The sequence below is a fragment of the Medicago sativa genome, chromosome 3 (genome assembly GCF_051527215.1).
Source record: "Medicago sativa cultivar Bolivia chromosome 3, Bolivia_mono, whole genome shotgun sequence".
Taxonomy (NCBI): domain Eukaryota; kingdom Viridiplantae; phylum Streptophyta; class Magnoliopsida; order Fabales; family Fabaceae; genus Medicago; species Medicago sativa.
This window is the reverse complement of record NC_140751.1, coordinates 32,520,927-32,593,015: the sequence shown is the minus strand read 5'-3', so window position 1 is coordinate 32,593,015 and position 72,089 is coordinate 32,520,927. Positions and strand designations below refer to the sequence as shown.

Below are 72,089 nucleotides of genomic sequence, written 5' to 3'. Positions count from 1 at the left end.
GATCATGAGTGTTCTTTGTAATACCCAAAATTTACCATAATAAATTTACATATATCAAAATATATGTTTGTCGTATAATTGGTTACTATTTTAGGCGATTTTATTAGTACATGTAACTTGCTTATTGTTGTGACTTTGTGTGAATTAATAATAAGTGTACATATTTCATTCTAATTATTTCTATCTATCATCGTATTTAATTATTTATTTTATAAATAATTATCTTGGTACCTTAGTAATATTGTGATTCTTTTTCCTCATATGTGTATTTGTTATGGTGTGAAAATTTATATGTATTTATTTGATTTAGGAGTAATATGAAATAATAGTAGTTTAATAGGAGTATTTAGAGACTAAGATTTTAGTTATGGACGAGTAAGTAAATAACTTTTGTTTTTAGAACTTGAATCAATAGAAAAAATAGACAAGAACCAGAATACTTTCTGCACCTCCTGCTTTCTGTTGCAGTCTGTTATTTTTTTTTTTTTTTTTGGTCGAAATTCAGTCTGTTATTTAAATAGGGGCAACTCCTTCATTGGGCCATTTCCAGCCCAGTATATGGAGATATTGTTTTTACTCAGCAGACCTTCTATCCACACCCTGGTGTTCAGGAGAATTTCTATTCGCAGCCGTTGCTATAAAATAATAGTAAGAGTAAATTTCACTCATCTACTGATCTACTCTAAGATTTTATTAAAAGACACTCACACCCCTTTTAGTTTGAAAAAAAACATCAACCTCCCTCATTGCTCCATGAGTAAAGCACTTCCCCTTACACTAACGTCAGTTTTTTTTCTTAGATAAGCTACCCTACTGCAGTTTTTTTTCTCTCTTCCAAATACTATGGTCCAATTATGCTTTTTCTTTTTTTATTTGAAAGAATGGTCCAATTAGGCTATCTCTGGGAATCCTCGGACAAAATTTTACTGAAGTACTGTAGTGCTGCGGTTTTGGGGTTTAGAATTCAATTAATATGTTGTTGTGTTTTTTTGCTGATAATGGAACTATACAAGTCTAGTGCTCAATAATTTTTAATCTATTCTAGTTTGGAAATCCTCAAACAGAAATTCGTTAGTTTCTTTCACGGAAAAAAATGTATTTCTTGGAATATTATAGCATGACAAAGTTAATATGTCTAGAATAAACTCTAATTTTGGCCGTCGTGTGGACGTTTCATATTTTTAGCAATGGTAAGAAAAAAACAAATTAGGGTATAAAATGATGTTAAAGGCAAGTAGCAGGATGATAAAAATGTAATCATTGTTAATGGTGTTAATATAAGGGAGGTTGATGTTTTTTTCAAACTGGAGGTTGTGTAATTGTCTTTTGATAAAACCTTAAGGGAGGTAAGTGCAATTTGTTCTAATAATAATGATATATCTTCTTCACAAATTGATTGGAGAGCATAACAACACAAACCCTTACCCCTCTTTCTCCCTCCTCAAGCCACAACAGAACACGAAACCTTGCATTCCTACTCAAAATCGACCACTTAATCCGTTTTTGCCATTGGTTTGGCCGATTTTTTCCCCGTTTCGCAATGTTTGTCATCCTTGGTAGACTGTACTTTACCGTTTCTGTTCACCACGTTCATCTTTCAAAAAAAGGAAAATTAGTTTTGGATTCCTCTCGTTAAAACCTTTGAGAAACACCATTCGTTTGTAAGTTTAAATAAAGTTGATGTTGGAACTGTTGGCACACTGCTGCGTCGCTCGCTAAGACATTTTCCGTCGTGTTTCGTTGAACCTGCAACCTCGTCGTAAAGCAATTTTATTTTGGAATTGTTCGTGCGTGTTGCTGCCATCTGTTATTGTTGAAATTATTTTAACCCTTGCATTGTCGAAGATCGTCAAACCAGGTATGGGGTGAGAGAGAAGAGATCGAGACCAGGAGAGTAAAATAATTGTGATGAGATAAATTAGTTCGAGGCTCACTGTGATAGTCGAAGCCTTGTGAGAGATAAATTAATTAATGTGCAAATATTGAAGTGTAAGGGTAAAATAAGAATCATAAACATTATTAAGTTCATGTTTGATTTTAATTTGCATTTGACATGTGTGATAAATTACTACCGGATAAATTGACATCATTTATGGATTGATTGATTATAACTATTGAATTGTTGAACTTGGTGTGATATATGTTTGAGTGATATTTGAATAATATGTTGAACTTGCTTTGTTTCAAGATGAAGTATTTTTTGTTTTGATATGTATTGTTGAGAATATGAAATATTTAATTTAAGGGTTAAATATGTTTTTGGTCCCTATAAATATACCAACTTTTTGTTTTAGTCCTTTTAAAATTTTCCTTCAACTTTTAGTCCCTATAAAATTTTCAATCACTGCTTTTTGGTCCCTATTTTTAAGTTAATTTTTGTATATTTTAATGAAATTGTGCAGAAATGTGTAGAATATTGTAAAAAATATTCCCAAAAAAATTAGAATTTTTTAACAAAACACAAATTAAATATGAATTTTTAACCGTAAATAATATAAAAATTCATATTAAATTCATGTTTTGTTATAAAATTCTAATTTTTTTTAGGAGAGATTCTCATAATATTATGAATTTTTCTACAAAATCTTATTCAAAAATATGAATTCTACATATGAGTTTACTTTAAAGGAGGGACCAAAAGTGAAGATGGAAATTTTTTTAGGGACCAAAAGCTGAAGAAACTTTTTAGAGGGACTAAAACGAAAAGTTGACATATTTATAGGGACCAAAAACATATTTAACCCTTAATTTAATTCAAATAAAAGAATTAGTATTCAATTATCAGGATTATTACGGATGTGAGTATATTGTTGACATTATGTACAGGAATATAAAGTTATTATCATTATTATATGGTGTGTTGATGTTGGTGAGATATATAGTTCGAAGTATGAACTGTTGGTGATGATGACTCAATAGAATACTTCCAGGATCTCTTAAGAAGGAGGTAGGATGAGATGCGTTCGCCACCAGGTATCAAATATCACGAAGGAAGAGGCAGCAATTTAGGAGGCATTAGTTTTAGGTTTACTTGTTTTTAGTATTTTGGTTGTAAATAATCAGATCATTTTGGTTTCATATGCTTTTTTATGACATTATCGTATGTAAATTAATGGCATTATTGTTTAATTGAATCAATTGTTTTTCGTTAAAGAATGAATCATTACTTTTAGAATGTATTTAAAATGATTGAATGCAAGTGTTGGTGATTAAAAAGAGATCAATTTGTTGGTCTATATGGTCAATAAGATAGAGGGGAGTGAATAGTTTTTTGAAAAAATTTTCTACAGTTTTGATAAAAAGAGATTTCAATTAAATTGACTATTGGAATCGCGCGTAAACAATCACAACAATAATCAAAAAGATAAAACTATGTGCTAATAAGATTCAATATAGAATTGACTTATTACAATCAAAATTTAATGTGACTTGAACAACTTGCAAAACTTAAACAAGTTCAAACCAAACCTATATGAAAAGATACCAAGCTATCAAACAAAAACACAATGCATATGAAATTGAAGAATTGAATAGAATTAATTGAACTCAATTGATCTAAGTGAATTGTTAAAACCTAATTCAACGAATCAGGTTAACTTTGATGAAAAACAACTTAGATCAATACAAGTTTCTATCCTAACAATTATTCAATTAACATATGCAATAATGAAAAGTAAACAGGATAAGGGAGAGAGATAACACCGATATTTTTATATTAGTTTGCTCTTTCTCGTCCTCGCTAGAGCTATGTCTAATCTTCTTAATGAAGTATGCCTTCACCAATGTCATCCAATAATAGTAACATTGTTGAATACAATGTGTTTAGAAGAGTTCTTGAAATTAAATTATTTCTTCAACCCCTATGCAAACACTCCCCCAAACTTCAAGTAACCTTTGAATTTGGTGCTCCTTGAATCTTCGAATCCTTGATTACCCGTCCACCCCTTCGAACTCTTCATTCAAGTCTTCGATGCTACGTCCGGTAAACGAATCCCCTTCAACTTCAAGAACGGTTAGAAAGACCCCCAAGCCCTTTGGAGGTGGAATGAGATTATTCACTTCACTTTGGAACCTTGATTAAGCCTAACCAATTTCCTTGAAAGAACCAACTTACAATCCCTATAAGCACCCTAGCAAATCAATGTGACTCAGTGTACAAAGTGATTCTAAGAAAAAGTGTTTAATCTTGAATAATTTATGACCAATTGAGTTTTTGAGACCTAGAGAAAATAGATGCAAATGATTCAATGTTTTGGGTGTTATGAGGAAGTGTGTATATATAGAAAAGGGTGGCAAGTGCAAAATTTCAGTCAAAAACAACAGAGTGAATAGATTCACTTAATGTGTGAATCGATTCAGACAACTAAACAACAGATGAGCTATGAAGATTGATACGCATCCGACACTTTTTAAATCGATTCAAATATCCCCGGATGAAGATTGATACAATTCAAACTCTTATGAATCAAAGACAGAAAGTTTTATGATACGATTCACTGAAATTTGAATCGATTCAGGCAGGGAAGAAGGAAAATTTGATGTTGTCAACATTTGACTCGATTCAAATGTTTCCAGATGAAGATTGACTCGATTCCCAAATATTTGACTCGATTCAAACTCCTAGAAAAAGGATTTTGACACACACATATGAGGATTCTTATGCACCACAACACACAAGACACTAGGAATCACAGGGTATAATTAGGCATGGTTTGCTAGGTGCTTTAACGTATTTCTAAGCAATAATACCAAACAAAACAGTCATAAAAAATATCTAACAAACATCATCTAAGATCATCTAACTAACATCCTCAAAAACACAACCTAAAGCACATCATCAAAAACACAACCTAAAGCTAAACAAGCTTCACAATTCTGTCTATAATGTTATTCTGCCCATGTTACTTGAGCGCAATGGTAGTTAATTGACGTTGGAATTCAATGACAGTTAACTGCAGCTGGTACAACGGTGGTTAACTAACGTTGAGGGCCCCAACGGCAGTTAACTGCCGCTACAGGTATTTTAGTATTTTTTGAGGTGTTAAAAGAGAAATTTTTGAAGTGAAATGAGCAAAATTCATAACCATGCGAAAAGAAGGCATGTAGAAATATAGAGAAGTCCATAAGAGAAGAAGTCCATGTAATACTCTATTGTGCGAAAATTGTTGTTTTCACATCCATTGTTTCCTAAAAACATATGGAAATGACTAAAAAACTCCCGACGGTATTTAACTATCATCGACTTATAAACAAAAATCTGATGGTAGTTAACTACCGCTGGATTTTTTAGTCATTTCTACTTGTTTCTATGAACAACAACACTCCTATTGTGCTCGATCGATTCATGTGGAAGTTTGATAGTACTGTTCAATAGTTCATGGCGCACACTCGTGTCCTTCTTTTGACCTCTCTCTCTATGAGGTCATGTGCAAATCCACTAGAGCACATGGCTTATGCCTATTTCCCTTTCAATTCAATTATAATAACATGCCTCATCCTTTTCGACCCCACAACTCCCCCAACTACCCATGTGATCGGCCTCCCATGCAATATCTTCAAATTATTAACCTCTTTCTCATCTTGTCACTATTGGGAGATATCCACTATATTTCTCAATTAAATGAATGACCTATTTTTTTTAAAAAAAAAAAAAACTATTTTGAAATAAATGACTCTTGTGCTTTTCAAAACAATATTAAATGTTCTTTCAAAAAAAACAATATTAAATGTATGTTTTCCATTTCTAGTCTTTAAATAATATTACTTCCATCGGTTAATATAATCCACTGTGCATTCATGCAAATGAGATTATATCAATACATAAAAGATAATTTAATAAAAATATCACATTCATTTACACATTTTCTTGATCATTTTTACTTCCTCTATATTTTATTATATGTCATTTTTACACGCATTAATAAAAAGAAATATAGTTAATTATGTACGGAAAAAATGAAATTATAAGAGATATGAACAATTATCTTGGGACAACTCTCTTTCATATTTTCATTGTGTCGTTACTTTCTCTCTATATTGTTTTTCTCCCAAGAAAAAAGGAAAAAAAAAGTTGTTCCAAATATTGTCTCAAAATAGTTGTTCAAATATCATTTTTCATTAAAAATGTAATAAATTATGTATAGAAAAGATGAAATTATATGTGATTTTACAAAATTATCTTTTATTAATGACATGAAAATGATATATTAAAAGAATTGGATGAAGGTAGAGTAATAAATAGTAAAATGTATGATTAAATATGTTTTTGGTCCCTATAATTATTTCAACTTTCCGTTTTAGCCCTCTTAAATTTGTCTTCGGTTTTTAGTCATCCAAAAGTTTTTCAACCATACTTTTGGTCTTTAAGTCATGTCATGTGCACCCTTCGTATTTTTTAATGAATTTTGGCAGGAATATTTAGAATATTACAAAAATATCTCCAAAAATATATAATTTTTAAAGAAACGTGAATTGAATATGAATTTTTAAGCTCAAAAAACATAAAAAAAAACATATTTAATTCATCCTTTGTTTAAAAATTTAAATTTTTGCAAAACATAATTATATAATGTATTAAACATGGCTGCGAAAAAATATTCAAAATTCCTAATGACATACATGGGTTGATTTAAAAGTAAAGACCAAAAGTGTGGTGATAAAAAACTTTCAAAATACAAAGTAAAATTAAAAAATAGAGAAACTAAAATCATATTTAACCTATTATTTCATATAATTCCAATTATCATATACGTTGCTTCAATTTCGAACCTAGTGCATTTATTTTTTAATTTAGATTTTTTTTAAGAATTATTAATTTCGATTCCTTTACTATTGTTCTCAAAACATGCATTTATCTCAAAAAGTTTCAGGTTTGCCTCGCCTTCTTTTTGTTGATGATGTTCCTCTCTTTTGTGAGGGCGCTTCAGATTAAACTAAAGTGGTGATTGACACCTTAAATGAGTTTTGTATTCCTTCCGGTGTGAAAGCAAATGTCCTAAAGTCTAAAGATGTGTTATAAGAGAGCGCATAATTAAGAGTGTTAAACGAAGTATTAAAGAAATCTCATGTATCCGTTTCATGGCCAATTTGGGGCACTACTTGGGTTTTCCTATGATACAAGGTTACCAAATATACATATGATTATATCTTAATAGAAGATGCATAGAAAACTCTGAACTTATAGATAGTTGAATGATAATGAAAGTTGAGATTGGATTTGGAAATTATCAATTTCGAGGAAGGTGCAACATTTCCCTTGGCTTTGGATGCATAATATGATCCCCAATTAACAAGCTTCAACATCACTGCAACTTAGTAACTTCTCCTATATGCTAATGATGTTGAACAAATGATGAAGATGTGCTTCACTGTCTTAGGGAATGTGTTCCATCGAATGAAGTTTGGAAACAAATTTGTAGTGCTAATCATCCATATTTCTTCAGCTTCACATCCTTGAAAACATGGTTACAAACTATGTTTAAAGGAACTTTGGGTAACATGTTTGCAAGAACTATTTGGTGGATCTGGCGCTTTATAAATGATCATACTCTTGGCGACAAGTAATGAAAAACCCAAAATATCATTCATTTTATAAACATTATGTACCGACCTAACTTCTATTAATATTCACTCCTCTAAGCACCACATTGTTAGATGGACCCCACCTCAAGTTGGATGTGCTAAGTTGGATTCTATTCTATTAAGGGGTAGGGGTGTGCTTTTTGCTAAGCTATTTGGGGTTTACTATGGTTTGATGTTGGTAATCAACAAATTCAGCGAGTTATTTGCGAAACATATTCTTTAAAAGTCCCCATCTTCTTCAAGATCCGGATCACTCAACCATTGCTCCTCTTGCATAGTGATCCGGCATGCCATGGTGGTCGGCGATAAAACTCATATTGCCCTATTGTAGTCACCGCCTCCCACCACCATTGCTTTATTAATTTATAAATAAATAATTTTTAATATATATATATATATATATATATATATATATATATATTTATATATTAAATAAATAAAAAATTGTGTGTTCCCACCAAAATTTTACCCTTTTTCGGGACATCAATCATCCACTTTTCCTATTTATAGTCCATACAACCCCTCCATCTGATCCAGACCAAACACAGCAAACCATTAAGAACTCTTAAAATCAGAGTCCCCTCACTTCTTCTCCACCTCATTCAATATCTTGAACAAAAGCCATGGCTAAGCTTGTTTGTGTTCTGTTTCTGGCACTCCTTAGCATTGCCATGATCACCACTCAGGTTAGTCTCCTCCTAAAACAACTCAACACAAAACCATGTTACATGAATGTGTATCATTGTTGTTTTATGATATCCTAATCTTCCTAATCTTAATAAAAGAATAATCTTGCTAAAAATTTCCTATACATTTTGCAGGTTATGGCAAAAGATGCTGCTCAGTATGGCAGTGTGAGTATCCTTTCTCTCTGTTTTGAGAATTTTCCACTTCTTTCCTAGTTCCTTTAATAGGCATTTTGCAAAAGTTTCATAAATTTTACTTAAAATTAGTTTGTTTACTAATTTTTTCGATTTATTTACAGGGGAATTATGGACCTGGGAGTCTTCAAAGCTACCGTGAGTCAATCATATATCCATACTCCATTTTTGTAGACCAACTTAATTTTGTACATAAAATATGGCTTTTCAAGTTGCATCATGCACTCTTAAAGTTTTAACTCATTAATTTTCTTTAATTATGAGACAGTTAAACATGCTTTTTTTTTCTTTTATGGATTACAGTTAAACATACTTTTAATATTTGTAAAATTTCGTTGATTTAAATTTATTTTGTACTTAATTTTTCTTATAAGTTTCACACCCCACTTATTATATGTTTCTGAAATCTCTCGTAAAATAGTCATTTTAGTACTTAAATATATGAATGATGCCATTTAAAGAAATTTCCTCATGTATGGTACAAAAATTATAATTAAATACAGAGGAATGTTATGAATAACACCGTCTCTAACATTCATTCATTTATTAGATGAAACACATATGAATTTCACTTCTTTTTATATGGTCCATTTTAACATAGACTTTTTTTATCTTGTACTCTTTTTAAATATGTGAGAAAATATTAAGCAATGCTCTGAGGGCACTGTTTAACATTCTCGAAAAAAAAAAATATCCATCAATGAAAATTAGCCGCCTAAAAATTAACTAATGATACTTTTAAACTAATTTTGACTCCACTTATATATTTGTTTATGTGGCAATTTTATTTTTTGGTGGATAAATTACCCATATTCGTCAAAGTACCTAGTAAAAACTTAGTAAAAAAAAAGGGGTTAAATATGTTTTTGATCCCAATAAATATACCAACTTTTCGTTTTCGTCCCTCTAAAATTTTCCTTCAACTTTTAGTCCCTATAAAATTTTCAATCACTACTTTTGGTCCTATTTTTAAGTTAATTTTTGTATTTTTTAATGAAATTGTGCAGAAATGTGTAGATATTGTAAAAAGAAATCCCAAAAAAAATTAGAATTTTTTAACAAAACATAAATTAATTATGAATTTTTAACCACCAAAAATATAAAAATTCATATTAAATTCATGTTTTGTTAAAAAATTCTAATTTTTTTTTGGGAGAGATTTTTATAGTATTATGAATTTTTGTGCAAAATTTTATTCAAAAATATGAATTTTACATATGAGTTTACTTTAAAAGAGGGACCAAAAGTGAACATGGTTAGTTTTAATGGGACTAAAAGTTGAAGGAAAATTTTAGAGAGACTAAAACAAAAAGTTGGTATATTTATAGGGACCAAAAACATATTAACCCTAAAAATCACCAGTAATTTAAAATGGATATATATGTTTGACCTATATTTCTGTTTGAATGCTCAACAAAAAAATAAGTTAGAATAATCAATCTGAGAGAAATTGAATGAGTGGAATCAAACATGGCACAAAACTTAGTTGAGTTGAGACTAGATCAACTAAATTTAAATAAAGAATATTTCGTGGGAAAAAAAAAAACACACTTTAACTGATTATCAAGTTAACACAATGCAGTCTAATGGATTTACGTTTGTGAAATTGATTTGATCAGAGTGCCCATCTCAATGCACAAGAAGATGTGGACAGACACAATATCACAAGCCATGCATGTTCTTCTGTCAAAAATGTTGTGCCAAATGTCTCTGTGTTCCTCCTGGCTATTATGGTAACAAATCTGTGTGTCCCTGTTACAACAATTGGAAGACCAAGCGTGGAGGACCAAAATGCCCTTGAAATTGAAACAAGTCATGATCATTAATTTAGTACGATTTAATAGTATTAATCAAAGAAGTGGAACTATAGCCACATAATATTTATTTTTAGCATACAGCATCTTCTACTTTTATTTGAATCAAACGAAACCTTGAGAGGAACACAATCTAATATCTCAAATCATCATCATCAGACCAACTCAAATAGGTTTATATAGTATCTTCTACTAATGGATCATCATCGGGACTAAATATAGTTGTTGTTCTCTATAATGAAGTTAATGAAATCGTTAACTTCACTTAAGAAATCTGTATGTAACCCCTCTCTTAAACAAGAGGGCTGATTGATTAATAAACTGGCTTTGCTATTATTCATTAATTGGCTTTGCTATTTGTCTTTCTCCGGTGTTAATTTACTGTAAAATGTTAATGAGTGCTCTTAAGATATTGGATCAAGGACATAAATGTAGAAATTTTGTATTAAGAAAATGGTTTATTCAACTTTTTAAAATTGGCACATAGTATGGCCTTAATTTGTTTAAGAGTAATGATATTTTAACATCAAAGTTTTGACAACCTATATAACAACTTAAAAAGCCACACAAAAAACAACTCATGAGAATTTTATAATAATTTTTTCTTTTTCTCTCTTAACCAAATTAACACTTGTTTTTATAGGTTGTCACATAAGTTGTCAAAATTTTGATTTTCAAATATAATTGAGAGTTTAAACTTTGGTTCCTGCATATCCTATCACCTAAGTTATGCTCAAAGGGGGTAAAAATGTAATTTTATTACCAAAAATAAAAACAATCAAAAAATCAAACAAGTGGTTGAAAAAATTGCTAAATCAAATTAGGTGCTACTGCTTTAAGGGGCGATGAACAAAGAAAGATGGAAGCGGCCATGGAGCTCACTAGAGGGAAGACCTGTGACCAGAGGCGGATCTAGTGTTAGGCATGGTGTGGCAGTGCCACACCAGATTACAACCCAATTTTTTTTTTTTAAATTAATATAGTAGACCAAAAAGATAATATACATATCACATAATTGAAACGCTACCGTTTTCAACTATTTTTATTTTTTATTTTTATTTTTTAAGAAGAAAATCATCAAAAGTGTGGTGTATATCACATAATTGAAACGCTACCGTTTTTAACTATTTTTATTTTTTAAGAAGAAATTCATCAAAAGTGTGGTGGGTGAGATTTGAACCTAAGACATAAAGATGTAACAAACTTGCTTTAGCCACTTCGCTATAGTGCTTTTTCTGTTTAATTTTAGCATTCTAATATATATCGTATTATAAATCAAATGTACGCTAAAAAATTTCTTTTATAATTTTGCCACACCAAATTATCATGTCTAGATTTGCCCCTGCCTATGACCGATTAGATAGCGGCAATGTCCTATATATCCTGTCAAATACTAGTTTGGTTGGTGAGTTGGGCTCTTGGATGGATAGGGTGTGGGTGTGGGATCTGAGGTGTGCGCGTGGGATCTGAGACTTTTTGTCCAAGAACAAGCCTTAGTTGTTGAGTTATTGGGGAGTTGGACGCGAGGGCTCTGTTGGTTGAGGATGACTCTTTCTCATGGAGGTTTTCTTATGAAGGGGTGTACTCAGTTCGGTCAGCGTACGACTCTCTCTCATTGGTAGTTTTGGGGGAGGGGGATAAAGTGTCAGAGTTGGCCCATCTGCTTGCAAGGGTGTGGAAGAGTTGCTACCCTTTAAAAGTGCAGGTGTTCTTTTGGTAGCTTCTCCTGGATAGGATCCCGACTAGAGCCAATATGTTTAGGAAGGGTGTTATTACTAAACCAACGTATGTGATTTGTGCTCTTTGTGGGGTTTCAACTGAGTTGATGGATCATCTCTTGTTACGTGCAAGGTTGCCTCTAAGGTGTAGTGTAGAATTTTTAGATGGCTAGGTAGGTTGTTGATTTGCCTTGGGATTTGGTCTGTATTTTTTAGGGGATCCTTGGGTTAGTTGGGTGAGACAAGGCTAGGCGTGGTTTTTTTTACCCGACATATTGTTGTGTGGTTCATCTGACAGCCCGTAATGGCCTTATGTTTTCTGGTGGGGGACTAGATGTGGAGGAATTAGTTCATAAGCTCCAGTTCTCTTTGTCGTATTTGTTTTTTGGGAGTCACCCTAGTTCACCTTTTCTCACTATGAGTAGGGGGTGGAGCTAGTTTTTCTGCTGGAGTTGGTAGCCGTCTGTATGGGGGACCTTCTTGAGTGCTTTCGAGCGGGATTTTTGAGTCTGTCTTCTGATTTCATGTGTCTTATCTTTTTGGAGGAGTTGCTTTGGTTCATTCTTCTTTTGTTATGGGCACTAGAAAACCCCAAAGGTGTATACACCTTGAGAGGAAAAAAATTAGGGCATAATGATATGATAAATGTGATACGTTGATGATTTGATAGGATGACATAGATAAAGATGAAAATAAGGTATTGAATGAGTGTTTGAGAATTTGGAATGTCTAAATATCATTGTTGATATATCTTTATATGAATTTTTCAAACAATAACTTTAAAACACTTGTTAGCATAATCCTAAATAAATTAAGACCAAAGAAATTCATTTTAGTGGATTTTATCACTATACACGATTCTTTAATGTAGTAATTAATTAAAACAAAAACAAAAAAAGGCATAAAGGAATTCCATATAGCACAATGAACCATGACTACGTTTTTTTATGGCATAGATTGAAGAGCTTGGAATTCTAAAGACTGTTAGGATAAAGAAAGTGCTGGAAACATGAAAGCCTGGTATTGGTTGGTCTGTATTTTCAGGAGTGGTTTCTATTCCCTACCTTCTTCCAAAATTCTCTACTTTTGATGTCTTTCTTATCTCTATAGCAATAATATTCTAAATGAATCAGTGACTTGTACTTTTATTTTGTTTTGGTTGCTATACCAATCCAATTTAAGTGACGCTATTACTCCTTCTGTCTTTAAATAATAGTCTTTTAAAGTTTATGCACGATTACCAAGAAAATGATTAATTGTGTTGATTTTGATGGTAAAATTAGTACTTCCTCCGTTTCAAAATACATGTCCAAGTCAACCACTTCACACATGCCAATGCACAATTTTGACTGTTAATATCTTTAATTATCTAAAGTAAAAAATTATAAAAATTTAATATTTTAAAAATATTTGTCGAGACAAATCAAACAACATCTTACATGCTAATATTTGTATTTATAGATTAGTTAAAAAAATATGGTCAAAGTAAGTCAAGTGAATAGTGCACATTACAAAAAATGGACATGTATTTTGAAACAGAGGGAGTATCATTTACTAAAACACCATTATTAATTGTAGTTAAGTTATATGAAATTCAATAAATAAGGGTATAATAATGGGGAAAAATAATAAATGTTGCATTTGTATTCTAAAGTGACAATTATTTTGAGAAAAAGAAAAATGGATAAAAAGACTATTATTATGAGATGGAAGGAGTATTTGTTTTAACTTTTCCACTAAGGTAAACATTATGATTTATATCATGTATTTTAGGGATTAATTTTTAATCTTTATATACTTAAGTGACTAAATTTGAGTGAGTGATATTTTAGAGATAAATTTTTAATATAATTCCCTAACTAAATTGACGGCTTTTTTTGTTACAAAATCCAAATATTTGTTGGAGGGTTGAATTTTTAATGGAACATTTTTTAGATACAAAATGTTCCAACAGCAGGCTTGCTGGTTTAACTAAGCAATACGTAGAGAATAATTTATCTCATGAACTAGCAAATCTTCAAAGTATGGTACAAGGACATGTAAACAAGGTAAGATGACGTGGCATATTAACAAAGTATTAGTACTAGATAAAGTTGGTCTTTGTTTGGTTGAAAAGAGCAAGAAAATGATAGTAATTGAAAGGAATGTAGGGAAACTGATGAATGAAAAGATACTTGTCTTCCATAGGATATTGTTCCATTTAACTTTTTATTCAAACTTGTCAGTCTTCTAAAACAGCCTTATATATTGATTGCTTCTATATCATGCTTATGATTGGAGTGAATCTAAAACTTCCCTACATATATTGTTCTAGTCTTCTTAATTCTTATGCTTTTTACTTTACAACTTACAAATCCCATAGAAAATATATCATCATGAACAATAAGAAGTAGGTTAGAGTAACTTTCATTTTTCTCTCTGTTTCAAAATAAGAAATTTTTGTAGTTTTGTTTCTCCAAATTTTCAATAGTAAAACAACATGATAAGTTTGTTGGTTTTGAGAGGATTCTTTATTTTAGTTTGTGTTGGGATTTTAGCTTCTCAACCATACATTGCATGTGGTTTGAGAACAAAAGATCTTGCTTTGAGATGGGATAAGAGGAAACAACCATTTGTTCAAGTTTCTCATGTCTTAAAGGGTGATGCAATGGAAGGTTTGGAATCAAAGATGGATTTGGCACCTTCACCTTCAATGACATTTGATGCTAATCAATCAAACAAAAGGACAGTCAAAAAAGGGTCAAACCCAATTCACAATAGAAGTTGAAATGCTTTGGCAAATGGCAATAACCTTTCTTAGTAGATTATCTTCCAAGGTTGGTTAGTTTATTAGATTTGTTGAGTTTATCTATGTAAGGTGAAGAATTGTAGCTAAAAGCTCATCTTTGTATCACATTATTCTGATTGTGTAAAGATATTATTATAGGTAGTACGACCAATAGATGGATATTTTGATGATTTTTTGTTTTTTTCTTTTAAAGAAAGTTTGATCATATTGTCGACTATCAAATACAAAAGGAGAATGCTATACAAAATATTGTGGAATTCTTTTTCTTCTTTTCTATATGAAAATAACATGAATAACTTTATTTTGTCATCTTGACCCTGTTTCATGCATAATACTTCACCAATTTCGGGTTCAACAATGTTCAAATTCGAATCAATGGGAGGTTTAACAATGTTCGGTTTTGAATCAATGGGTTAAACATAATTTTAAATGTCAATAACCCACAATTTTCAAGTGTATATTTGAATACAGATCGTACATCATCTATATTTGAACACCCAAAAAATTGTAGTTAATGGCGTTAAAAATCAGGAGTAACTGTGTTCAGCTAATGTTTATTGAATTGTAACACCTTATATTTATCAATCATAACCACATATTTAAACTATGCTCACAATCTAGTTTTTTGTCGAATTTTAATGTCAATTTTTGTGTGTAGAAGTAACAACTCTTCCAATGACAATAAGGTTTCCTTTTTTACCATTCTGAGACATGGCAAAAGTTTCTTCCATTCAATGAATGCCATATAATGTTCAGCAAACAGTAAAATCATACTTTCAAATAGCAGACTTCCCTTAATGAGAAAGAAAAAAAAAATAATAACCTTTCTTATTTTCCCAAATTCAAATACCAAATAATGCAGCATGTTTTGACTTAAAAAATTTATTAACAATATGAGCAACCCTGGTAAAGAAAAAAAGGAGTGAAGAGGGAGGGTACAAAGCTTGCTAGTTGCAAATAACAGAAACAAGGTCTGTTTCTCTCCCATTGATATGTTGAATGTGACCAAACATGAATCTCAGTAATTCAGTTGCTCTTGACAAGAAGTTGAGATCTATTGTATCTGTTCTTCCTGTGTGAATTGAACTGCATAGACGATTTCTTACGCGCGACTTCTTGCCAAATCATGTTCACTGCATCCCCAGGCTGGGATGGATATTGATACTCGAAGTGATTTGTAATTTCCTTTAATCTTTCCCACATCTTGGTCCATTCCTCGAGCTTGATTGAATGAAGAAGATTCAACAGGTACCCTTTCTTTACAGCATCGGCGGCGCGAATGAATATGGAAAACTCTGAGTAGTCCAAAACATCTTCAAATGGTAGCTCAATTTCGTCACTGATGATCACGGGAACACAATGGCTTACTATGGCATCGAAGAGTCGATTGGAAGACGGAGTATCTCCAGCTATGTTAAGGCAAAATTTGGACATGGACATGCCCTGGCTTGCCTGATTAACACCATTTCCTCCTATGCTCCCAAATGTAAAATGTACATCTTTCTCATCTTTGAGGAGGTAATACAGTTCTTGGCGAATAACTCCTCCCTATTGTTTCAACATGATAGTCAACCAATTAGAATACATTAAAATTGTTAAAGGATAGTATTGATAAAAAGAAACTGCAGAAATCATGTCAACAGAATAATTTTCAAACAGCAATATTAGCAGGAAATGTTAAGTTTCCAATAAATTGTTCCGTAATCCTCATGATGTGCTCAATATATAACAATAGATAGGCTCAGAAAAAATCATACTAAAATCAGCAAAAAAAAAAAAAAAAATCATTGAAGTTGTATATGACATTGGCAGAGCATGCAAATGCAAGATCAACTCGCAACACCAGAGTTGAAAGCTTGTATACACAAGGTATAACGGTCCGTCCTGTGCTGGTTCGTGTTCTAAATGACTATATATTCAATTAATGCATTGTATATTCACCAGAATCAGCTCAATTGCACAACTATTTATATCTTGATTGCTTTTAAAAGTTCTATAAACATTTGATCTACAATCTACACCTTCTGTTTTTTAAATGAAAATTCATCACCCTTGATTGTTGGGCAAATGTCACGCATCTCCCCTTTATTCCAAAATAAAGAGATGTATGTGTCATTTAAACATACATCAGGAGAGGTGAATCCAGATTCCTCTGATTTAAAATTTGGGAGGAGAATGACATGGAGATTGTTCCTAAAAGAGGTATAGAGTAGAATGTTTTCATGTGCAAGTTCTCTTTACTCATAAAATCTGTGACCAGATGACGCTGAGGAGAGCGCAAGGACCTGGGATCAAAGCCTGCCATTATGCACCCATCAGGTTCAAGGTGTGTTGCGAGTGCATTAGTATGTGTAGGCTGTGTGACTCGCAGCCTACACATACCGAATGGGTTTACTAGTGTGAGTTATTCACTTCTTGATACTGCATGAGTTTATTAGTCAACTATCTAGACCAAAAATAATGCAACAACAAGGAGTTGTTAATTCTAAATTCCACCTGATGCCTAGTAAAGGAAGGTAAAGCACCGTCCATGTGAGCATAGCTCAGTTGGCAGGGACATGCATTATTATATGCAGGGGTCGGGGTTCGAACCCCGGACACCCCACTTATTCACCTTGAAAAAAGTGAATTCTAGCCACTAGGCTACTTGACCAAACAAAAAAAAAAAAAAAAACTTAAATCACCGTGACATCGCACCCATGGGGGTGGGACGGTTCGGTTTGGATTGGCTTTCAGTCAAAAAAATGTCCGAACAGATGAAATCTATTTCGGGTTGGTTCGGTTTTTGCTGTTTTTTAAAAATTGAACCGAAACCAACTAACCAGTTTGGTTCGAGTTGATTTGGTTCGGTTGATCGGTTTTTCTTTCAAAATACAACTTAAAAAATCAAATTTTGAAAATACAAATATCAGGTTTAATAGATTAGTATAACTCCGAATTTCCACACAAACAAAACGCACATGATATGGTCTAAATCTGAAATATCAGTAAAAAAAGTGTAGTAATATCAAGAACACACATATGGGAAAAAAGAAACTAAACCATTTTAGCATATACATGACTTTAAATTCAGAACTAAATAGAACATAAATACATCGTATTAAATCAATGGTATTATGACCTGGTGTTGGGGTGGAACTGAAATAACCACAAACAAAATATCTTAAACAAATAACAAAATGTTAAAGCTTAACATTTCTCTTTAACAAGTGCGTCAAACAATCTTTATAATGAAAGCTGCCTACAATATGCTCAGACACACTACACAAGACAACAATATATAAAATGACCAATCATGTCTTCAATTAGTCTACAAACATAAAAGCAACACACCGACAATATATGTTTTGTTTTTCTTATCTCGTTGATGTCAATAATGACAAGCTTTTTCTTATAGTCATTAAGAGGAGTTTCCAAATGGTTGATTAATATAAAATTTAAATCTCTGAAAATGGTGATAAATCTATAAAAATTAAAAAAAATTAAAAAAGTGAATTGAAATGAGTAGACTAAGGAGTATTTTCTGTTGGGATTTAATGTTGGGTCTAACCTTAATAGTGTGTGTGAGGAGGGATGATATTAGTAAAATGGGGGGTGAGTTAGCATCGGTTCGGTTTTTTGGTTCTTTGGATCTCAAAATCAAAAACCAAGAACCGAACTAAACTATACTGGTTTAAGCCGGTTCAATTCAGCTTTGAACCGAACCAGACAAGGTCGGATACTTTTTTGGTTTGGATTTTCGGTTTTGTTGGTTTTGACCTAACCATTTACACCCCTAGTCATGTGTGCGTTGGTGTGTGAGCTACTTACTGGTTTATATCGAAAGGGTTTACTAGTCAACTATCTAACACACACAAAATGTTACAACCAAGGAGTTGTTAATTCTATCTATATTCCACCTGATGCCTAGTTAAGAAGCTAAAGCATCTTGACATTACGTTCGCGCCCGTAATACAACAGAAACCAGGGAGTTTGCAATTTCAATGAGCACAAATAAGTACTAATGAAGTTCATAGATGAAGCTACCAGCATAAAACAGGGAAAGAAATTTATGACAAATCAAAACTAGACATTTTCCATAATAGAGTAATAATGCATCAAACAGATAAAAATGAGTGTCAAAGAAACTCACATCTTTCCTGTATATTGCCCCTTGGAAATACACCAATGTGGAACGTTCGCCATATGAAGGTGATTCACCTCTTGGTATCGTAGCCACCAAATGTCTATAAGGAGCTATTATATCTTTCTTGATATTTGCTAACTCAACAGGATACCTTCCAAAATCTGCAAGCACAAGCATAGCAGAAGCCAATTTACTTCTTGCATCCAACAAGCTGTTAGGATGATGAGCTACAATGAGATGATTCTTCCCTCCCGAGCGTTTCCATTCTTTGCGCCCCTTTAAGAAAATCACCAATCTGTCTTGCAACATTTTGTTGACACTAACTTGTCCCTCCCCTTGAATCTTCGAATGCCGATTGTAACTCAGAGACGAGAAAAACGGCACGAAAATTATATCAGCTTGACTTGAATTCTGCACTCTAATTGCTGTGCAAGGTTGGCCATGCTTCTTAGCATTTGATGACAGAAGATCAAGTGTGAGCCAATATTCAATACTGTGCTGCAAATTAAGTCCACCGGGATAACGTGGCACACGACTAGGGTTATCCACCTCCGGCCATGTTTGATTCACACTTCCCTTCCAACCCAATAACCCAAAATGAAACTCCGGAGGCAAATCATACATAAATACTTTCAATAAAGCCTTAGTCGGATCACATACCACATTCGCCTGCTTCCCTACCGACCTTTCCTTCTTACTTAAATCGGATACTTTCCGATCAGACTCTCTAGGTTTTAACGTTTCAAATTTCAAATCCTCGGAAGGATAAGTAGGAAGCATGATTTGCTCCTTCTTAAAATTAGGCGTAAAGTAAAACGACGAATTATTAACAATAATAAGCTCTAAAACCGATCTCGGTATGAAAGAATGGCTGCTAAACTGAACTAAGAAAATGGAAGACAAGACTAAAACGAACATACAAATAAGCATCACATAAAATAGAAACCTAGAAGGAAGCATGCTACTCTTCTCCGACATCGCTAAAGATTAAGATCCAATTAAACCGACATTTATCACAGAGTTCGATCAATTGTGTCTACGTCTTCGAGACTCTGACAGATATACTAAATAAGATAAAGGGTCTCAGAGGTTATATGCTATTTTAACTAACAGAGTACAGAAAAAGTTGGTGAATCTGTATCCATAGGTCAAATCAGTCAAGTCAAAAGAAGATATCTACCTAACCAACTAATGACTTCTCAACCTTGAATATTGTTGAATAAGATCTCAATTGAAGTCGTTTGAAATTCAACTTTGTGTTGACCCAATTCAAAGGTGGTAATAAAGAGGAAATAGAATTTGGGTAGTGAAGAATTGATGGAATGAAGAAGAAAAGGGTACCTGATGAAACTGAGATTGAGATTGATGCAGGGTCAGTTCATCAGAGTACAGTAAAAAGGAAGGAAAGGAAAGGAAGAAAGAAAGGTTATCGATAAACGAGTGAAGAAGTAATCTATATGTGGTTTGTGTCCTCCAGTTAGTTCATTGCTTTTATACTACCTCATTCACTTTTTCACTTCATTAAGATATTTATCTTTTTTTTTGTAACAATATATTTTTATCTTTTCCTTTTAAAAAAATTATATTTATCTTTTTTTTCCTTAAAAAAATATTTATCTTTTTTCAATTTTAGTATTGATTTAAGGTTTGATGAATAAAATTGTTAGAAAAATATGGATATATAGGATATTTATCTTTCTAACACTAATATTTAGTAAGTATTTCCTTTTTTTCTCATTACTCCACTTTTTAATTAAGGAAGAAATTTAATAATATCGTGACATTTTATTATCATGTTAATTAAGTAAATTGTCTTTATCAATACTAACGTTTAGATGGACATTTCGTGTCGTTTGTCTGCTCTTTTTTTTTCCTCAAAAAAAAATTGAAATTTTGATTAAAATTAATTTGATTTTGATTATAATCATAGATATAGATAGTAGATATTTTTCACTTTCCTATTGTAACAAACTAAACTTATCATTTTCATTGATGCAACAATATAACAAATATAATATAACAAACTAAACTTATCATTTTCATTGATGCAACAATATAACAAATATAATATATTTCAAAAAATATAACAAATATGATGTAAATTCTTATCTTTTTGAATGACACTAACAAAATAACATTCTTATGGTCAAATTTGTTCAAGAGTATAATTGAAAGGAAAAAAAGTTAGCACAAAACGGTCTACTTTATTTATACTAGTGGAAAGACGGGCAGACGTGCCCGTATTTCCGCTCTATTTATTGCGTTAACACGGGTAGATTATCAGCCATGTTTTATAGAAATGGAGTGTAAATTACAAACGATATTTTATATAAATTTTTTGATATAGATTAAAATTATTTGTATAAATATTTGTGACTTTCAAATGTAACAAACTCAACAGACCATGTTTATTTTTTTCAATGACAAAAATAATATAACATTATAACAAAAATTCTTATCTTTTTTTTTTGGTACAAATTTTTTTTATCGTTTTAATAACACCAACAATATAATATCTATACTCTATACTATATATAAAGAAAACTACCCCTTTCAGCACTTTTGGGTTGGACTGTTTTTTTCAATGACAAAAATAATATAACATTATAACAAAAATTCTTATCTTTTTTTTTTGGTACAAAATTTTTTTATCGTTTTAATAACACCAACAATATAATATCTATACTCTATACTATATATAAAGAAAACTACCCCTTTCAGCACTTTTGGGTTGGACTGTTCTTTCCAAAAATACCTTTAATTTTCAATACAAATAACACATGTAACAAATAGATAAGGATAAATTTAAATATTAAAACAAATGTAACAAACACGATATGAATATATATTTTTTTATTTTTTTCCTTTATCATTTCAAAAGTGTAACAAACTAGATGAGTATATTAATACTTACTTTTTCATCATTCCAATTATACCCTTAAACAACTTTTTCTATAATAAAATTGTTGTTGGTGTCATTAAAAAAATAATTTAGATTATATTTTTTTTGTTATATTTTATTATTGTTGATGTCGTTGAAATAGATAATCATGGTTATTTTGATTTTTGTTAACTTGAAAGTAAAAAACATTTATATTTTTTTAATTATTAATCAAAATCAAAATTTCATAAAAAAAAAAAACACTGTTCATAATTTTCAAATGTTAACGCAATAAAAAGAGCGGAAAGACGGGCACGTGAGTGCCCGTCTTTTCTCTAGTTATAATAGGGGAAAAATGGTTTAAAGGTATAATTTGAATAACAAAAAACTCAGCTTAAAATCTTTCCAAAATCACCCTATTCTCTTTATATATACTAGATCGCCGACCCGTGCACTGCACGGGTCTGATAAGCTAAAATAATATCATAAATGGTAAACCAAAATGTGTCATATAAAAAAGGATACAGTATTTGGACATATTGTATCATTAAACATACATATAAAAATAAATTAGCACATTGTGCGCTTTAAAATATTACACATTTCTAAATACTTCTTCATACACAACATTCGACGTTTCATCGACATCTTCACCATCTTCATTAGTTATTAACATCTTCAACCCTTCTCTCGATGTAACTCTTGAAAGAGCCACATATAATTGTCCATGTGAAAATATTGGCGTAGGAAGACAGATACCAACATGTCGAAGAGAATGCCCTTGGCTTTTGTTAATAGCCATGGCAAAAGAGACGGCCAAAGGAAATTGTTTTCTTTTAAACTTGAAAGGTACTCGAATATCTGATGGAGTTAAAGATAATCGGGGTATAAATACCTTTTCACCGGCATTGCTTCCAGTCATTGCCTTTGTGTAACGCCCCGTTTTTTTTTATACAAAAATTTGTGGCCTTTTTTTTTAAAAAAAATGATAAGGTAGTTTCTTTTATAAACGGATGAGACAATGGTTTTTCTTCTTATGAAAGATACCATAACCCCTTTTTATAGGAAGTCTATGGTTTATAAGATGTTGCCTAGAGACCCACGTGATCTTTCCTATGTAAGAGTTTATCTCTATCTGAAAGAGAATAACTCTTTTTGGAACTATTAGTTGTACTCCAGGTTACATCTAGTTAGAGTTGAAATGTCCTTTTGTCGGTACCTTTTATTTCTAAACATATATAATTAATAAATTTTATCATACTCATTTTATTATATTTATATTTATTTTTATGGTAGTCTAAATTTTTATGAGAACGGGTGCAGCTGACAGTGTTATGTGACATCAGTAAAAGGTGCAGAATCATTTATTTATTTATTTTTCACTAATGTGATAGAAAAATATTCGAGTAATAAATTAATTCCCTCGACGAATAGATTATTTATATTAATATTTCTTTTGGAAACATAAGTCAAAATAGGAGCATCCTTACATATTGCGACTACTATTTATTTATAAAATACGGGTCTTACAATACTACCCCCCTAAAAAGAGTTTCGTCCTCGAAACTATGAGTCTGTGAATAAACTTGGGTACTTCTCGCGGATCACACTTTCTAATTCCCAAGTTGCATCACCGGTTACCTGGTTCCAAATTACTTTTACCAACGGTATTTCCTTATTTCTCAACTGCTTCATCTTTCGATCTCCAATCCGAACAGGTGGTACTTCAAATGATAAGTCATCTTTTAGTGGTATGATGTCTGGTTTGATCACATGAGATTGGTCGGAAATATACTTTCGCAGTTGCGATACATGAAACACATCGTGTATACCAGATAGAGAGGGTGGGAGTGCAATTTGGTATGCCACGGTTCCAATTTTGGAAGTGATCTGGTAGGGTCCAATAAACTTCGGGGTCAATTTCTTTGCCTTTATTACTCGCCCCACACCCGTGGTGGGCGTGACACGCAGGAATACATGATCTCCTGCCACGAAGTTCAATGGTCCACGCCTTTTATCCGCATAACTTTTCTGACGATCTTGTGAAGTCATCATTCGTTCCTTATTTTTTTAACCTTCTCCGTGGTCTGATGTACCATTTCTGGTCCTACAATCATACTTTCACCATCCTGATACCAGCACAACGGTGTTTGACACTTCCGTCCATATAGAGCTTCATATGGAGCCATTCCGATACTGGCATGAAAACTATTGTTGTATGTAAATTCAATTAAAGGTAGTATGTCATCCCAACTCCCTATATCGTCCAACACACATGCCCGCAACAAATCTTCCAATGACTGGTTTGTTCGTTCCGTTTGTCCGTCCGTCTGGGGGTGGTATGCCGAACTTAACCTTAGCTTTGTCCCGAGGGCTTGGTGTAATGTTCCCCAGAAATGAGAGGTGAACTTTGGATCTCGATCCGACACGATGTTGGATGGTACTCCGTGTAGCCTAACAACCTCCGCAATGTAAATCTCTGTCAACTTGGCGACATTATAGGTTGCTCTCACTGGCAGAAAGTGAGTAGATTTGGTCAAACGATCAACGATTACCCATATTGAGTCATTGGTCCTTCGAGTTTTTGGTAATCCGGTGATGAAATCCATTGATATGATAACCCACTTCCATTCCAGATCATCTAAGGGTTGTAACATTCCTGCCGGCTTCTGGTGTTCCACCTTTGCCTTCTAACAAGTTAAACATGATGCTACGTACTCTGCAACATCTCTTTTCATTCCTGGCCACCAATAGTTTTGTCTCAAATCTTGGTTCATATTTGTTGCTCCTGGGTGAATGCTTAGCCAACTCTTGTGAGCCTCCTCCAAAATCTTTTTCCTTATCTCCGCTTTGTCAAGCACACAAATCCTTTCATTGCATCTCAAGATATTATCTGGGCCTACTTTAAAGTCTGTCGCCTTTCCTTGTACCATCAATTCTCTTTTCTCTTGTATGAGTGCATTGTCCTGGCTATTGCGAATGTCCTCCAATAAACCATTTGAAATCTTAATCATCCCGCACTGCATTGTGCCCTGTCCGAATTCTACGTTTAGGTGCATGTCTCTGAACATCTCCCACAATTCCTGTTGTTTTGCCATTAACGATGATGATGCAAGGACACTTTTCCTACTCAAAGCGTCTGCCACGACGTTAGCCTTCCCTGGGTGATATTGCAAGGTGAAATCGTAGTCTTTCAAAGTTTCCATCCATCTCCTCAGCCTCATGTTCAATTCCTTTTGGTCAAATAGATGGTTCAAGCTCTTATGGTCGCTGAATACCGTAAACGTAATTCCATAGAGGTAGTGTCGCCAAATCTTTAGTGCAAAAACTACAGCTGCAAGCTCCAAATCATGAGTGGGATAATTCTTCTCGTGTGGTTTCAACTGTCTTGAAGCATATGCCACTGCTTTCCCGTGTTGCATCAAAATGCACCCTAGTCCTTGATGAGAAGCATCACAATATACTTCATATGGTTCCTCTGACTGCGGCAAAACCAAAACAGGCGAAGTTGTCAATTTTTCTTTTAACAATTGAAAATCAGCCTTGCATTTCTCTGTCCATGCAAAAGGTTGATCTTTTCTGGTTAGTTGTGTCAATGAGGCTACTATCTTTGCAAATCCCTCAATGAATCTCGGATAGTATCCAGCTAATCCCAAAAAACTCCTTATGCTATCTGAAAGAGAATAACTCTTTTTGGAACTATTAGTTGTACTCCAGGTTACATCTAGTTAGAGTTGAAATGTCCTTTTGTCGGTACCTTTTATTTCTAAACATATATAATTAATAAATTTTGACATACTCATTTTATTATATTTATATTTATGTTTATGGCAGTCTAAATTTTTATGAGAACGGGTGCAGTTGACAGTGCTATATGACATCGGTAAAAGGTGCAGAATCATTTATTTATTTATTTTTTCACTAATGTGATAGAAAAATATTCGAGTAATAAATTAATTCCCTCGACGAATAGATTATTTATATTAATATTTCTTTTGGAAACATAAGTCAAAATAGGAGCATCCTTACATATTGCGACTACTATTTATTTATAAAATACGGGTCTTACACTTTGCCTCCAGCACATACTTTCCTATGCTAGTTATAATCAACTTGGTTCCATTACACAAACCATATTGTTGATCTAAATTCCTTAAGAGCATAACTGGCACCCCACTTTTAACCTGAACCTGTGATTAGGAAGTCCTGAGGCAACAATCGTGTTCAAGAATTCAGGCGTATGGACATCGTTAACTGCATCACCACCAATGTTTCGCGTAACCAGTGAATCGTGAGAAAAATAAACTTTTTCTTCACCTGGAATCATATCTAACACGTATTCGTTTATTTTCTCAACTATAGAATTCTTAGTCGTTAATATGGCTCTATTTTGGAAATACTCTATGTCATCCAAATTTTGCAAAAATATTTGGATAAGTGTTGTCTACAATAGATTTAAGAGGGTCACCTAAGCTTGGTACGAGCAGATCTGGAGGCACAATAATTGTTTTCTCCACTTGATTGTCTTCTCCAACTAGTCCATCACCGACACCCAAAACTCATTCAGAAAATAATCTTCTACCTTCGGCCTCTTCATCCGACGCACCATTTAAAAGTCTCATATTTTTTGTTAATGTCAACACTTCACAATGATTCCATAGGTATGAAGAATTGATAGTAGCATGGACAATTTCTGGTCACGTTCCTTTTGGTATTACTGGCAATATCTGTCTAAAATCTCCACCAAATACGACAACTCTACCTCCAAAGGGAATGGGTTTTATTCCTTTTGTCCACTTCCTTCATAATGTCTCGGAAGCTTCGATCAACTACTTCAAAGCAATATTTGTGCATCATTGGGCCTTCGTCCCATATTATCAATTTTTCTCTCACTATCAATCGAGCCATAGGGGTCTTTGGTTTAATATTACATGTAGAAGTCTCATCAATGAGCAAAGAAATACCAAACCTTGAGTGTGATGTCCTTCCACTTGGTATAAGAAGCGAAACTATCCCACTGGATGCGACAATTATAACAATCTCACCTCTAAATCGTATTGGAGCTGCCATTGCTCTCCAAAGAAAAGTCTTGCTAGTACCACCGTATCCGTAGAGAAAAAAGAGCCCAGGTTTATTCTCATTGACTTTGATCATAATTTTATCGTATACTTTTCGTTGCTCAGATGTCATTGTTGACATTAAACGGTCGTGCTCATCAACCAATACTCCCATATCATAATTCATTTCATCATGTATCAAACGGTTCTGCAAATCAGGTATCAGTGACGGATTTGCAGTCGGCATTGGAGAAAAGTTAGACAAACTTGTTCTAGAACTTTGTAAGAGCAATTCAATGTCTACTAATGCATATATCTTTAGCTGCTCCTCTATCAAAATCACATCTACATACAAAAAAATTACAGGATTGAAATATTGCAGTATGTTACATTAATTATCAGATGTGTCGTATTTAAATGTGTTATATACGTATACAATAGTTGTAATAATCTCCATCTGTAAAAGTGTTACCCACGGCCAAAGTTGATTCATTAATAACAAACTTAAATCCACTATAACCACTCCGAGTCAATATGGAGGATGTTTGCTTTTGATATTCATTGCAGGTATCCTCCGGTGAAGAGGTTGACCTTCCATCTTTCTGGAGAACATAGAATTATGTTTAGGGAAAGTTCTAGGTTGGATGATGTGTTGACTCGAAATAGACAAAAGAAAACCATATTTTTTGCTTGGATGGAGGCTAATCAGGTTTATCCTCAAGGTCGCCATTTAACTTATGTACAATATCCTAGCAAATTCACCTACGATGTTGAACATCGATGTTGGAATCCACGCAAGAAGGGACATTTGTTTGGTAGGTTGACTTTTGTTCCACCAAGTACCAGAGAATTGTATTACACGTGTTTGTTGTTGAATCGTTGGACAGGATGTACATCTTTTCAAGACATTCGAACTGTTGATGGCCATGTCTATGATTCCTGTTGGGAGGCACGCGGTGCCTTAAGTTTGCTTGCGAACGATCAAGAGTTTATTAATTTCATTGATAAGGTTGCTATACTTGGGTCTAGGACAACCATCCGCAAGGGATTTGCTAACTTATTGGTCACTTCGTGCATGGGTGATCCTCTTAATGTTTGAAACCAAATGTGGCATATTCTTTGTGAAGGGATTTTTTATGAACAACGAAGATTAATGAATTCACTAGGTGACAAGATTTGTATATTTTGCAGAATATGTTATTTTAATTTTATCTTATATTTTTCTTACTGAGTAATATGTGAATTGTTTTTATTAATAGATTTGGTTATTCCAGAAGATAAATTAAAGCAACTTTGTTTGATTGATATCGACAAATACCTTAGAATGAACGGAAAATCATTGAATGAGTTTGATTGCATGCCGAAGATAATAAACCCACATGTGGTTATTTTTAATAATATTTTGTTAGCCAATGAGTTGTCCTATGACCATGATGAGATGTTGTCAAAACATGATGAGCATTTTAGGGCATTAAATAGTGATCAGATTCTATTATATGGTTACGCTACTTTCTATCATTTTCTATTGCACACCTCCTCAATGCGTGTATTATGTTAAAGTAAATTATACTGTCAAATGGCGCTTTGTTTATGGTGTCAGCTAGAGCCCAATACTATCTTATTTCGGGTATGAATGGTCCATGACCCATTTTTTATAGAAGCGGATGTTGGGTTTCTCTCCTCTTTTATTCGGCTGTGAAATAATAAGGTGAAAACTTAGGGATTTTACTTTGATTCTATTTCACAGATTGGTCCCTTTCAACCCAAAATGGCAAACTTAGACAACCAGTAAGTGTTTAAAAATGGAAAAGAATATTCTATTATTTCTTTTGTGTACTTTCTCCAGTTATCCATTTTGTTTTCTGTTTTTATTATATATAATATGTATTATCCCTACCAACTGAGCTAAACTCACATTTAACAATACTTATATGTATGTTCAGGTCCATGATCGATAGTGTATTTATTTTTGTATAAATTCAAGTTATTTTATTCGGTTCTTGGATCGATGGTGTTGGTTTAAATTGGATATGATTTTTTTCTTTGGCTGTTGTACGGCTTTTATTCCATTCATTAACAAAATTTGCTAATTTATTCTTCCAAGCATGCAATTTGCGGTGTTGTTTTTCTACGTTCTTTCGTTATTATCTGTGTTTCGCTACAGAGTTACAATGGAAAATTTTTACTTCCAAACAAAGGGTTGCGAATTTAGGGCAAAATTGATGAGGGTTTATGCTTTTCACATAAACATGGTTAATCATATGTGGAACATGATTTTGGTCTGATTTGTTTAGACACATCTGATTCAAGGTCAGTTTAGTATGGACCAGATGATCATGGTCTTTCCTGTGTATTAACCATGTTAATTTTTTATTTAATGGTTTTCTCTATTTAAAGTTTAACTTTTTGTTTTGCTTTGTTTATTAGTGAACATTCTGGTGGTAGCTCTGAGCAATTGAGGATGTTCCACACCAGGATCTCGCATATTGAGGTAATTTACAAGTATCGTGGTTTTTGATTTTTTTTTTGTATTTGAATGTTTACGTCGATTTCAATATATGAGTTGTTGATTTGTAGGATGTGATACAAGTACCTTTGCATTTTGTTTTTTATTGGAGCCGTGAAATTGTCAAACAAAACGATGGATGGATTAAGGATCCTGTTGGGAACTATATTTGGATTGATACTTCTCGCATTATATCTGATGATGTGATTCCTGGTTGAATTGTCATTTCCCACCGCTGTGGATTTCAGAACCCTTAGATCGTGATTTTTTTATTTCAAGGTCCTTGACAATCAGTTTAATATGAGGATTGTCGATGGAAATTTGAATGAAATCGTCTACTATGGTTTCCACTACCCTACCAATCATCATGCTAGGAGAGTTGTTGATCTCTCATACTCATCTCCTCCGACTTTTGTATCAATGGTTACTGGAGATGATGGTATGGACGTTCCCCAAGAATTTTTTATGAAGCTCGACATTGTTGATGTTGATAATGGAGGATGTTTTGATGACAAAGATTCTGATGATTTAGCTGATCATGATGATGATGAGAGTGATTCTCATACCTGGGTTTTGAAGGTCACACCTACTGTTGCTGAAGGAAAAAGTGTATTGGTTAGTGTATGTTTTAATGCATATTAGATTCTTTGTTGAACATTTGTTAGTTTTTTTCTTTTATTTTTGATTTTTTTGGTAGCATTTCCCACAAGCAGTTGTGTAAAATTTCTCGTTTTTGAAACTAAGACTGTTCTGGATTGGGCCGACAAGGAGTTTAAGTGCACCTACAAGACTGTTAGGAGGGCATCTGGATTGATAGAGAAGTATATGACCATTGGATGGTATGCATTTATCAGGAGTTTGAATTTCTATCCTGGAGATAGGCTTCATTTCGTTGCTCAGAACCCTGTTGATTGAGTTCGTGTCCGTGTTGAACGTTGTCCAACTGCTTGATCTCCTTTGTATAATTGATATGTTGTGACATAATGTTATTCTATGGTGTCTTTCTATTGTGGATTAGGATATTTGTATGTATAAATGAACTTATGTTTGTTGATTTTTAAGTTGCTAAATCCGTTGGCCTGCTATGTAATGTAGGCTGAAGTATGCTTTATGATGTGGATTTTAAGTAAGATATTGTGTTTTATATTCTTTGATGGTTGTAGAATTATTGGTGGATGATTTTGTAATTTTGGATGTGAGAGGTACCCTACAGGTCAGTGTTTAGTATGCATTCCCACACTTTCTACTTTATATATTTGTCCAACCAGGCTTCTAAGAGTATCGTGGCCATCCATTAGTAGAAATGGGATTTTTGAATGAAACATGTGAGTATATAGTGTCACTTTTCTACATGGTGTATGGTGACCATTCAATGTTTATAATACATAAAAATATAAATGGTTTGGAACTGATGGATTGACTAAATAGATATAATTTTTTTTGTCTTTTTTGGTTGTTTAGGAATCAAGCAATTCTCACGGGTTATTTCTTTGTTATAATTATACTACTATATATTGGTTATCAATGTGTGCTGGTCACTCATGCCTTTTCAAGTTCTTCTTTGTTTGTTAAATTTGCTACAGATTATTTAGACTTACTTAACGCAGTTGTAACTTTACGATGGATGGTATTATGATATTTAAGCAAAAGAGTCCCATAACCACTTTTACTGTTGTTCATTTGTCATTTTAGGTTTTCTTTTTAAATTTTGTGTGTTTTAAATATTTTGGTTATATTTGTTCTTTGCTTTTATTTGAATATCGATTTTATTGACATAATGTTTGCTCTATTATCAATTGTTAAGGGACATGCCGAACTTGAACCAACGTTTATAGACTACTTTAATGAGCAGTTGGGTTCTAAATTCTTTTTGGTCAACGAAGAGTTAAGTGGCCATTGGATTAAATTTAACAAATCTCTTATTAATCCACTCATTGTAAAGGGGTGGGACGAAATTGAGAGTTATCATGGATTCCCCGAGGATGTTGAGGTTCAGTTTAATTACTATGAGAAAAATGTATTGAGCATTTAGTCTTTTAAGCTTGCTGATTTTCCAAGTTCAGTTCCTTTTTTTCACTGTAAGAGTAGAGATACACAACATACTTTTGGCTTTGATATTTGTCTCACTAACTTGGATATTTCAAACCAAAAATTGGTAAAGTGAAATTAATTTTTTTAAAATAAATTTAGTTTTATGAATTTACTTATATTAGCTCTAAAGATATCATTATCTAAATATTTTATATTTTCTTTTCAGTTATTGCCAGAAACATTCAATGATTATCTTAGGATGGAAAAGTATTACTATCTTATATTGTGCACTGATAGTGGAGTCCACTGTTTTTTTGATTTTTTTTGAAAGATAATCCGTCGAAAGTTAAATTGGGATTCCAGTGAAAAGAATTTTGCTTATCCAATGACTTCAATGCTTGGGATACCATCCGCTTCAAATTTTTGGTATTTAATCCTTATAAAAAATGTAATGTGTTCAAGTTAAAATAATTGATATCAGTCCCAGGTGCAATTGCGTTGTTATGAATGATGATATGCCTTTGGACCTCTATTGTAATTTTTAGGCTAAAGTGCAACTTTGGCCCCTTATCTTTCAAAAAGTTGCGATTTTGGCCCCCTAACTTTGAAAACTACAATTTTGGCCCCCTAACTTTGAAAACTGCTGAGAAGGCGACACGTGTCCAAAAAAAAGGGCCATTTTGAAAAGATAAGGGGCCATAATCGCAACATTTTGAAAAGATAAGGGGTCAATAGACATATTTCCTTTAAGTTAGGGGGGTTAAAAGAGCATATTTCCCTAAACATGGGGGACCAAAATTGTAGTTTTCATACTTAGGGGGCCAAAATCGCAACTTTTTGAAAGATAGGGGGCCAAAGTTGCACTTTAGCCTAATTTTTAACTATTGTATTTTGTGGTATTTATTTACCTTGCAAGTTTATTTTGTTGTATTTGTTTGAATAGCCATTATGTATGTTTTATCTATGTGAGGTAGTTATATATCAATTTACTATTGTGTGAATGGAGACATGAATGGAGGTATGTTTGTATGTTTGTTGTTTATATCTCTCTATCAGTTGCTTAAATACCCACAATATTATTTACCAAGAGCGTTAGGATTGAATTCTTGCCATAATTTTTTATGAATATTTTCGTGTTTGGTATTTGAAAGACATAATATACTGAATGGAAATTCCCATTTGTTTATCAATCAATGTGTATATAATAAATTTATATGCAGTGGAAATCTTTTAATTGCCCTTTATCCGTTGTTTCCCACCTAATCCAATTAACGGCTAAAATAGTCATTTTTTTTGTAAAGAAATGTTGTTTACAAAACAAAAATTAACCAAAAAAAAACTCTTTCAAATAACAAACATGAGGGGAGTGTAAAAAAAAAGATCTTTGGAAGATATATTTAGTTAAAGTAATATAAGAAATGTTATTGTTTACTTTAGGTGAATATTGAAATGCCACTAATATATATATATATATATATATATAAAATAACAGTACAATTTGCAATGACATAAGTTGTTGATCAACCTACAATGGAAGACATTGTTTCAGTCCAACTACAAAGGTTAAATATAAATTTTACTAAACATAGCTTTAAGACAGCTTCGCGCCAATAATTGAATTGCAGTGGCCCTCTTCAAAGATCTTGCCTTGCAGCATGGATCAAGAAAACAGTATTAGCATCTCACTTTGACACAAACAACCTATTTTGAATTCCAAACATAAAAATATTGTCTTATTTAGTGGCAACAATTACATGAGAACACTCATTACTCTTTTCTATGTTTCTGTCAAAGCAAATGGTAATGATCCATGCAAAGACTAATAGTGGCAAAATGATAATTATGAGAAATCCTACTCCATCTTCTCCTATTTCATCGATATGTATATAGTTGATAAGGAGAAAAATAAATACAAGTAATGTGATGCAGATCATAAAACACTTGGCCATATGTTTAGTAGTGCTAGATTATGTTTGAATTGGTTGAGGATTGTTGAGGAATGTGTTGTATTTATAGCAGATATTGTGCAATGTACTGGTTGATGTTGATGTGTGGTATACTTGTTGATGTTACTTTTTGGTACTGTTTGGGGAAGCTATTTTTGGTTGTTGGTCAAATGGTTAATAACTTTATTGGTCTTTGGCAGTTTTTTCTGCAGCTTTTGTTGCTTTTCCTGTTTTACTTGCTGGGCATTGAAGGAATAGTTAATGATGAAAATCGCTATTTATGAAATAAATTTGCATGGTCTGAATAGGAGAGTGGTGACAGGAATATTGTGAAGCAATAATTCATGTAGTGCGTGGTCCGTTGTTGATAAATCATTTGTGTAATGTACGTTGTGGATGACTCGTGCGTTATACGAACATTGTGTTTGATTGTCCTTTGGTGGTACACACGTTGTCAAGTGGTGTGTTGTGGTTGTATGTTGTTGTGATGTACGAATATCATATTTCCTGTGCGTCCGCGCACAGGTTACATGACAATACATTTGCATTCAAAATCATTTTACCCGTCCGTGTGCGCACTAGTCACACAATAATATATATATACAATTCAGACCATTTTACTCGTGCATCTGCTCACGGGTCACACACTAGTTACAGACAGAAGAGAAAGAGAAATTGGTGAGTGAAGAAAGAGAGAGAACGATGGTGAGGGAAGAGCAAGAGAGATGAACAAAAATGCAAAAAGACGAAATTACCCCTATCATATTAATAAAAAATGCCACATGGAAGTGTTGTAACACCCCAAACTGCTTTCAGGATTACCGACTGACCCCACAAATCAACATGAGTTTTTTCAGCGTGTTTTGTCCTCACTCACACGTTTTCTGGGAAACTTTCTAGGAGATCACCCATCCCAAAATTGCTCCAAGTCAAGCACGTTTAACTGTGGAGTTCTTATGAAATGAGCTACCGAAAAGAAGATGCATCTTGTTGATATAGGTAGTGCAAAACAATTCTTATAAGCCTTCCTTCAACCATGCAGTCCCATACATGCACGGCTTCAGGATCCCTCTCATTCCAATGTGATTATGTTTTGCCTAGAAGCTGCCAAGAGCCGGACCACTCCCCGCCCACATAAGCCTCGGGCGTTACATGCCCACCAGCTTTCGCTTGATTCGTCCTCGAACCACATTGTATTGGGAGAGGTCTACTCTGATACCATTTGTAACATCCCAGACTGCTTTCAGGATTGCCGATTGACCCCACAAATCAACACGAGTCTTTTTAGCGTGTTTTGTCCTCATTCACACGTTTTCTAGGAAACTTCCAAGAATGTCACTCATCCCAAATCAACACGAGTCTTTTTAGCGTGTTTTGTCCTCACTCAGACGTTTTTTAGGAAACTTCCCAGAAGGTCACCCATCCCAAAATTGCTCCAAGTCAAGCACGCTTAACTGTGGAGTTCTTATGAAATGAGCTACTGAAAAGAAGATGCATCTTGTTGATATAGGTAGTACCAAACAATTCTTATAAGCATTCCTTCAACCATGCAGTCTCATACTTACACGGCTTCAGGCCAGGAGCCGGACCACTCCCCGCCCTCATAAGCCTTGGGAGTTACATGCCCACCAAGCGGAGGCGTTACAGTACATGGGTGGTACATCCAGCTAAGGATGTCTATGTATAACCACTCACCATTATATAATCTACATGTAATCCATTCACCAATAAAAAAGAGTCTACATCCTTTAGGAAAAAAAGTCTACATGTAAATCAATGCTAATTATATGAATTTAATGAGTTCCACCAAAATATAAATCATTTCGCAAAACTAAAATTTGATATTTGGATGAAACCATTATTTACTATACTTCATTTGTATTTCGACCAAACTCTGAATTTTTAGAATTCCCTTATGTTAGAAAGTGAAGGGTTAACATCAGTAAAAATCTATGACGAGAATACTATAACGAATGTCTTAGAAGAATCAAATCGAAAAGGTATAATATAAAACAAAAAAAATTCAAATAGGAAAATACATGATGAGAATATCTTTAAGGTTCTATGATTCATCCGACCAAGTTCGATGTGGTCCACCGTAGTTCCTTTAACAAACAAATTTGAAGCGTAACACAAAATTGTTAGTTAGTTTGGTTTAATTGACTAAAAGTATCTATAGTATCTATAAAGAAAACTACCTCTTTCAACACTTTTGGGCTGCTTTTTTTCCTTTTCAAAAATACCCTTAATTTTTAATACAAATAACACATGTAACAAATAGATAAGAATAAATTTAAATATTAAAATAAAAGTATAACAAACACAAATGTCCAGTTTTTTCCTTTATTATTTAAAAAATGTAACAAACTAGATGAGTGTATATATACTTGTTTTTTCATTATCCCAATTATAGTCTTAAACAACAATTTTTTCTAAAATAAATATTGTTGTTGGTGTCATTAAAAAAAATAAGAATTTAGATTATATTTTTTTTGTTATATTGTTGATTTCATTGAAATAGATAATCAAGATTAGTTTGTTTTGATATAATTTGAAAGCAAAAAACATTTATATTTTTACTTTTTTCCTAAAAAAAAAATTATATTTTTACTTTTAATCAAAATTAAAATTTCATAAAAAAACACCGTTCATAATTTTCAAACGTTAGCGCAATAAAAAGAGTGGAAAGACGGGCACATAAATGCCCTTCTTTTTGCTGGTATACATAACGACCATGCAACATAACCAACCTTTTTGCGCATGCAAGCATTCCTCTGTAGTGAAATTAAGTTTTTCTGAAAGAATATATACAATTAGTTAGGTTACACACGTGTGTTTTATCTTAGGTTTTATGATTTGATTACTTATATTTATTAATTTATTTTATTTTTCAACTCTAGGCCAAGGTAGATTAAACACTTGATACACTAATATATGTCCAGTTCAACAAAATTTATACAAGTATTTGGGCTTATTCAAAACACACCCAATTATATGATTATCATTTTTATTATCTTATGTGTTTCTCGCACGTCTTATTTTTTTCTTCCAAAATTATCATTTACCCGGATTATAAAATCCGAACACTTGTTTCATATTATAATTCCGAAACATACTGATAGTATTTGATCATAAGAATGACGATTAGTGAGGTGCTTTACGTCGTTGGTAAGCTCTGAAATGGTGGGGGTGTGTAGCTGCAGACACTGCGACGCTCAAGTCAGTATATTAGAGCAAAGAAGGGGGTTTAAGGTTGAAATGTATCGTACCTTTGTGGAATGTGTAAAGTCCCCTTATATAGTAAAGAGGTGCAGGAGCCGTTGTAAGGCACACCGTGGCGCTCAAGGGTTACAGAGTCGTGGAAATCGTAACCCTGAGGTGAGATTCTCGGGGCACGTGGTAGCCTAAAAAATAAACTGGTCGTTGTCCCCTCAGTATTTATTGCAAGTGTCTCGAGGATGAGATTGAGGGGAATGACCTTTGATTTCTGAGGGTCATGTGTAAGGGCTAGTAATATACATGATTACTTAAACCTCTGAGTGGTAATGTCAGCATGGTTTTTTGAGGCTTAATCGCAGCCGTAGATTTGATCTTGACGTTTGGATTTTAGAAATTTATTATCTTATTTCATGTATAAAAGCTGTTAAGTTTAAACAACATTTGGAGTAGAAACTAGTTTTAATGTTTTAATTTTATATCTATTTTAACTTATCGAACGTAAATTCACTATCATGCATAAATTTGAAAATTGTTCTTTAAGAGGTAATTACATTTGTTGATGTATTTGTTTTTTTATTTATTTATTTCTTCTATTTATGGATCTATTATATTGTAATGGAGTCAGCAAGAGATTTTGAATAATTTTTATCAACAATCTCTGTAATGTGATAATATGAAGTTTAAATTACTTCCGGGGATTTATTATTTGTCTTTTGGAAGCATTTTCAATGATTTTTCATGACAAAGATTGGATCAAGTGTCAACCCTAATCCCTTATCTTTTTACATTAGTTTTGAAAGTACTTGCGAAACACATCCAACAACTAGCACCAAGATGTAAATGTTTAGTAGATGATGTAGTCTTAATTGAAAAGTGGGGGCAGGAATTGAATGGGTTGTTGGAGACTTGGAGACAAGCCTTAGAAGCATATGACTTTCGTGTAAGTAGAATCAAATCATAGTATATGTAATGTAATTTCAGCAAAAGACGAAGTAGTTCTATCTTAGAAGTGAAAGTTGGAGATCATATCGTACAAGTTACATAGTTTAAATATGGCTTAATAGCAGTTTTCGCCCCCTAACTTTTCCAAAGTTGCGATTTTGACCCACTAAGAAAAAAAACTACAAAACCACCCCGTAAGTTTTGCACCTGTGGCAGTTTTGTCCCCCAATGCCAATTTTGACTCGGTTTACGCTGACGTGGCACCCTAAGTGAGGTGCCACGTGTTTTTTTTTGCCTTGGGGGGCCAAAACTGCGACAGTTGCAAAACTTAGGGGGTGTTTTTGTAATAGTTTTCTTAGGGGGCCGAAATCGCAACCTCATGAAAGTTAGGGGGCGAAAACTACTATTAAGCCTTTAAATATCTTAGTACAAAGTGACAGTATAACACCCATACCAGACGTATCTAGAAAGTCTGGCACGTGCGTTAATATTAGTACTGGATACATTAAAATATACAACAATTAAAACTTCGAATGAATAATATTTACAACAAGTTACGTTCGTATAAATAATAATACATCACAACTCATCCATACATAAAATTACATCCTTGATATCCATAACGTCCTGCAACTTTACGAACGAACCCTTGAAGTAGTATCCATCCGGCTCCGAACATGCATAGACATCCTGCTTATCTGAAACAAATAAGGATTGGGATGAGACATAATGTCTCAGTGAGTTCCCCTAAATCCTAGGCTATAGGCAACCTCAAGGGGAAACCTACGGTCACCACGTGTCTACATTACAACCTGACAGTTGATTATACGTGTGTGGGGACTTGCATACTTAGACGGTAGTGCATACTAGAGCCGTCATAATTTCATCTTACATGTTATAGGTTTCACATCCTATACGTGTCATGGCGGCCGAGGGGAACCTAGGACCGCATTGCCAAGAATACGCTCTACGTATCATGGCCTAAACATAATATATCATGGCACGATTCTATCCGGACGATAAGGGGAAACCTAATATCGTCATCAGCATCATAATCTTTACTTACCCTATTCCATGCCTTGTACTTATCATGTAGCATCTAGTGCTCTTGTTCTATAACATAACGTGCATGGAATCATTCTTACATAATCATACATGGACTCTTCACGAGCATAACATCATCATACATATATACATACTCATAACATACATGTCGTACATAAGTTCATTTATTATGTTAGCGTTGAACAAACATTATCATCTTGGTTCATTTTACGGAAAGTCCCAGGTGGAGTAACCCCGAGTACAATCCCATCATAACCGATGTACGTACATCGGACTCCCTCAGTGTCGTGCGATCCCCTTACGGAGCCTTCCCCGTTCCCATCAAGAGAACCCCTTGAATCCATACCTTCATGGATTGCAAGAGACACGAACACCTACATTCATCATTACTCAGTACCATGTGATCCCCTTACGGAGCCTTCCCCGTTCTCATCAAGAGAACCCCTTGAATCCATACCTTCATGGATTGCAAGAGACATGGCACCTACGCATTCATTAATCATGGTCTTGCCGTTCATTTAGGATAAACCTAATCATACATACATACATGTTTACCTCGGAACCTTGATCGATCCGATTAGTGGTAAACTTCATACTTGTTCGTATACATACTTATCACGGTGGAGAGATTAACTAGTAAATCCACAGCTCACGTACTTTCTAAGTCATACTTGATCATATGCGAAGATTACACTTCGCGTCTTGACATTCTAAGGGTTCTTGCTATCATGCTAGTTCTCGACTACTATGTCGAGGCTCTAGTTATTCCCACATTAATTATTGCTTGCTACCCGTTAACCTCATGATTTCTCTCGTATGCCATGCCTTACTAACATGCTTAATACTTGCCTCATATCATAAAAATCATGCTTTCATTGATCATCATTTAGGACCTTGGTTTGAGGGGTTTACGTTCGTTAAAAGATACCACAGAGAAAACCGCGTTGCGAATCCCCACGCCTGCCTGAAGCGAGCAAAACAATGGGATTTCTCCCTGTCTTACTCGCCTAGGCGAGTAGATTTACTGGGGAGGCGAGCAGCAGCTCGCAGCTGCGAGTTGGAGGCGAGTAAAACCCCCCATTCGCAGTTCTAGCTCGCCATGGCGAGTAATTGCTCGCCGTGGCGAGTTAGGACAGTTCAGAACACTTAAAATTGGTATTTTTGACCCAAAAACCTCAAACCAAGTGTCTCTAAACATATTGGAACATAATTGATCATATAAAACTTGTAAAACATGTATATGGCAAGAATTATCATGTATAGCATTCATGGCATACAAAAGGGCAACTAGACTAATACTTGAACCCTAGAATTTCATATCTTTCATACTAAACATACATGACATAACCACAATCCCAAAGGGTAAGAAAACTAGCTATGGAACTCACCTAGCAAGCTTCTTGAGACATTTCTAAGCTTCCAAGCATCAAAGCCCTAACTTGATTTTCTTGCACTCTTAACCCATACCCTTCAAACTTGTCATACTATTCTTGCAACCCAAGACTCCTTATCAAGCTCCAAACCATGATCCTAACATCACCCTCAAAACACATAATCAAACCTTAACATCAAAAGGAATTCCTTGTGAGGAAGAATAAAATATCAATCCATTCAACTTAATACTCTTACCTTGATCATGTAAAACCCACTCCTTGTACCAATTTAGAATCCATCTTCACCACACACCAAACCCTAGTTTTCCAATCACTTCTTCAAGAGAAGAAAAATAGAAGAATCAAACACAATACACTCTTCCCTAATCTCAAGTGATCATAAAAGAACAAGTTTTGGAAGCTTACCATCAAACAAACCTTAACTCTAGATTTCTTGCTTATCTTGAAACCTAGCTCTTGATTCCAACTTCTAATCATCTTCTTGTTCATGGAGAAAACACATCTTGCACAAGATCAAGCTTCCACTTCCAACATAACCAAAACCCTAACTTTTAGAGAGGAGATAGGGAAGAGATCAACCAAGATACAAGCTTCCCTTAGCTTAGATTAATCATGGAGGGACATAATTTAGAAGCTTGCCATGGGAGGAGAAGGATTTGAGAAGATTGATGGAGATGAAGAGAAGAAAGTGGCGTGAGGGAAAGAAGAGAAAAGGAGAAGAAATATTTTCCCAACCAAGAGAGAGAAAAGGATAAGGGAAATGAGATATTTTTCCCACACAAAACATATAAATATTCCTTTCCATGTGATATTACCATATTGCCCCTGCCTTAAACGGGTTAAATCCGACACAGATACTCTTCCCGTAAATAGCTGACATGTCATAAAATATTTCCAATAACTTACTTTTCATGAATTAAATTCATCTGACACAGTCAACGGGTAATATACCGATACTGTCAGGCGGGATATTACAGACAGAGAAATTAAAGTAGATGTAAATCATTGTATTCATGTTGGATGGTTGAAATGGAGAAGAACCTGAAGTATTTTATGTGATACAAAAATACCGTTTAAGTTGAAGTGAAGAAATATCACACAGTTGCCAGACCATCGATGTTTTATAGAACATAATGTTGGAAAGTTAATAACCAACACGAGAATAAAGTAAGTGTGCGGAGATGGGGATGTTGCGTTGGATGTGTAGTTAAACTATATGATATAAGATTAGAAAATACAACATTATAGAGATAGCTGGGGTAGCAATTATAGTATAAATATTGTAGAAAATAGGTTTAAGTGGTTTGGACTTGCAGAGAGAAAACTTATAAATTATGTAGTAAGAAGAGTAGATCAAATAGATGATAGTCATATTATAAAAGGTATAAGAAGACCTATAAAAACTATAAGAGAAACTATTATGAAAGATTTACAAAAGATATATGAAGACTTATAAAAACTATAAGAGAAACTATTAGGAAAGATCTATAGATTAATAAGTTGGACCTAAATATGATTTATGATAAAAACAATATCATGTATTTCAGTCCATGTAGTCGACCCCACTTAGTGCGATAATGTTTGGTTGTTTATTGTTGTTGTTGCCGTCGCCTTTTAGAAGCATTAACTCATGCTGAACAACAATTATTATTTCATTTCATGATCAACTACAACAATTATTAGTCAATGAGATAACCAACTTCTTGTGCATTGCACGGGTTCAACTACTAGTATTTTAAAGGGGAACTTTCACTCAAATTATTTAGGGGTAATAGTAATTTTGGTTCCTAAACGTGTAATAAGTAGCCATATTGGTCCCTTAATGTATCAAAATTTTAAAATAGTCTCTGATTATGAATTTCATTAGTCAAAATAATCTCTAACTTTAAAGGGGTTATTGTGCTTATTTGTTACACATTCAGAATCAAAATGACCATTACCCAATTTTTAATTTTTTATTTTGAAAAAAAAAGTACATAGTATTAAATATTTGGCTTAAGTGCAATTTTGCCCTCCCTATTTTGGCTGAATCGGAATTTTACCCCCCCTATTTTAAAACTCGGAATTTCACCCCCCCCCCCCCCCCCCCCCCAATTTAATGTTTTTCGGAATTTTACCCCCCTTATTTTGAAACTCGGAATTTTACCCCCGCAATTTAATGTTTTTCGGAATTTTACCCCCACCACATTTGATGTTATTATCCACCTAATTAATTATTTAAATTAAAAAATTTTTAATTACAAAAAATAAATAACTTTTTAAAAAATAGAAAAAACTTTAAAAAATACCTTAAAATGTAGAAAAAAATTCTAAAAAAATACTAGAAAATAAAGATAAAATGTAGGAATTACAATAAATATATAATTTTTTAAAAAAATCGAAAAAACTTTAAAAAATACCTTAAAATGCAAAAAAAAAAACTAGAAAATAAAGATAAAATGTAGGAAATAAACCAGAATAAACGAAAAAAATTCCATTAAAAATACATGGAAAAACAGTATAAACGGAAAAAAAATACATGGAATTTTCCTACATTTTTTTTAGAATTTTTTCTACATTGTAATTCCTACATTTTATCTTTATTTTCTAGTATTTTTTTTAGAATTTTTTCTGCATTTTAAGGTCTATTGTAAAGTTTTTTCTATTTTTTTAAAAAGTTATTTATTTTTTGTAACTAAAAATTATTTAATTTAAATAATTAATTAGGTGGATAATAACATCAAATGTGGTGGGGGTAAAATTCCGAAAAACATTAAATTGGGGGGTTAAAATTCTGATTTTCAAAATAGGGAAGGTAAAATTCCGAAAAACATTAAATTGGGGGGGTAAAATTCCGAGTTTTAAAATAGGGGGGTAAAATTCCGATTCAGCCAAAATAGGGGGGCAAAATTGCACTTAAGCCTAAATATTTTATATGAAAATAAATAAAAAGTACTAAACCAGGAGCACTTCATTTTCATTTGCCGTGTCAATCAATTATCATCCTCCTCTTCTACATTTCTCATTTCACAGAGAAAATGAATGAGCAGCAACCCTTTCCCTCAGCTCCTCCATTAATGGAAGCTGACTGGTCACAACTTCCCAAGGATCTCCTCCAACTCATATCCTCAAAACTCGACAGTGAATTCTACCAACTCCGCTTTCGATCCGTTTGTTCATCATGGCGCTCTTCCATTCCCAAAATTCATCACCACCATCTCACTTTACCTTCCAAATTCCCAATCCCTTCCAACAACAATCCCCAATTCTTTCCTCTCTCAAAACGATCTCTCTTTCTCATCATGCCACCCAAAAATCAACACAACCAAACCCTAACCCTTCCTTGGTTGATCAAAATTGGTCCAGACTCACGTGACCGAACTCATCTCTGGAACCCTCTCTCACGTGATAAACAACTTCCTCTTCATTTCCCTCACGTAGTCGATTTCAACGAACACCGTGTCATTGACCTCGGTCACGAATTTGTTATAGGTAACTTTCCTTCTAAATCTTCCCAATATTCGCTTTCTCTTCACGCACTCTACATGGAAAAAGTCGTTGTTTATAACGGAAATGTTCTTCTTACTATTCATGTTTCTGGGAAACTTGCAATTTTCCGATGCGGTGATGAGCAGTGGACGATAATTCCTGAAATGCCGATGATGCCTTTTGATGATGTATGTGTCTTCAATGGGCGGCCTATTGCTGTCGATGGCACCGGTAGGACTGTCACCATAGGGATGGATTTAAGCTTGGAGTTGGTGGCGGAGGCTGTGTTTGGTGGATGTAAAAAACTCTTAGTTGAGAGTGATGGTGAGTTGTTGCTAGTTGATAAGTGTGTATCTTCTTTGGATGATAAAAATGTAGATGTTATAGATGTTGATGAAGATGATGATGAGCTTTTTGGGTTTGGAATGGGAAGGGCTGTAAGATTTGATGTGTTTAGGCTTGATGAGAGGGAGAAAAAGTGGGTGGAGGTGAGAAATTTGGGGGATAGGGTTTTGTTTTTGGGGGAAGACTGTGCTTTTTCTGCCTCAGCTTCAGATTTGTGTATTGGCAATGGGAACTGTGTGATATTTAGAGATGATGTTTTTCACAATTTTCATTCCAACGAGCTTGGGATCGATGTTTTTCATTTGGATCCACATGGAATTTCTCCCTTTTCTGATTTAGCCGGTTCTTCGAAGTTGTTCTGGCCACCTCCAGAATGGGTCGGGTTGCGTGTTGACGACAACAGAGTATTGATCTTGGATTGAAAGGTTCGTAATTTGAACTTGTTGAATTGTGCTCGAAATAATGGACACTTATTTGTTATTATTTTTATGTTAGTATAAACATCAGTTTTGTTTCTGGTTATAGATTGGATAAATTTTTCAAAAACTCGTAGAAAAGAAATGTGAAATGCTTTGGCATTGTCTCTTGGTCTTTTAACGAATTACTTTTTGTATAATTGTATTATCTTATCTAACTTGTTCAGAAGCAGCTTTAAACTTATGACTGAGAGCTTTATCATTCAGAGCTAAATTCTTAACTCACTCGAGAAGTTTCTAAAATAGAGAAACTAACCCAAACTGAGCCATACTACTCTACTTATAAGTAATGGATACTTTTTTTATGGTAGGACAAATGTTAGTAAATTATTAGATTTGTAAGATGTTAGTGGAGAGTTGGATTTGAAGTTTTGAACACTAAGTCGTCTTTATGATTCCCTTGCTGAGTACTGACTGACTACTATTACGTAAGATTTTTATTGTAAGGACCACAGTTATTTGTCATAGTTCATTCATTAGAATTTAGAAGGGATTTATTGGCTAATGTTACATACCTGAAATATTGAATGACCTAGGAAAGTATTGTGCAATTTACCTTTACATCGATTTGTTTTGCTCCAAGTGAAATGAGGTTGATTTACTCTAATTCTGAATCAACTCTCTGCATTAAAATGCCTTTTGACATTAAGCTTCATCTAGAATTAATAGTACCTCCTGCTACTAAGGCGTTGTTGATATTTGTATGATTGTTCCCCTTTCAACTTGATGTTTTTGGAATCTGAAATTAAATATTCTTCCGTGTGAATTGTTTGTCGTCTTTGCTGTCATGCTTCTTATTGTCTGCAATAATTTTTTGTGCTATTTAGTTATCTCAGCCATACTGGAAGTATTATGTATATTCTGTAATTTTGTAAGCATAAATTCTATATACTACGATGCAAGGGTTTTTTCTGGCAATTTTGAATAATTAATAGAATTATATACTCATTTTAATTGATGTTTCCCTTTGTTCATTACTGTCTAGTAATATGCGTACAAGTTTTACAGCTAAAAGTACAGGGCTTTTTAAATTCATAATTTAGTAGATCACTTTTTATTTTTCTCCATCTTTCTTGCCCCACATGACAGATTTCGTATCAAAATTTGCTATTTTTTGTATACATGCGTCTGTATGAAATGTATACTAGGTTGACTTCCCTCCTACAGATTTCCCCTAAATAAAATAATAGTGATATTGTCTTGAGTTGGATGACATCTCTAATTTTTTCTATAAGATATATTTTGGAATAATCTTGTTTAGAGTACGGAGCTATTGTTAAAATGGCTATGCAAATAATGCTGGATCAGTTAGAAAAAGCTGGCCTATACAAAGATTATGTCCATAGTAACCTAATTCCGATAAACACACAAGTACTTAGTTATGTCTAAGGTGAATAAAGGCCACAATGGTAGTGGTCGGATGACATTGACCTATTTGCCTCACTTACCTAGCCATGTAAATTTTATTGAGATTAATCAGGCTGCTATTGCATATTGATTGCTAAGGTTAAGCTCATGGTATGGGCAGGGTCTACGCTTCTTGAAGGGGAAGTGTTGTCCTTCATATCGATGGTGGGATCATGGTTGTCAAAATCGGGATCCCACTAAAGATTGTTGGGGTATAGAAAAAGCATAGATCGTAGGATCATAACAACGATCGTAAGATCCCAAATAATAGACAAAATTATAAAAGTAACTAAGAAAAATAACCTTTCATAAAAAAAAACTTCCATTAATCATTGTTCTCATTGTCTTAAACATCACCTAAAAACTTTCATAAAAAAAAAAAAACCAAAACATCATCTTAAAACATCATTTTCTTAAACATCATAAATAAAAACTATTTCAACAAGTCATTCTCATCAGCTGCAACTCGATTATCTCCTTCATTTTGAGTTTCTACTACCAAATCTTCACCTTTAATTATTTGATAAACACCTTTACAACAAATAACAATAGCTTTCCAAAACTCTTTATCCTCTACCACTTTTTCAATTTGCTTTCCTTCCTCTGTTTTTGCAAATTTGCCTGACATCCACTTACTAGATGTGAACATCCGAACCAACGCCACTTTGTTTTCCATTAAACACCCCAAAGTTAAATATGACTTTACAAATCGAGTAACTGCCTCATCAAATATTTTCCTTTTGTGAAAGGTTGTCATAAAGAAATTAGGGAAGCATTTGAATAAATGTATTGAGTGAGCTTCTTACCCTTATAAATGGTGGATTGACTACTCACTCACTCCCCTCTTCTTGGAAAGATTTGCAGCTGTAGCAATCACATCATCCTCTACTGGCCTTCTTCCTCTTAAGTTTTCTTCATCTGTATCCTCTGCTTTTGATTTTTTGAGTAGATTGACATTTGTACTTTCACTTCATCAGGTACAGACTTACATCCTCCGACATTCAACTGTGTACAAGTCAAATGATGTTTCATATAAACAACATTTGCCAAAAAAGTCAATTGCAAAAATGTAAATTAAAATTAAAAAAGTCATTTTATAGTTGAATGTTGGAGGATGTAAGTCTGTACTTGATAAAGTGAAAGTACAAATGCCAATCTACTCAAAAAATCAGAAGCAGAGGATACATATAGAGAAAATATAAGAGGAAAAAGGCCGGTAGAGGATGATGTGATTGCTACAGCTGCAAATCTTTCCAAGAAGAGGGGAGTGAGTGAGTAGTCAATCCACCATTTATAAGGGTAACAAGCTCACTCAATACATTTATTCAAATGCTTCCCTTATTTCTTTATCACAACCTTTCACAAAAGGAACAAATTTGATGAGATCAGCGGTTACTCGATTTGCAACGTCATATCTAATGTTAAGGTGTTTAATGGAAATCCAAGTGGCGTTGATTCGGATGTTCACATCTAATGAGTGGCCATCAGACAAATTTGCAAAAACAGAGGAAGGAAAGCTAATTGAAAAAGTGGTTATGCATAAGGAGTTTTGGAAATCTATTGTTATTTGTTGGAAAGGTGCTTATCCAATAACTAAAGGTGAAGATTTGGATGTAGGAACTCAAAATGAAGGAGATAATGGAGCTGCAGCTGATGAAAATTACTTGTTGAATTAGATTTTTTTCTATAATGTGTAAGAAATTGATGTTTTAAAATGATGTTTTTTTTTTTTAATGAAAGTTTTTAGATGATGTTCAAGAAAATGAAAATGATGATTAATGAAAGTTTTTTGTGATGAAAGGTTATTTTTTCTTAGTTACTTTTATAATTTTGTCTATCATGTGCGATCTTACGATCCTTGTTATGATCTACGCTTTTTCTATACCTCAACGATCTTTAGTGGGATCCTGATTTTGATAACCATGGTGTAGGCGGATGACTTGGGTTTTCTTGCATCATGGCTTACATTCAGTTCTTTTTCTAGTATATGACAGATATGTTGATCCTGTTCATATCTTTACTGTAGCTGAATACCTTTCCGAATTATGATAGTTGCCTTGTTTTGTGCACTTTATGTAAGTCTAAGTGCATTTGTGTTATATCCCTTTTACGTTTGACAAAACTGAGATTTTGTTTCTTTTAATAGCTCAATATTTTGCTTGCATTGAGCAGGTTGATACTATAAATTTAGTTTAGTTAATGCTTGTTTGCATGAAGAGGACATTCAAATTATTTGTAAGTTATTAAATAAATTAAGTCCATTGCGTCTGCTCATAATGTTTATTGAGTTATTTAGAATGTTTATTGAGTTATTTAGAGAATCTCCTCCCCAACTTCTCTCATTGGGGTTATTAAGTAGGTTTCACTTCTATACATAGCTTATTTTTACTTTTCAACTTAAGTGCCTAATAAGCATCTCATCCCATCCCTTAAACCTGCAAAATGCAAGAGAAAGAGAAATTAACATACTTGTTTGTGCCGGTTCGGTACCATGGGAAATTAGGCCACAACAGGACTTATTTGGTACCATTTCTTAATGGGTAAGCTCCCTCTATTGGGGATGCTCTTAGAAGTTATAATCTTATATATGTATTTTTAGATCTAATGTTAATAAGCCCACAGTTTCTGCTCACAAGATTAAGCTAAGCTAGCTAAGCCAACCAGACAAATTGATAGTTGGCATAATTTGCTCGACTTACACGGTGAATGTTACCATTTACTGTGATTTATATCTAATAATAGGATAACATTCAGGTTAAATATAAAATGGTAACATAATTTTGTGATGTTGAATTTGAGGGTTATTGGACTTAAACCTGAATTGTTTAAGAGGGAGTCATGTTTTTTCCTTATTGTACAATATTGATAATTTCTTCTAGTTCGGCTGATGGGATGTTGGAGTTTAACTATTATGCTTATCACAAGAAAGTATGATTTTGTCCGTGATAGATAGATGTATTGAAAAAGAAACACTCTTTGATTATTCATTAATATTGCTTTTGAATGTAATTTAATTGTAGGTTGTGAAGGAGCCCTTTGTCCTTTGTTGCAAGTTTCATCATACTGCAAATGATTGCGCCGATAGACATTGGGAAATACTATTGTTTTTTTCTTGTGTAGTTTTGATGTTTAGGGGACATAAAGATGAACAATACTGCTTAGTCAATTAACAAGATACTATCTCCATCATTCTTGTTAGTGAATCTAGTGCCATGACTGTTATCAATGTAACCTAATTCTTACAAAGGAAGTTCCACTAAGGAAGTTGTCTTTCTTTTCTTACTTGATGCATCCTAGTTATAACACTTCAACTTTTCAAAGTTTCAAAGTTGGAGTTATAAGCTTATCATTTTCTTCGAATGCATTGTGATCAACACTTTAAATTAAGTTGTCTCCTAGATTTGGTTTGTCAAGTTGTACCATGTTATTTTTGTCTAAGTTTATGCTTTTTGGTAAAACAAGAAGAGAAAATGAAAACTAATTAAAACGGGTTTTTTCTTTTCAAATTAAAACTGCTTTGTATATAGGTTATTTTGTGAAGACTGGGTATCCAGATCAAGAGCTGACTAAGCATGGGGACCAATCTCACTGTCTACTTAGTGGGATTAAACTTTGTATCATGGTTCATTTTCATTCCATTTAACACTTATCTTTAGACTTAATATTTATGAATGTAATTGTTTATTATAGCTACATTTTATCATGGGTTCATTTCTGAATGTTGCTGTTGAAGCACTCAAATTCACTCAAATTCTAAGTGAGACGAAGAAACATGAAGCCTCCATTTGAAGGCAACATCAAATCATTTATTTGATCTATGATGTCTCAAAAAGATTGTTCTCTGTTTTATTTTTCTAACATGTCCTCCCGTAACCAATTATATACAATACTCAAATTTAAAGTGAAGAGGAGAAGCATTTCTTGATACAGGCTGGTTATAAAAACAAATAGACACTGTTCCAGTTAGGATTCAAGGAGTGCTTGGTGAGATAATTCTAAGCAAATTCTACCATGCTGTTGTCGAAATAACGGATTTAAATACGTCGGTTTCACCGACCAATAGGAAGAGAGTTGGACTAAGGGCTGAATCTATGTCAAAATTCAATTTTTATAATAACTATACATTAATGTTTTTTCATTTCTATTTTTGAAAAAAAAATCCTATTTTCAGAAAACAATTTTCCCTGAAAATTAAAATTAAAATCTAAAATTAAATAAAGCCTTAATTATCTCTTGTTTTCCATCTTAATCTAAAATTATATTTGAAACCCTAAAAACTGGAAATCTAAATCTCTCTTCTTCTCTGTCGCAGTGCTGGTTGCTATCTTTCACACCGGTATGCCTTCAACTTTCGTTATTATTTAAGTAAGTATCTGGGTTTATTTGAGTTTCAGACCTGGGATTTTAGTTTTGATTCATAAATTCGATTGTTTCGCTTCATTGTTTATAGAATTGCAGTGTTGAAGATGTTGACCAGTAATACCAGACGCATAGCAGAAGCAAGATATGTAAGATTATTTCAATTGAAACAATATGGTTTTCTTTGGTACAAATGGTACTCTGAATGTCGTAATCTATTGTAATTAGGGTTCTTTGTTTGATACTGTGAGGTTATCACATAGGGATTTCTAATCACGATTTAGGATTTTCTGAAGCTATTTTTTCATTGTTACTCATGTAGATTTAGAAGCCAATACTCTTGTTGGTTTCTGTTGGTTTGTTTAATGTCAGGATCCACACCGGTGGATTCTTTGGGATCTCAGGAGATGATTATGAGTATAAGTTGGATATTGATTATGAATTGCCGTGTGATCTTGCTTGTTGGTCATATAATGAGATTTTGGGCATTCTCAAAGAGAAATGTTACCCCAAAGTTCTATCAATATATTACAAGGCTGATGTCATAGTTAAAGAGTTAAAAAGGATGAAGGTGCAATGAAAATGGTCAATGAATCCAGTGTTAATGGGAAATGGCCCACTTTCTATTGGTTTTTGGCTGTATGCTTACATCTTCAACACGTTTGCCACTTCCAAGGAATTACAAAACAAATTTGCACGAATTGGTACGCAAAAGAACTGCGAACCGATATGTGGGAAATGGTTCGTTCGCATGGGGTAGCAGTGAATTGTGTGACTATGGTCCTACCGATACTGAACAACACCTCGTGCCATCATCTATCATCGTGCGTCGGTGACCTTACTTTGAGTTCCACCATAGGCCCATAGCCTTTGCAACAAGGAAGATCTCAACGGAAATACTCAAACCATTTGTTATATGGTCAAACTGTAGCATTCTTCAATCCACCGTTATTTCAATACAAGTTGTTGTTTTATGAAAGAGTGCGACATTATTTTAGGTGCCAAAGAAGTGTAACAAAATTAAAAACTAGGCATACACAAGAACAGGTTACAACCCTCTCTATAACAAAAATGGAAGTTTTTTGTTGTATAGCTATGATAAGTAACATAAAATGAATCAAAGTAAACACTACATGATTTCAAGTATAATGTTACAATGGTACAAATTTCTTTATCTAGCGTCTAATTGTGACATAGTTATTTCATTTGTCGAAGATGTTTTTCTTCCAGGAGAAGCTTCTCCTTCAGTTGAGAGCCTTTTAATTAATAAACCAGGTTCCTTTGGTTTAGGTAAACTATTTTCACTACTCAACATCACAACCACAGATGTCATGTTTGGTCTGTTTTCAGGATGATGTTGTAGGCATAGTAGACCAATTTGAATGCAACGCAATGCTTCAGATTCAATACACGAGTCCCTCAAATAATCATCGATCAATTTGAGTGGAATGCCCTCTTTCCACAATCTCCACACCTGCAAAAGTTTAATAGATTTTTCATATACTAATATACCATAAGAAAATCATTGTGTTTAGGGAAACTTACATATCCAATAAGATTATGATCGTGCTCGTGGTAGTTAAGTGATCTATTTTTCTTTCCGCTGATAATTTCTAATAATAACACGCCAAAGCTAAATACATCTGATTTGATAGAGAATAATCCATTTGTTGCATATTCAGGTGCCATATAACCGCTGAACGGAATCAACAAATAATTATTGAAATGTCACATCGATCATAGAAGAAGTGTGTTATCTTTGAAGATACTTACTATGTACCAACTATTCTGTTTGTTCTCCCCTCAATTTGATCGCCTCCACACATTCTAGCCATGCCAAAATCTGAAATTTTGGGATTCATATCGTCGTCTAATAAAATATTACTCACTTTCAGATCTCTGTGTATGATCCGTAATCTTGAATCTTGATGAAGATAAAGAAGCCCTCGAGCAATTCCAAATATAATATTGAAGCGTGCAGACCAATCCAACAATTTACTTTGAAATGGATCTGTAAAGTGCGCCCAATACGTTTATAAGTCGTTTCTTTGCATAACAAAATAAACTTATATCATTCCAAATATTACACTTTGCGAAAAATTACTCACCAAAAAGAAATGTATCGAGACTTTTGTTGGACATGTATTCATATATCAACATTTTCTCTTCTCCTTCAATACAACAACCAACAACCTTTACAAGATTTCGATGTTGAAGTTTAGTACATAATATAACTTCATTTTTAAACTCTTTAAGTCCTTGTCCAGAACTCCTTGAAAGCCTTTTGACAGCAATTTCTTGCCCATTGAGAAATGTCCCCTATATATATAATAATAGTTGAAATTGTTTGGTAAAAAATATTTCTATTATATTCACTTAACCAGAAATGTTGCAAGTTTACCTTATATACTGGTCCAAAACCACCTTCACCGAGCTTATTGTCAAAAGAGAAGTTATTTGTTGCCTCGAGTATTGTAGCTAGGTCGAAGATAGGAAGCTCAATATCTTCATGTGTTTCCTCATCTTTTTCTTGTGGACTTGTTCTCTCTATCCCCTCTTTTAGTCAATGTCATGTAAAAAAAAGAAACTTTGATTGGAAATTTAGCACATGAAGCGTCACTACAAAATGTCTATTTTAATAAGAAACTTGCACAAGTGTGTCTATTTTAATAAGAAACTTGCACAAGTGAAATACTATGAGATATTGCATGAATCCAATTCATTAATTTCAGAATCTTGAGAAATCTAAAAGGCACTGTGCTTAAGAAACTTACCTTTATACTTTGTCTTGGTTATATAGATGTAGGTGACTGCCAATAACATCAAAAGGACTACTGAAGCTGTAATTGATACCGCCAATACAACGGTTTTAGTATTCCCATTTTTATCACCTATGTGATTTCCAAACAAAATCAAAGATCTTCTAAATGACTGATATATTAACATTAAGAAAAATAAAGAGAAAGACAATAGAAGCCTTTACCGATGTCTGATGCGTCCGTTCGGACATATAGGTCTTGTCCACTTTGTGAAACCCTCATATCAAGAAGATCACCAAACCAGATAGAACAACCACTACCTCCTCCATTTGTTTCTAAACTTGAGTAAGCAGTGCACGAACAATTTTTCAAACATTTATCCTTGCAATCTTTAAGTGTCATTTTCTCATCAATCCAAGAATGCGTTGTATCTGGTAATTTCATTCCGGCAATTCTTTTAAACCCATCTCTGTCTTTAACCCCACAACTCCAATTACCGTTACGCACACATCCATCCCTCCAGTTCATTCCATTCCACTGTTGTGACGATTTCGGCTTAAATCCATCTAAACACTGACACATGGACGATGCATTAATCGTACATATCCCATTTGCCCCACAAACATTGTACACATCACACCTATCTTGTGGTAATGTTTCATAAAGAATCCAAGTTTTTGATTCTGAAATCCAAACGAGGTGTAGAGAAGCCGAAAGTGTTTGGTTCAAAACAACAACAGAAACCACAGAACTATTCTTGATAGTAAACATGTAATATACCTCATCTTGATTGTTGACATATTTATAATCATATAGTGGGTTTTCTGTCAATCCAATTAGTCCACTAGATCGAGGACCGGTCCATGGTCCTGTTCTGAAGAGTGTTGTTGAGCCTTTCCAAATAAAGCTTTCAGGATTAGGAGTCAGTACCATAGCGGAAGTAAAGTCACTCGAAGATGGATCGTCCCAATTTTTCCACGCAACGAGACTCCTATTAAGATCCTTTCTTTTGTCCCATCCGGACTTCATTCCTGATAATATTGTATCACAAGGATAATCAAAACTCTGCCACACAAAATTTTCTTCACCGCCATTTTTAAGTACTAAATTTCCATCGTCCAAGAGTTGCACAAATGGACTTGAAACCTTTGTTATCGTTGTGCTTGTTGACCATAGCAGAGATTGATTTTGATTGAGAAGTACGAGGTTTCCATCTTGACTTATGATTAACATGCTAGAGTTGTCTCTGGTTGGGTTGTCACGATTGGCAACCCAAACGACTCTTCTAACGGGGATATTTTTGTACCAAATTCCAACATAGCGTTTGTTGGAATTGCCAGGATTGAAAAAACCCAACTCAAATACTCCGCCCCTCGAAACCAAGGTGCTGCCATCAGGAAGTGATTGTGATTGTGTAATCGTATCGGTTTGAGACGAGATTTTGGGAAAGAGTAATAGTAGCTTGGTAATAAAAAGAAGAGTAGGAAGAAGGGCCATTTTGTGTTGATTAGGGGATATAATTAATTCAAGAAATTTCATATAAGACTTTGGAGTTTCGTGATTAGCAAGTTTTGAGGGGTGAGAGTCAAAACATGATACTAAATTTTTTTTTTTTTTTTGAATGGCAAACATGATACTAAATCAAATCGTCTATTAAATTTGAAGAAATAGCAAGTTATCATATATATTATGGATAATTGTAATAGCAAACATCACAAGTGATTAGAATAATTCATTATTGATAAAGAATTGTTGAAGTGTAATACTATTTCAAAAATTCCAGGATTCATGAGATCCTGACGAAATCAACGTTAAAAAAAAAAAAAGTCGTTATCACAAAGTCAAGTCGTTGATATTCTTAATAATATACTTCCATCTCAGAAAAGATTTCCATCTCCAAAGAGATATAGGTTGCTAAGAACTTGATTATTGATTATGTAAACCTTAAGAGAAAAATAGACAAAGTTCAAATTCCACGTAGAACTTCATCTCAACACTATAACTTTGTCTATCACACGTAGGATATGTGTCAACTTCTTATGAAATGAACTAGCATGGAGTGACAAAAGGTTAATCGAGAAATACTTGGTAAGCCACAACACTAAATATTACATGTTAGGCACACACCTATAAAACTAAAAAAATTAAAAAGAAAAGGGAAATGTTAACCGGTGCCCCCGGGGCACTGGTTAAAGAGTTATAAAAGGAAACATTTCCTTGGAAATTGTGTATTCTATGTTTTAAAAGTTAAAAAATTACTCTTTTCAATGCAAATTATAACTTTTATTTCTACTTTTAATTCCTTAACCAGTGCCCCGGGGCACTGGTTAACAAGATGATTAAAGTGATATTGATTGATGTGACTATTTTATTTGTCTTTTAATTTTTTATTTATTTATTTATGTGTGTGCCTAAATTTTGTGTCTAAATACTTGTGCCTATACAAGAATATCTCAAGGTTAATTAATCATCAAACAATTTAGTTTATTTATATTATATTTATTTTTGAAAGATGTTATAATTTTTTTTAAGAGTGATAGTTATGTTATAATTATTTTTTTACAATAATTATGTTATAATTTTTTTTTGAAAGAAGTTATGTTATAAGGCAAAAGTAAGCATCATAGCTTCAAGACAGAAGATCTCCATATCTTCTTGTTCTCTTTAGGTATGTTTTTATATTGTTTTATAATGATGTATATTGTCATGTGCAACTAAACCTCTCTTGATTAAGGGTCTACGATGACCCTCTTCTTATTTATCGGATTCAATTAATAAAGTTTTTTTATTCAGTTTATGATTTAATTGTTTGACAATCCTACGATGAAACTGACCTCAAGTGTTTGACAACCCTACTTGAATCATAAACTAAATAAAAACGTTATTAAATGAATCCAACAAATAAGAAGGAGCTCATCTCGGAACCGTTCCTACGATGAAACTGATCTCAAGTGTATGACAACCCTTCTTGAATCATAAATGAAAAAAAATACTATTAATTGAATCCAAACAAATAAGAAGGGGTTCATCTTGAAACCCGAATCAAAGAGGTTTAGTTGCACATGGCAACAAACATCATTGCAAAACAATATAAAAACATACCCTAGAGAGAACAAGAGGATGATGGAGATCCTCTGCCTTGAAGCTCTGATGCTTGATCCTTGTCATGTACCGCTAGATTTTTGAATGAATAAAAGAGTGTACACGGGTCTATATTTATAAAAACATCATTACTTAGGGGTGAAGAGAGAAATCTGGGCTATTTCCACATATCCAGCTTGAAAAACAAACAAACAGCATATTCTGCCTGTAGTCCATGCGCATGGTGCATGGTATGGGGTGTAGGGACGCATGAGACAACCCTGGAAGCAGTCCCATGAGAAGGTGCACATCATGATTGTATGCAGGTTCTATGTCTGAGATAGAGTTCAATGTTGTAGGCAACTCTTGTTAAATCAGAATAGTATCCGTTATACAAAGGTTTAAGTTGTAGGCGACACCTTTGTTTACTAGCAAACCTTATGGAGACGTCTCGAAACCATTTTTAAATTCAAGAGGGGAATTTTTGGAACACTAGTTGGATTTGAGTGGAAGTTGGAAAGAATAAACACATGTCCCTTAGGAAAAACCTCGTGTTGGTATGAATTGAAAAATGTCCCACATTGGATAGGACATATCCACTGTTTATATAAGTGGGGGGTGACCTCCAAGGGTTTGCCCTTGGGGTACCCACTTTTATGAACGGGTGAACGCTTTTGAATATATATATATATATATATATATATATATATATATATATATATATCACACGCGCGACGCCGCTGCCGTGTGGTTGGGCTTGGGTCAAAAAGAAATATATTTTTTATCACCTAAAAATGTTAAGTTAATTTTTTGTTAATTTAATCATTATCCGAAAGCGCTTTCTTAAGGAATAAGTTTCGTTACAGTCCGATCCAACACGTGAGGACCGATCTGTGAATTGATTAAAGATTAACCTTGCTTAATCCGCAAGTTAACTTCATCCTTAAGTCACTCCGGATATGTTACGAACTCTCCCTGTAAAAGGAGAGCTCGCCTCACTCATTCTTCACCCCGACAAACACGGTTGATGCTTCATGTGCTTTTCTTCTCTTCTTCCTCTTTCGACTTGTGTTGACGAGTCATTCTTCCTTTCTTCTACTCCTTCTGTCCCTTCGGTATCGAGTGGCCTTCGTGCCATATAGAATGGTTTAATTGAAAGATTAAACCATGTTGAGGGTGTTATTTCTCGAACGATTACTTACGGTGCAGTACGTAATCGAACATGTGAATTGGATTGTTCTATCTTGGAGGTGGCGCGGTTATTGGTCTACCTTGCACAAACTTGAATAGTGTCGCGAAACGTCTTAAAGAAAGCGACCTAGTCGTGACTCAACCCGGTAATATCTTCGGTGGTGATTTCTTTAATCAAAAAGGTACTTTTCTAATTCTGAAAACAACAGAATCCACGGTGATTGAATGGTTAGATGGAAGAAATAGATTGTTAGATACTAAATGATTTGAGGAATAAATAGATTTGAGGAATTCTTGACAAAATGTGCTGTTTTTGAGGAATTTTGGTGTAGTATGATGAAATGTACATTCAGATAATTCTTTCACATGAAATACATATTTAGCTGATTATTGCAGTCTGAAAGAATAATCTGCTTGTGAACAGTGCTTGGCTTATTTATACACTTTCTTGAAGAGAAATGAAATGAATTAAACTGGATCTTAAGGTCTCAGCCAGGTACAACTATATGATTTTGAAGAAATGAAACTGTTCATTTATGTTCCAGAGATGAAGTTTCATTTACTTCCATTGCTGTTTATGCACACTGGTCTCATGAAAAAGGAGATATTTTATGTAACAGCCATATTAATTCAACAAAGAACATTTAAAAGAGGTAAATAGTAAAAGCATACTATCAAATCTTACAAATTACAGGTAGTTATTCTAGGTAGGCATGACAATGGGGCGTGGTGGGGACGAGTTTTACATTCCCCATCCCCATACCCGATTCTCATATACTTATCCGTTACCCTACTCATACCTAACGGGGATGAGAAATTGAACCTCATCCCCGTCCCCGATGGGTTCGAGTATCCCCGCATCATCCCCGTCCCCGCATTGAATAATTTTTTTTAATAAAAAATAAAAGTTTTTTTGCAACCCCTAGAGACATGTTGTAATGCATTATCCAACAACATGTCCACTTTAACATTTGTTAGACCGATTGACTTAGTTGCTCCTTTAAATATCAATCGTAGTTTTTATAATACGACAATTATCAAACAAAATAACATGACATACCAACATAAAGTAATTTTCTGCATTCGGGACGGGTTTGGGTATGAGTTCGGTGTGAGTACCTATATACCTGTTACTCGTCCCATACCCGTGTTTTGAAATCGGGGAAAACCTAAACCCATACCCAAACCCAGTCAAAACGGGGAAAACCAGTCAAATTGAGTTTGGTTCGGGCGGGTAACCAAGGGGGTGGGTTTTGTTGCCATGCCTAATTCTAGGGAATCACAGTTGCAGCAAAAAACTAGTTGAAAGCATAATATGTTTATTCAATATGCAACAGGAACATCAATCTTTATGGTACTCAAACAAGTTGCCAATATTTAGAACCAATAGCAGCATGGATTCTACTACTTGTGCCATTTATCTATGCTTTATATTACACATATGCTAACAAAGCAGTGAAACAAAAAATTTGAAACAGTATCATATGAACATTCACTTAAAGCTACAAACAGTATCATATGAACATTCACTTAAAGCTACAACTTAAGAATATTACAAATCCTACGTCATTATACTTTGTTTAATTGAAGCATGCAAGTTATTAGGAAAGAAACATACAAAGATGCATTCAAAAGATAATAAAATATGCAAACTGAATATTAGCCAAGTAAATACAATCTTGTGGCTATCAATGGCAACTATATATCTATTTTTTTTTGAAGAAGCTAAATTAGCCCACCTAAATTGACACCAGAGAGAATCGAACTTGAAACCTCGAGGAGGAGCACACTCTCAGATCCCAAGCCAATACCACCAGGCCAACCCAAGTGGGTTGGCAACTATGTCTATTTGGATCCTCTCAAACAAGTTCACCATAGTGAATCAAATAAGCATTTTTCTACAATTCATCAAGTGAGCTGATTTTCATCCACATAGACTTTGATCTCCTGAAAAGATCAAATAAGCATTTTCCTTTGATTAGCTCCACAGACATGATTGTCAAATCATCTATTATTATTTGTATGACAAGGATGAGAGAATTTGTCTTAAAAAAAACCATGTAGCAGAGATTGATTAGTTGCTGGTACGAAAATATTTTGAGATATCTTTGGATTGATTGTTCAAACAATTAGTGAGTAGATAGGGAAAAGAAAAACGTACCTGAAAAAGGGAACACAAGTTGTCCTCATATTGTGATTTCTTCATTTATATCTATGACAGGAATGTGAGCGATTTTGGACCAATGTTCCTTCCTTTTATACCTTTCTTCTAACAATGGGCATCCCCAAATGGTCAGTTGCTTAAGAGAGTCGGGGAGGCTGTTTTCTGGTAATGACTCAAGCTCCTCACACATTTGAAATGAAAGTGATTTCAACGAGGAAGGGAGGCAGTTTTCTGGCAATGACTCAAGCTGTTGACAATTCCAAAAATAGAGATATTCGAGAGAGGAGAGGTGTCGAAGCCCATTTCCATCAAAGGACTTCATTTCATAGAGATCAATGATAGACAGGTCCACAAGGGAGATAGGTAGCAACAACTCCTTCATCAAGGTGGTGACTATATTATCATCATTTCCAATAACCAATTTTGAAAGAGTGGTTTGGTTTTGGAGACCCCATTCTATAACTGGTGGTTTTGTTATTTGGGAAAAACTCACAATTGATTGTAATTTGGGAGGTAGACAAACTCCTTCACAAAATGACAACACTCCTTGACAATTCAGAAACAACTTCTCAAGAGCGGTGAGCGAGTTCATCCGAAACTTGACTTTAAACAATTCAATTGAATCATGGGATCTGATTTCGAGATGTCGGAGACTCAACGACTGAGGTGAAGGTGTTTCTAAAATATAAATAGAATCAAGACTCCTACAATCACTTAAGTCAAGTGTTTGGATCGCAGGGAAACCATCAAGTGGGAAGGATGTAAGTGAATCACAACTACTCCATAAATAAAGACTCACAAGTGATGTGTAATTGCTCCACGTTTCAGAAGGTAGAAAGGATAAGTTCTCACAATCTTTAATATGAAGTGATTGCAATGAAGTGGGTAGACCACTTGAGGGAAATGCAGTGAGAGAAGAAAGAGAATGGAGTCTCAAGTATGTAAGACAAGTGCTTCTCAAAATCAATTTTGGCACAACTGATAGCTCAACACACTTTTCAATCACTACATGTTGCATCATAGAAAGAGAATCACTATCAAGCAATGACAATTGGGTCTTTTCACCAAGGCCATTTATATTCATTTCTTTTATTGACGACAACCAATGCAAAGTAGATGGTTTTTCCAATAGATGAGAACAACCTTTTATTACAATTTCTTCGATGCAAGGAAGGTTGGTAGGCAAATGTCCCCTTAGTTCAGGACAATTACGCAACTCCATAGTTTTGAGTCGAGGAAAAGCAAATTTTATACCTTCAAAGGGAAGCCATTCATTCCAATTTGGCATGTTGTTAAATTTTATAAGCTCGAGGGATGGAAATGGTTGGAAGGAAGAATTAGAACCTACTTCTCCCTGGACATAATAGAACTTCGAACAAATTGTATCCAACATCATCATACCACATATTTCTAGCTCCTTGAGAGAAGGTAGCTGCCCTATGGGTGGAAGTGTCACACAATATTCACAATTACTAATACGGAGGGATACCATGTTAGAAAATGAAGAATTTCCCAGCCAACTCGGAAAGCTTGTCCCACTGTACAAGCAAATATTCAGGCTCTTCAGATTTATTGGCGGCTGCAGCATATCGAGCACAACTTTCACTTTTTGCGACTCGTCACTTTGTTTTCCCCATATTAGCTCTAAATCCTCAATTTTTTCTTTGCTTTTCAGGTTGGCATCGTGTGCCTCTACGACATCAACAACATTATCCAGGTTCTTGATGGTAAGTGTTCTATGTAGGTTTGGGAATTTTCCGAGCTCTTTGATACTTAAACCTACATGTCTATTACCCACTATAAAAAGGGTGAGAGTTTGAAGGTTTTCTAGTCCCGCAATTTCCACAGGCAACTCACTTATGTTAGTCCCACTTATATCAAGGTGACGTAGACTGACTAAATTTCCAATTTGTACTGGCAATTCAATGAGACTCTCACACCTTGATAAAATCAAGGTCTGTAAATTGTAAAGCTTATATGTTGTATCAGGCAAGCTTTTGATTTTAGTGAAGGAGATATCAAGATACCGCAACTGTACTAAATTTCCAATTGAATCTGGTAGCTTGGTGATGTTTTTATACCTTGATAGGGATAACACACGCAACCTTTTTTGTGATGGTAGGAAATCATCAACCACCTTTAAGGATAAGTAATTGTAATTGCACATCGTGGAGTAAGTGGACAGGAAGCTTCGCAAGCATTTGATGCTGTATAATTTCTCAAACTTGATGAAAATGTCGTAGTATTCTTGGTTATATGAGAAGTGACGAACATTTTCAGGGATGTAACCACATTCAAGCCTGCAACAACTTTTTCCTGATACAAATGTAGCTAAATCATTTACAAGGTCATGCATAACAAACTTTTCTCCTCGAGCATCATCACTTAATTGTTGAATTAAGGATCTTGATAACAATTCAGCAAACCAATCATCACCTAAGTCCTCCAACTTTTTCCCCCCTTGAGAACAATCAAGGAATCCTTCTGCCATCCACAACAAAATCAATTTCTTCCTATCAAGTGGGTAGTCCTTTGGAAAAATTGAACAATATGCAAAACATCTTTTCAAGTGAGATGGAAGATATTGATAACTTAAATGCAAAGCAGGAAGAATATTATCATTTGATAAGTTCCATATGTCATTGTTTAAAATTGAAGTCCACTCTGTTATATCTACCTTTGAACGTAGAAGCCCTCCTATTGTTTTAGCAGCAATTGGCAATCCTCCACACTTTCCTGCAATCTTCCTTCCTATTTCTTCAAGGGTTGTGTTTGTACTATGGTGAAACTCATCACTTCCCAATGCATGCTTTGAGAGTAAAGACCAACAATCTTCATTTGATAGAAGTTTTAATTCATGTATAGGAAATGTGTGTGCCACCTCAGCAACTTTTCGTTGGCGTGTTGTTATAATCACCATGCTTCCAGGTTTTCCATCAATGAAGGGACTTACTAGTTCACCCCAATCATTATAATTGTCATTCCACATATCATCTAACACAAACAAAAATCTTTTCTCCCTCAAGTTTTTCTTTAACTCAACTCGAAGGATGTCAAGATTATTGCTATCCCAAGTTCTTGAAGTGACCGATTCAAGGAGAGACCTGGTTACTCTCATAATATCAAAATCCTCAGACACACAAGCCCATGCCTTCAAATCAAAATGTTGTTGAACTTCTTTATCATTGTAGACAAGTTGGGCAAGGGTAGTTTTTCCTAAACCTCCCATGCCCAAAATGGCAACAACACCTATATTATTATGGGTTGTGTCTCTCTGTGATAGCAAGATGTTCATTATTGTCTCTTTGTCATTCTTCCTACCCACTATGACAGATTCATTCACCACTGAACTTGAAGGTGTTCTACGAGAAACTCTAGCACTTTTAGTTTGCAGACCAAGTATATCTTTATTTTGCGCAAAAAGTTGCAGGCTTTCACACATGATCTTCATATGGGAATTCATCTCTCCATAGATGTTTTTAAAAGGAGATGAAAGTAAGTTCCACACCTGATTAGTTTTGTTTCTAGCTTGTTTATTCTCCATCTTGCATCGAAGACAGTCATAACTGATCTCATTGAGTAAATCCTCAGCATCAAAGATAGTGTCTTTCAAGTCATCGAGCCATTGTTTGACAGCAAGATTGTTCATCTGCTTCTCCTCCGCATCATCCAGTACAGCCTGAAGTGTGAGCAGGGTTGTTTTTAACTGCCTCAAGAGTGAGACATTCAGCTTGGTGTTTTTGATGTAATCAAGAAACTCTGTTGAAGCAAGTTTCTCAAATAAGGTTTGAATAGTTGCCGAGAGAAAAGCGCCTCCTATCATTGTTGCAGCCATCTTCAGTTGATCTTGTTAAAGCAAATCAGTTAGTAAGGATAGAAATGATTGCAAGGAGCATAGACTTGCATGTGAATTAATGGATAACAATACTGTTTTTGAATGGTTGGTTAATATGAAAAATTTGAAAGCCGGAAAGCAAAGATCACCAATGGTTAATATTGGACCCACGTCCCACAAAATAATTGATACAAATAAAAAGGAAAAGTTGCACACTTAATTAAAGGCATCTAATCTAAATCTTTAAATAGCAGATATTTTATAGACATTTTTATTTTATGAAAGTGATTGAAATATGCAATTTATACTATAAATCCCCTCATATACCAGTATATCATTTTTCTAAGCAATTTTGTTAAAAATTAAAAAAAAAATGTTGATACCATTTCTTATCTGTAATATTTATCATCCAACAGAAGATATAAATAAAATAATCACTTGTTGATAAGTATTTCATTGCTAAAAAATATATCATTTCGAACTAAGGCTTTGTTTGCGAGTTGGGTTTTGGAGGGGAGGGGAGGGAAAGGAAAGGCTTATGGAGAGGTAAACTCTTATTTGGGAGTTTTAGAAAAACAAGGGAAAGGTTTTGGGGGTTTTGAAGGGCTTCATTTGTCAAATTTTAAAGTTCCCCCAAATTAGGGGTTTTGGGGGTTAAACATACAAATTGACAATTTTGCCCTTATAATAATTCAAAATTCCAATTATAATTTACAAGATAAATTACAAAGTATAACATAATGTATTGATTTTAAGAGAAAAAGTGGTAAAATAGTAAAATCATCACATAAGCCCTCAATCTCCTTTCCTTGTTGGTTTATTTAACTCTCAAATAAAGGGAAGGTTTTCCCTCCTTTCTCCCTTCCCTCCCTTTCCTTCCCTTCCCTTCCTTAGCCTTTCCTTTCCTTCCCCTCAAAACTCGCAAACAAAGCCTAAAACGTAAAAGACTCAGCAGTACTGCGAATGAAATGAGAACAGTACTGTTTTTGGACTTATATCCGACAAAATAATAGATATACAAAGAAAAGTTGTAAGCTTTAAAAGCAATTGCATCTCGGTGGACCATTTCGATATATAGTCGATTGTAGAGTAGTACTTGAAAGTTGTTTGAAACTCTAATGATGATAGTTACTGGCTTTTAGTAGTAGAAGCTTACAATTTTCCTTATCCTCCTCAGCCTCTGGTCGACCAAATAAGAGAAGGAAATTAGTCTTTTGAAATTTTTTTTCCTCTTTGACTCTTCATAATGAAGCTGAACTGAAGTGCTGAAGCCAATGAAAGTACTTGGATACAACCAGTCTAAAATGGTGCATACAATATTGATGTTGTACTGTGAACGGTTAATTGAGGGCCACTTCTTTTAAAAGTGTGTTGACTTCCAAAATTGTTGAAATATATAGTAAAACTTGCGTCAAACAACAGAAATCTTACAAATTGTAACAAAATCCAAGAGCTTAAATTCTCAAGCCATTTGATTGAGAGAGCACATGAATATATCCCTCCAGTTCCCTGGTCACTACTTGTCCATAAAAGGTTCATAGAGGGCTTGTGAGATTGTTAAACCTTCACCTTTGGCCTTAACTGGGTATAACTCATTACATTCTTGCCATTTGTTTGACATTGGAATCCATTGTTTTCGCCACTCAATCAACTTGCACTTCTTATTCTGTCTTAATAAGCTTTCTGACAAATGACTAAAATAAGTTGAAGCTCGTGGGAGATAGTAATTTTCCAGAATCCCGCTCCAAAGTTTGTTAGCTAATTGGAAAACATACCGAAACAAAAATCGTCAAAGCTAAAACTAAGAATGAAATAAGCAAAACATAGTTCAATGATGTGTTTTACCGTAATCGTGGAGCTTGCTTTGAGTGGTTTCATTTGTATCAAACCACATGGTCACTTACGTCCTTGCATTCCATTCATACACTGGGGAGAAAACCTAAACCAACCAATTTGATTACTAGAATGTTGTCTAAACAATAACAAAATGAACTTTAGTCAAATACAATCAATGAAAGAGAAAAACTAACTTATATGTGCATGTAGCCTTGGTTTTGGTATGCTTTGTTATGGCTGATTGTATGCAATAAGCAATATAAAGACTAACTTCAACTTAAAGCTGCTCAAAAAGTCTATCTCTTAGCTACACTTGAAATGAGGAAAATTAACATTGCATCATAACTACACTAGATATATTGACGTACAAATCAAAGGGTGTATCAAGGGATCACCGGGAAAAAAGTTGGTTGATGTAGACAAGGGTTACACTGATTTGTTAGATACTATGGATAACATAACATGTGAATAAAATCATCCATACACATGACAACGGATTGCCAATTTTTTTACTGTAGATGGACATTTTTAGAGGTTTTTGCATTCCTTCCATGTTTTAATGGCTGGTTTTGTCTTCATTCTCCAGTGCACCGCGCGTTTTTGTAGACTGCAAAGCATGTTTCTCAGGTTTTGGTCGTTTGTCGTCAGGCTTTAATAGCTTTCCCCCGAAAATAGTTTCTTAGGTTAAAGATGAATTTGAATTTCATGGGTTCCACTAGACATTTCTCTCTATAAATACTCGGCATTATGTTGTGCATTGTCGCAAATCATTCCTGAATTAGATTTTAGATCAAATACTTTGTTCACAAATGAAGATGAAGATTCTTTTGATTCCTTGTGTGATGTTCTTCCTGGTAGAGAAACTTGGAGGATCAAGGTCTGTGTTGCAAGGCTTTGGACCGTGCAGACTTTTATGAAAATAGAATATAAAAATATATATATTTAACTAGACTTTTGACCCATGCGTCAATAAACGCAAATTAGATTATTAGAGACACAATATTACAATCAAATTTGTCTTACTATGTCATTCAGTGACACTTGAATCTTATCAAATTTTACATTTTAGTTTTGAAAAACTAATCAATTAAAGACCGTTATTTTATTTTATCACAATATATTATTGGGACATTATCTTCTCATTTTTTTTTAAATTATATTGTTGCACGACTCAATTTTATTTATTACTTTTATAGTTAAACATCAAAAATTGACTTGCAATAATTGTTTTAAATTTCTACTAACATGAAAAACAAAGTCCCTTCAATTAATAGAATTTCTAAATTACACGTACATCTCTAAAAAGAATAATTACACTTTGATATTTACTAAACGTAATAATATATTTTTCAAACAAAATCATATCATATCTGCATATATAGAATTTAATAATAGAAGAGATCTTATACAATGTATTAATTATTTTGAAAATGTGTGTTTGGTTGAAGAGCTGTGTAATTTACCTCGGTTTAGGTTTTTTTTATAGAGAAACACAGTTTAGGGTTTGCTATATATAGCCGAGTTTGCAAGGAAATTAGGGTAGCCGAGTTTGCATGGAAATTAGGGTATTCTGTTTGTAAACGTATTAAATAAGTGTACAACAACTTGTCAAAAAAAGGTTTACAGAAACAATAGATATATACAAACGATGACACAGCAGGATATGAATGAAATGCTCATCAGAGTGGAGAAATATTAGGAATTGCTGCATTTTAGAGGGAATTTGTTAGGTTAAATTGGGGCGCTGCATTTTAGATGAAATTTGTTAGGTTAAATTGCTGCTAACCTAATGCAGTATTTTAGAGGGAAATTATTAGGTTAAGTTGTTCCAGACCTAATAAAATTATTAAATAAGGATAATGGTTGAATAATCATATAATACTTGCTTGATATTTTTTTACCTATTTAACACTGTGATGCTCAAATTTTCACCTAAGAGAAAATAAAAATGCTCAATTATTCACCCAAGAGAAAATAAAAATTAGTAGATGAATAGTCATTTCTCCTTTATAAAGTATTTGACCTTGAAAAATAATTCCTACCAATTTGAAGATGCTAAATTAGCCCACTTAAATTCTTAAATTGGCATCGGAGAGAATCGAACCTGAGACCTTGAGAGAAAATAAAAATTAGTAGATGAATAGCCATTTCTCCTTTATAAAGTATTTGACCTTGAAAAATAATTCCTACCAATTTGAAAAATAATTCCTACCAATTTGAAGAAGCTAAATTAGCCCACTTAAATTCTTAAATTGACAATTAGCCCACTTAAATTCTTAAATTGACATCGGAGAGAATCGAACCTGAGACCTTGAGGAGGAGCACACTCTCAGGTCCCAAGCCAATTACCACTAGGCCAACCCAAATGGATTAAATGTGTAGTCATTCTAAAACCAAATCATATCAAATTGATAAACAAATAAAGAAATAGACAACAAAATATTAAAATAATTTTTTTTCATAAAAAAATCAAAATAATTGAGAAAATTAAATGATTAGTTATATAATATATTTTTTTTAAAGCAAAGATAGCTTAGCAAGGAGCTAAGACCATCCCAAATATATCAACCAAAATAGAGAAAAACAAAAGCAAAAGGGAAGAGGGGACTAGGCCAAGCCATCTTCAAAAGTTTACAAACTTAAAACAAGAAAAACCAAGCCTGTTTTGAACAAAATGACCTCTAATACAAAGAGGAACCTCTAGCCAAATGGTGAGATGATCAAGAGATAAACCTATATTGGCTAAGGAATAGGCACATCTATTCCCTTCTCTATACACGTGTTACCAAAAAAATCATTTTTCTAGTGATATGCAAACAGTTATTCCATCTATTTCTTAATGGCCAAGGAATCAAGGAGGAGTTTTTAAAAGCACTGACAACTAAAGCTGATTCAGACTCCAACCAAAGATTATTCCACTGATGTTGATCTGCTAGCTCAATGGCTCTCAATTAGTTATGTAATATGTGATTGTTATTTCTATCGAATGATATTTTTTTTTACAATTTACTTACATAGTATGTAATGTAAATGCTTACATATATTTCTAATTGTTTTACTAATAATACTGTATTTATAATTTATTAAAGGCTTATTTGTACTTTTAGCTCCTATAAATATCGCTCATTTGGAGTTTGATCCCTGAACTTATTAATTATTTTAAACAACCATTGCAATGATTAATCACTTAAAATTAGGTCATTAATCCCATTTTCTCGCTGATGTGGACTTGATTAGCCGACATGGCAACTTGTGACTATGCAATGACACTACAAACTAATATTTAATGAGATGGATGGACAAAATTGCCCTTAATGAAACCATTCACGCTTAAATTACCAAAATGCCTTCTTCTTCAATCTCTCCATCTCCCTCCATTTCACCACAATCACCACCGAGCCACCCTCATCGCCTCCCTCCTTTTAGCTCTTCTTTATTAACCAACAAACACCATCACCTCCACTGCTATATATATATATATATATATATATATAAGATGTATATTATGAGAATGACTATTTTATATGAGAATGATGAGAATACTTATTAACCATTAGATGCAAAATAAATGGTTGAGATTAAAAGCCCCAATTTAAACAACACATGTTCCTCTCCTATTCAATCTATTCTCATAAACCATTCACGCTTTCATCTTCTCAGAACAACAACCGGTGTGGCATGGCATATGAGACCAGCTCCCACCTCCATCGCCGACGACCACCAACGTCCTCCTCCATTGCCGACGACCACCACCATCCTCCTACATCAACGACGACCACCATCATCATATTATGAGTTTTATCTTTCTATTACAGTTTAGATTGATAGCTTTGACATTAGAGAAATAAAATTTTGCTGATCAAATACTCCATCTTTGATTTTGTTTAGATTCCCAAAATTGAGAATTAGGGTTTTGAAATTGTTTCCATCTATTTTCTACTTTAGGGTTTTGAAATCAAATATGAGTTTGCGAGTTTGCAGGTTCACAAAGAAGAAAAACGATTGGTATTAAGTCTGGATTCACAAATTTGTAGATGTTGAATCTGGTTCCATAAATTTGTAGATGCAGGTTCACACATACTGATGAATGAGGCTGAAAAGAATTTTAATCTGGATGATTGTTACAGTAACGAGAGGAAAAAATAGGAATAGGGAAAAAGAAATCTATTCATCCATATAAAATATAAGAAGGTTGTTGAATTATGAAAAGGTAGCAGACATTGAAAGAAGAAGAAAAGGTAGCAGATGTTGAAAGAAGAAGAGGTGGGTGTGGTGCTAAGAAACGAAAGGCACATACTCTTATTAATTGAACATTTTTAATCTTAGCCATTAAATGTTAATCCAACAGCTGAAAATTCATTCTCACATTCTCATATAAAAGAGAAATGATATTTTGACAACCACTTTTTGACAACTTTTGGACAACTTTCTCTCTCATACTCACATGATGTTGTTATCCTCTCTCTTCCTTTTTCTCTCTCCATTGTTTTTGACCAATAAGAAGTGAGAAAAACAAGGTTGTCAACAAAGTTGTCATCAAATGGATGTCAAAATATCATTACTTCATATAAAATTATCATTCTCACTAGATATGTCCTATATATATATATATATATATATATATATATATATATATATATATATATATATATATATATATATATATCCAAAACCTAGTATTTCCCAAACTTCAGTTACCCCTCTCATTCCCAAACTAGCCTAGCTGAATACACATCTTTAAATCCCAATAACATAATTAAACCCAAATTGGTGGTTTCGGGTTTCGAGTCGGTTGAGTGGTGTTTTTGTCTCAGCCTGGGTATCCCTGTTGCAGGGTGTTTTTGGTTGGCAGCCGTTGTGGCAGATGTTGTGATGTTAAGTTTGTGGTTTCTGGTGTTTGTTAGGAGAAGTAATTATCTTTATTTTTTTAGTAGTGTTTTTTGCTTTGTTGTGGCTGTGGTGTTGTAACGAAAAAACCAAGCCCGGCGACAGTGTAGAGAGAGAAAAAAAAACCCCAAATCCAACATATACAGTAACAAAATTGAAAGCAAGGAGAGAGATTCGTGTTGTTTTGTGTTCTTGTGGCGTTTGGGATCAAGGGCAAGGAAGAGAGATAACGAAAGCAAGGGTGAGCGAGATTGTTTGTGATGTTGAGGATGGTGGTTGTTCTTGTGTTGTGTGGTAGTTGATCTTGTGCTGGGTTTTGAAGATGAAGAGGAAAGATGAACTTACTTGTATAATGGTCGTTTCGCGTATGTCTGAGAACCTCAGGGACATTTTGGTCCATTCACGTAAACTTTTGTGAGTCCGCAAGTGAATCAACCAATCAGCTCCCAACTCATAAGTTTAGACTTGGCCAACGATAATTGGGTGGAGGGACTAAATTGTAAGTAGTTAACATTTGCAGTGCCTGTTTGAAATAATTAGTAAGTTCAGGGACCAAACTCCAAATGAGTCATATTTGTAAGGACTAAAAGTATATATTTTATATTTTTATTCTATTTATATTTTTATTATATTTTGTAATATTAGTTGACTGTAGTGAAATTTTATTTTAGAGGAGTAATTAAATATTTGTTTATATTCTTTTCGTTATATTAATTTTTGTTTAATGATATGTATGTCATTTTAAAAATACATATATTTATTTTCTATCATCATTTTCTAACAAATCAAACAGCTATATATTTTTTTGACAAAACTATTTAATTTTCTTATCTCTATTCTTACCAAATTTTTTCCTTTCCTCCATTTTACTTTTCATATTTCCTATTCTTTCCTCCATCTCGCTAAATTCTGGTGGTGGTGCATGTATGTTCGTTTGTTGTCTCTGTACATTTGGGGCTGTTGTAAAACCCTTCGGATTGGTTTATTTTCCCAGAATACCCACAGAGAGGTGGATTACAACACTTGTATGCTTTTAGTCGGAATCTTATTAAAAATGGGAGAATATTGGTTGGTTCGAATTAGTATGGAATTTATTTTTGTTTTTTATTTTATTTTACTGGGACAAATTTTATTCTATTCAATCTTTTGTAACTTTTTTATTTTAACCTATCTAGGATTCGCTGATGGTTTTCATCTTCCCCTTTTGCTTAAAAAATATAAAATAGCTAAGAACTAAATTGACTCTCCCGAAAAAAAAAAAAAAAGAACTATATTGACTCGATTTATTTTATTTAGTGACTAAATTGGGTCTTGCAATATTTCTCAGAGACTAAAATGTGTATTCACTCTTAATTTTTATCATATCTAGTTGTTGTTTAATGATATTAATGATTTTTTTCGTAATCTATTTATGATACTTTATAAAGCTTAGCTAAAGACAATGTATAATATATGCAAAGGTTTGGGGTTCGAATCTCAGACACCGCCAAATAAAAAAAACTAAGTTACTTAACAAAAAAAAATATATTCCTTTCAAATTTATTTTTTGAAAGATATTCCTTTCAATTTTTAACTTGTCCTGGTTAATTTTTCTCAAGACTATTCATTTTATTTTTATTGTTTTTATTTTTCTGAGGGACTAAATTGGATCTTTCGAATTTTCTTAGGGATTTAAATGGGCTTTCACTATCAAAAGTAATGAACAAAAAGAGAATAAATTTATTCTATGTCAATTAATGCCAATTAATTTAATGGTTGATTAATTTTATAATCAAGTCTTATACCATGTTTATCAGCCTTCCATATCCATTGCACCATCACTCTATAAAATACACTACCTAAACGCAAGAAAAAATTTAAGAGAGTGGTGAGAGTTATATAAAATTTTAGAGATCTTAAGAAAATAATCAAGGAAGAGTAGTGAGAGTTCAAAGAAGAAGACAGAGGTAAGTTTCAGAAATTTATCTACGTTGTTACTCGTATCATGAAGCTTCATTTTTCTTCACTCTTGTTAATTTTCCTGATTGCTGATGGGTGTGTATGTATGTTAATGCTAATGTGTGTATTGTTTAAACTTCTTCACCCATACTCACGTATTATTATTGTCTTTTTGGTACATATATATTTTTTTTTTATCAATGTATTTTTGGTACATATACATCTAGTCTAGTCTAGTAGTATTAGAGATGAGATCAAACGATGTTTAATTTTTGTTAGGAATCAAACGATGTTTAATTCTCAACGATAAAAAAAAAAAAACTCTTCGATTTATTTTGATCCGATCTAAAGGTTTGGTCCCGTGAATTTAGCTGTAAGGACAATGCATGATATA

The 72,089-nt window shown here is 33.6% G+C and overlaps 4 protein-coding genes, 1 long non-coding RNA gene and 1 pseudogene across 6 annotated transcripts; 2 read left to right on the top strand and 4 right to left on the bottom strand.

Moving 5' to 3' along the window:
- Positions 1 to 8,116: 8,116 nt before the first annotated feature.
- LOC146937216 (gibberellin-regulated protein 6-like) lies at positions 8,117 to 10,620 on the top strand. The gene is made up of 4 exons (XM_085751627.1): positions 8,117 to 8,267; positions 8,403 to 8,435; positions 8,567 to 8,600; positions 10,082 to 10,620. The coding sequence occupies exons 1-4, from the start codon at positions 8,205 to 8,207 to the stop codon at positions 10,261 to 10,263; spliced, it is 312 nt and encodes a 103-aa protein (XP_085607753.1). The 5' UTR covers positions 8,117 to 8,204; the 3' UTR covers positions 10,264 to 10,620.
- Positions 10,621 to 15,580: 4,960 nt separating this feature from the next.
- Positions 15,581 to 20,374, bottom strand: LOC146937215 (putative arabinosyltransferase ARAD1). The gene is made up of 2 exons (XM_085751628.1): positions 18,915 to 20,374; positions 15,581 to 16,330 (listed from the first exon to the last, which is right to left on the bottom strand). The coding sequence occupies exons 1-2, from the start codon at positions 19,884 to 19,886 to the stop codon at positions 15,809 to 15,811; spliced, it is 1,494 nt and encodes a 497-aa protein (XP_085607754.1). The 5' UTR covers positions 19,887 to 20,374; the 3' UTR covers positions 15,581 to 15,808.
- Positions 20,375 to 37,950: 17,576 nt separating this feature from the next.
- On the bottom strand, positions 37,951 to 40,168 carry LOC146937214 (uncharacterized). Its single transcript, XR_015030865.1, has 2 exons — positions 39,944 to 40,168; positions 37,951 to 38,188 (listed from the first exon to the last, which is right to left on the bottom strand). It is a non-coding gene; the product is annotated as an uncharacterized LOC146937214 (long non-coding RNA).
- A 2,739-nt stretch (positions 40,169 to 42,907) lies between these two features.
- LOC146937213 (F-box protein SKIP23-like) lies at positions 42,908 to 48,927 on the top strand. The gene is made up of 2 exons (XM_085751626.1): positions 42,908 to 44,187; positions 48,666 to 48,927. Exon 1 carries the CDS (start codon positions 42,967 to 42,969, stop codon positions 44,182 to 44,184), a length of 1,218 nt encoding a protein of 405 aa, XP_085607752.1. The 5' UTR covers positions 42,908 to 42,966; the 3' UTR covers positions 44,185 to 44,187; positions 48,666 to 48,927.
- A 2,037-nt stretch (positions 48,928 to 50,964) lies between these two features.
- On the bottom strand, positions 50,965 to 54,413 carry LOC146937212 (G-type lectin S-receptor-like serine/threonine-protein kinase At4g27290). Its single transcript, XM_085751625.1, has 7 exons — positions 52,988 to 54,413; positions 52,779 to 52,895; positions 52,406 to 52,560; positions 52,113 to 52,323; positions 51,778 to 52,015; positions 51,550 to 51,700; positions 50,965 to 51,478 (listed from the first exon to the last, which is right to left on the bottom strand). Exons 1-7 carry the CDS (start codon positions 54,393 to 54,395, stop codon positions 51,176 to 51,178), a joined length of 2,583 nt encoding a protein of 860 aa, XP_085607751.1. The 5' UTR covers positions 54,396 to 54,413; the 3' UTR covers positions 50,965 to 51,175.
- A 3,970-nt stretch (positions 54,414 to 58,383) lies between these two features.
- LOC146937211 (putative disease resistance RPP13-like protein 1 pseudogene) lies at positions 58,384 to 63,145 on the bottom strand (annotated as a pseudogene). Its single transcript, XR_015030864.1, has 2 exons — positions 59,197 to 63,145; positions 58,384 to 58,982 (listed from the first exon to the last, which is right to left on the bottom strand). The product of XR_015030864.1 is annotated as a putative disease resistance RPP13-like protein 1 pseudogene (transcript).
- Between the last annotated feature and the right edge of the window lie 8,944 nt (positions 63,146 to 72,089).

What these genes read in the sequence shown, in the direction of transcription:
- LOC146937216 (XM_085751627.1), top strand. Translation starts at nt 8,205, where the DNA reads ATGGCTAAGCTTGTTTGTGTTCTGTTTCTGGCACTCCTTAGCATTGCC. An exon ending in TTGCCATGATCACCACTCAG is followed by an intron (nt 8,268 to 8,402) that starts GTTAGTCTCCTC and finishes TACATTTTGCAG; the next exon opens with GTTATGGCAAAAGATGCTGC. An exon ending in ATGCTGCTCAGTATGGCAGT is followed by an intron (nt 8,436 to 8,566) that starts GTGAGTATCCTT and finishes ATTTATTTACAG; the next exon opens with GGGAATTATGGACCTGGGAG.
- LOC146937215 (XM_085751628.1), bottom strand. Translation starts at nt 19,886, where the DNA reads ATGTCGGAGAAGAGTAGCATGCTTCCTTCTAGGTTTCTATTTTATGTG. An exon ending in GGGCAATATACAGGAAAGAT is followed by an intron (nt 16,331 to 18,914) that starts GTGAGTTTCTTT and finishes TTGAAACAATAG; the next exon opens with GGAGGAGTTATTCGCCAAGA.
- LOC146937213 (XM_085751626.1), top strand. Translation starts at nt 42,967, where the DNA reads ATGAATGAGCAGCAACCCTTTCCCTCAGCTCCTCCATTAATGGAAGCT.
- LOC146937212 (XM_085751625.1), bottom strand. Translation starts at nt 54,395, where the DNA reads ATGTTTGCCATTCAAAAAAAAAAAAAAAATTTAGTATCATGTTTTGAC. An exon ending in AACCAAGACAAAGTATAAAG is followed by an intron (nt 52,561 to 52,778) that starts GTAAGTTTCTTA and finishes ATTGACTAAAAG; the next exon opens with AGGGGATAGAGAGAACAAGT. An exon ending in AACAGAATAGTTGGTACATA is followed by an intron (nt 51,701 to 51,777) that starts GTAAGTATCTTC and finishes GATTCCGTTCAG; the next exon opens with CGGTTATATGGCACCTGAAT.